General features: G+C 46.2%; 1 protein-coding gene across 3 annotated transcripts; it reads right to left on the reverse strand.

Annotated features, from left to right (window-relative positions):
• Positions 1 to 6,369: 6,369 nt before the first annotated feature.
• Positions 6,370 to 54,058, reverse strand: LOC137331194 (uncharacterized). 3 transcript variants are annotated; one of them, XM_067994806.1, is made up of 3 exons: positions 53,992 to 54,058; positions 52,159 to 52,362; positions 6,370 to 7,056 (listed from the first exon to the last, which is right to left on the reverse strand). In XM_067994806.1, the coding sequence occupies exons 2-3, from the start codon at positions 52,206 to 52,208 to the stop codon at positions 6,480 to 6,482; spliced, it is 627 nt and encodes a 208-aa protein (XP_067850907.1). In that variant the 5' UTR covers positions 52,209 to 52,362; positions 53,992 to 54,058; the 3' UTR covers positions 6,370 to 6,479. The 3 variants fall into 3 exon arrangements, 2 of the variants coding, with proteins under 2 accessions (XP_067850907.1, XP_067850906.1); XM_067994805.1 differs by having other exon boundaries at positions 53,951 to 54,052; XR_010965388.1 differs by lacking the exon at positions 6,370 to 7,056 and adding an exon at positions 48,521 to 48,752 and having other exon boundaries at positions 53,951 to 54,052.
• Between the last annotated feature and the right edge of the window lie 18,031 nt (positions 54,059 to 72,089).

Consider the following 72,089-nt stretch of genomic DNA (forward strand, 5'->3'; position numbering starts at 1 on the left):
AAGATAGCACTAAAATCGTCATTTTTTTTCTCTCTAAATTGTATTATCCAACGCAAGCTTTACTCCCCCTTCTTCATTTTAGCAGGACAGATATTTTCAGAATTAATTAACTGTTAGCTCAGAAGGTAAAATATCTATTCTTTTTTTTAAAGGAGTAGAATGACTATTACACGCTCATCATTCAGCTCTGGGCAGAATTTGAAGGTAAGGCGATTAAATGGAAGAAGCTTGCCTTTTTTCATTTTCTCCTATCTTTCTGAGAATTAATAGCCCTGCTGATAGGAACACCAGTCAGGTGAGGCTAAGTTTGTTGTCTCAGCACTTTATTAGTCTCAGGTCAGGGTAATGATTTGCTACTGCACGCCACATCAATGAATAGCCCTCTTTACTAAGGGAACAGAAGTCAGTTAAGATTGACTTGATCTGCATTACCATCACAATATTTACACTTTATTTGGTCTCCTCCTTATTGGACTAACTGCAACATTACCTGTAATTAAGATGGCAGTTGTAATATCTCGTGCAGACAGCTAAGATTTTTGGTGCTCAAATTGATCAGAAAGGATATAGATGCACTGGAGAAGGTGCAAAAAAGATTTACAAGGATGATATCAGAACTTGGAGGGAATACCGAACAGGCTGGGGTTATTTTCTCTAGAAAAGAGATGGCTGAGGGGTGACCTAATCAAGGTCTTTAAAATTATGAAGGGGTTTGATAGGGTAGACGTAGAAAAAATGTTTCCACTTGTCCAAAACTAGGAGCCATAAATATAAGACAGTCACTAATAAATCCAATGAAGAATTCAGGAGAAACTTCTTTACCCAGAGAATGGTTAGAATGTGGAACTTGCTACCATATTGAATAGTTGGGGTGAATAGCATGGATGTATTTAAGGCGAAGCTAGATAAGTACATGAGGGAGAAAGGAATAGAAGGATATGCTGATAGGGTTAGATGAAGTAGGGAGGGAGGAGGATCGTGTGGAGCATAAACACTGGCATAGACTTGTGCCAAATGGCCTGTTTCTGTGCTGTAAATTTTATTAAATCCAATCATTGCATCATGTTTGAATTTGAGATGATTCTGACTTTGTGGCTATTAGATCAAACTTTCCCTCCTGTTTTTCCCTTCCTCTCTTGGCTTGTGATCAGTACAGTTCTATGGATACGGGCTGCCCTATGGGTAATACTGTGACTTTATCACAAGTCAACACCTTCAGGAGAAAATGGGTAGAAAAGGAAAGAAGGTTGGAAGGTGCTGAGGAGGGTAGGTGAAGAAGGTACTGATTCCTTTATGACTTTAACGCAAAAGACCATTCTCTGAATAGCTGAAAGAATCTTGTTGATGGATAGTATGACCAGGCCGGCCTCCCATCTTCCACCCTCCATAAACATGAGCTCATCCAAAACTCTGCTGCTTGTATCCTAACTCGCACTAAGTCCTGTTCTCCCATCAGCCCTGTGCTCACTGACCTACATTGGCTCCTGGTCCGGGAACGCCACAAATTTAATCCTTGTGTTCAAATCTCTCCATGGCCACACCCTTCCATATTTCTGAAACCTCCTCCAGCCCTATAACCCTCCGAGAACTCTGTGTTCCTCCAATTCTGCACCTCTTCACCTTCCTCTCTTCCTTCTCCTTAAAACTCATCTCTCTGACCAAGCTTTCAGTCACCACTCCTAATATCTCCTTCTTTGGCTCAGCGTCAATTATTTTGTCTGGTTACACGTCTGTGAAGGTGCCTTGGGATGTTTTTCTAAAGTAAAGGCGCTGTAGAAATGCAAGTTGTTGTTGTGTTGATTTCATTTATTTAAAACATCAGAAGAAACTAGCAGAAGTCCATTGGTGAGCAGAGCACAGAGTACAACTGTACAGGACTTTGGTGAGACCACACCCGGACTACTGTATATAGTTTTGGTCTCCTTATCTAAGGAAGGATATACTTGCCTTAGAGGCGGTACAGTGAAGTTTCATTAGATTGATTCCTGAGATGAGAGGGTTGTCCTGTGAGGTGAGAGTGAGTAGAATGGGCCTATGCTCTCTGGGGTTTAGAAGAATGAGAGGTGATCTCATTGAAACATATAGGATTCTGAGCGGGCTTGACAGAGTAGATGCTGAGACGCTGTTTCCCCTGACTGGGGAGTCTAGAATTAGGGGGCATAGTCTCAGGATAAGGGGTCGGATATTTAGGAGGAATTTCTTCACTCAGAGAGTTGTGAATCTTTGGACTTCTCCACCCCAGAGGGCTGTGGATGCTCAGATACTGAGTATATTTAAATCTGAGATCGATAGATTTTTGGACTCTAAGGGAATGAAGGAATATGGGGATCAGGCTGAAAAGTGCAGTTGAGGTCAAAGATCAGCCATGATCTCTTTATAATTGCGGAGCAGGCCGTATGGCCTATTCCTGCTCCTATTTTTTATGTTCTTATTGTTAGCAGGAGATGTTGCCTGCAGGTGTTCTGTTGCTACTAGATACTTTGGAAGAGGAATAGTAACAACAGAAGGTCATGGCTTGGGAAGTGTAAGGGCATAAGAGCAAGTGTGGTCTTACCTTGGTTAGATCACACTTGCAGTGCTTTGCACAGTTCTGGTCTCCATATTACAAGAAGGATATAGAGGCACTGGAGAAAGTGCAAAAAATATTTACAAAAAATATATACAAAGTCTATAAAATAATGAGAGGCATAGATAAGGTAGATAGTCAAAATCTTTTCCCAAAGGTAGGGGAGTCTATAACGAGGGGGCATAGATTTAAGTTGAGAGGGGAGAGATACAAGAGGGTCCAGAGGGGCAATTTTTTCACTCAAAGGGTGGTGAGTGCCTGGAACGAGCTGCCAGAGGCAGTAGTCGAGCCGGGTACAATTTTGTCTTTTAAAAAGCATTCGGACAGTTACATGGGTAAGAAGGGTATAGAGGGATATGGGCCAAGTGCAGTCAATTGGGACTAGCTTAGTGGTATAAACTGGGCGACATGGACATGTTGGGCCGAAGGGCCTGTTTCCATGTTGTAAACTTCTATGATTCTATGATTCTATGATACCAGAACTGAGAGGATGTTAGGAAAGACTGAACAGGCTGGAGCTCTTGTCTCTAGAAAAGCGAAGACTGAAAGGTAACCCATTGGAGGTCTTTAAAATTATGAAGGGGTTTGATAGGGTAGACGTAGAGAAGGTGTTTCCACTTGTTGGGGGGGTCCAAAATTAGGGGCTATTGGACCTCTAGGTCCTCGATTAGTTCACCCCTCATGCTTTTAAATTCATGGGAATAAAAAGTTTCTGCAATAAAAAGAGAAAATGCTAAAAATACTCAGCAGGTCAGGCAGCATCTAGAGAAAGAGAGTTCAGGTTTCAGGTCGATGATCTTTTGTCACAACTGGAAGAAGTAAAAGATTTAACAGTCTATAAGCAAGTACAGAGCCAGGGATAAGGCGGGGGGGTAGAGGGGGGGCGGAGAGGAAAGAACAAAGGGAAAGGTTTGTGATAGGATGGAGGGCAAGAGTGATTAAATGATAAAAGGGATGATGGTGCAAGGCAAGGGGGGTGATAATGGGATAAGTAATTGTGAACAATTTTACAACACCAAGTTATAGTCCAGCAATTTTATTTTAAATTCACAAGCTTTCGGAGGCTACCTCCTTCGTCAGGTGAACGATGTTCACATCATTCACCTGAGGAAGGAGGTAGCCTCCGAAAGCTTGTGAATTTAAAATAAAATTGCTGGACTATAACTTGGTGTTGTAAAATTGTTTACAATTGTCAACCCCAGTCCATCACCGGCATCTCCACATCATGGGATAAGTAAAGAAACAAATGATGTGTCTAGAGGAGCTGTAAATGGCAACAGCAGAACAATTGCCAGCGCCTGCTGTCCGAAACACGTGTTGGAGATTTAACAATTTATAAGCAAATACAGAGCCGGGGAAAGAAGTTGGGGGCGGGGCGGTGGGGGGGGGGGGGAAAGAACAAAGGGGAAGTTCTGTGCTTAGGGTGGAGGGCAGGAGTGATTAAGTTGGAGATTTAACGCTTTATAAGCAAGTACCGGGCCATTAGAGATTTAACAGTTCATATTGTTTCTGTACATATGGCTCTGTTTATAATGGCTCTGTACTTGCCTATAAACTGTTAAACCTCTAACTTCTTCCCGATCTTCCCCTCTCCCCACCCCAATCTTCCCCTCTCCCCCCCCCCGATCTTCCCCTCTCCCCCCCGATCTGCCCCTCTCCCCGCCCGACCATCCCCCCCCCACCACTGGTCTTCCATTCCATGGCCAGATGACGTCTCGCTCTCTCTCTTTCTCTCCCCCCCCCCCTCATGTTGCATCTCCTGGCGCGAAACCCCGAGAGGACGTTAATCATCAGCAATCAACGTGCGATCGCGTCGGAAACGGTAAGTTTTGTTCATGCAGGTTTGCCACGTGCACCTTCACCACCCCAACCCCTCCCACTGCCAACCTGCCACCATTGCAAAATCAAGCCCATTAACCCTGATTCTTTCTCCATTCATGCTGCCTGACCTGCTGAGTATTTCCAGCATTTTCTGTTTTTATTTCAAAGTATTTTGCTTTTATTAAAAAGTTTCTGCAAGCTGTCTTCGTAACTTAACCCCTTAAGCCGTGGTATCATTCTGGTGAGTCTATGCTGTACCCCCTTCAAGGCCAATATATCCTTCCTGAGGTGCGGTGCCCAAAACTGCACTCAGTACTCCAGATGGGGGTCTGACCAAGGCTCTGTACAACTGAGGCATCACTTCCTCCCCTTTGTATTCTAACCCCTTTGAGATAAAGGCCAACATTCCATTAGCTTTTTTGATTACTTTTTGTACCTGTGCACTAGCTTTTAATGGTTTGTGTACATGGACACCTAAATCCCTTTGCTCTTCCACAGCTCCTAGTCTCTCATTATTAAGAAAATATTCCGATTTGTCTTTCTGGATGACCTCACAATTCCCCACATTGAACTCCATCTGCCGTAATTTTGCCCACTCCCTTAGTCTGTCTATGTCCCTTTGTAACTTCCTCCTCCCATTTAAACAACTTACTGTGCCTCCTAACTTAATGTCATCAGCAAATGTGAATATACAACTCCCCATTCCTTCATCCAAGTCATTGATATATATGGTGAAAAGCTGAGGCCCCAGTACAGATCCCCGGGGAGCACCACTTGTCACGTTCCGCCAATTGGAGTACATTCCCTTTATCGCTTTTCTCTGTCTCCTACCTTCCAATCAATTACTAACCCATATCACAAGGTTACCTCCAATTTCATTTTTGCTAATAATCTCTTGTGTGGAACCTTAGCGAATGCCTTTTGGAAGTCCATATAGACAACACCCATAGACACTTCTCCGCTCCACCTTGCTAGTGACCTCCTCAAAAAATTCAACTAGATTAGTCAGACATGACCTACCCTCACAAATCCATGTTGACTCTCTTTGATCACCTGATAGTTATCCAAGTGCTCAGTCACTCTGTCCCTGATGATAGATTCCAGTAACTTCTCCACAACTGACGTTAAACTCACCTGGTTTCTCCCTCCCTCCTTTATTAAATAATGGAGTGACAACTGTACAGGACAGATACAGGGAGACAGGATTTAAAAACAGAGGCAGCCCACAGGATGAATACAGAGACAGGGGATTTAAAATCAGGGACAGACATACAGGATGGATACAGGGAAAAGGGGATTTAAAATCAGGGGCAGGCATACGGGATAGATACAAGGAAAAGGGGATTTAAAATCGGGGACAGACAGGATAGATACAGAGACAAAGGATTTAAAATCAGGGTCAGTCATGCAGGATAAATACAGAGACACAGGGGATTTAAAATCAGAAACAGACATACAGGATAGATACAGGGAGAAAGGAATTTAAAATCTGGGGCAGACAAACAGGATAACTACAGGGAGAATGGGATTTAAAATCAGACATAGCCATACAGGATTGATACAGGGAGCAGTGGGAGGCGGGACTGAAGTTGAGAATCGAAAGCTGCCATTTGAATATCACTTTTGTTCTCAGGTTGTGGGCGATGCTGGAAAGGCCGCATTTATTGCCTATCTCTAGTAGCCCTGAGAAGGTGGTGGTGGGCCTTCTCGTTGAACCAGTGAAGATGCTTCCACAATGGGGTGGACAAATGTAAAGAATCTTACAACACCAGGTTATAGTCCAACAATTTTATTTGAAAATCACAAGCTTTCGGAGATTATCTCCTTCGTCAGGTGAGCGTGGGATTCCTTGAACGTTTCGCATTTATAGTCAGAGAACAATACCTAGTGATCACAGATAATCTTTCCAACTGCCCGTTGTCAAGGCAATCAAAGTGTTCAAACAGAGAGGTGTTACCTACAGGACCACCGAATATACAAACGGCCAGAACAAAACACAGAGAGAGAGAGAGGGAGAAACATCCGAAAGGAAGAGAAAGACAGAGAATGGCCCGTTGTATTAAAAACAGATAACTTTTATTCGCTGGTGGGGTTACGTGTAGCGTGACATGAACCCAAGATCCCGGTTGAGGCTGTCCTCATGGGTGCGGAACTTGGCCATCAATTTCTGCTCGACGATTTTGCGTTGTTGTGTGTCTCGAAGGCCGCCTTGGAGAACGCTTACCCGAAGAACGGTGGCTGAATGTCCTTGACTGCTGAAGTGTTCCCCGACTGGGAGGGAACCCTCCTGTCTGGCGATTGCTGCACGGTGTCTGTTCATCCGTTGTAGCAGTGTCTGCATGGTCTCGCCAATGTACCATGCTCCGGGGCATCCCCTCCTGCAACGTATGAGGTAGACAACATTGGCCGAGTCACAGGAGCATGAACCATGCACCTGGTGGGTGGTGTCCTCTCGTGCGATGGTGGTATCTGTGTCGATGATCTGGCATGTCCTGCAGAGGTTGGCGTGGCAGGGCTGTGCGGTGTCGTGGACGCTGTTCTCCTGAAAGCTGGGTAATTTGCTGCGAACGATGGTCTGTTTGAGGTTGGGTGGCTGTTTGAAGGCGAGTAGTGGAGGTGTGGGGATGGCCTTAGCGAGGTGTTCGTCGTCATCGATGACATGTTGAAGGCTGCGGAGAACATGGCGTAGTTTTTTAGGAAAGATTATCTGTAATCACCAGGTTTTGTTCTCTGACTATAAATGCGAAACGTTCAAGGAATCCCACACTCACCTGACGAAGGAGATAATCTCCGAAAGCTTGTGATTTTCAATTAAAATTGTTGGACTATAACCTGGTGTTGTAAGATTCTTTACATTTGTCAACCCCAGTCCATCACCGGCATCTCCACACAATGGGGTGAGGTAGGGAATTCCGGGATAGTGACCGAGCGACAATGATGATCAGGCGATATATGTCCCAATCACTAAGTTGTGTGATTTGGAGGGGAGCTTGAGATGATGGTATCACCACAACATTGCAGCTCTTGTCCTTTTTCTTGGCATAGACAGATGCAGAGAACACACACAAAGACCCACACAGAGAAACACACAGATAGACAAACTTAATGATATACTTAAGTCCAAAATCACCAGTGCATATTAGAAATTCTAATAGAGAGTAAGTGATGATATAACATTTACAATTTAATATTGAGGTTCATGTAATGGTTTCACTGTCTTGATATGGACAGATCAAGCAAGAGATGCTCATAGGCAGATGCAGACAGAAAAACAAAGTGAGAAAGAAAGATCACACAGACAGAGAAAGTGAGACATCGGCATAGCACTGACAAAGCAAAGAGTTACACACACACACAGCAAGAGGGAGATACACAGACACACACACACACAGAGCAAGAGAGAGATACACAGACACAAACTTACACACACACATACACACACACAGCAAGAGGGAGATACACAGACAGAGGCTTACACACACACAGAGCAAGAGAGAGATACACAGACACAGACTTACACACACACACAGAGCAAGAGAGAGATACACAGACACACACACACACACACACACACAACAAGAGGGAGATAAACAGACACAGGCTTACACACACACACACAGCGGAAGAGAGAGATACACAGAGAGAGCAAAGAGTTAGACACACAGACCAGTGCGAGAGCGGGCGGCGAGAGTAGAGGATGAAAACAGGGATAAAGAGGAGCAGCGAGAGGCGAGAAGCGAGAGTAGAGAGAGTAGAGAGGCGAGTGGCGAGAGGCGAAAGGTGAGAGGTGAGTGGAGAGAGTAGAGAGGCGAGAGGCGAGTGGCAAGAGACGAGTGTAGAGAGGCGAGTGTAGAGAGGCGAGTGACTAGAGTCGAGAGGCGAGAGTGGAGAGAGTAGAGTAGAGAGGCAAGAGTAGAGAGGCGAGAGTAGAGAGAGTAGAGAGGCGAGAGTGCAGAGAGTAGAGAGTAGAGAGGCACGAGTAGAGAGGCAAGAGTAGAGAGGCGAGAGCAGAGAGTAGAGAGGCAAGAGTAGAGAGGCGAGAGTGGAGAGAGTAGAGAGTAGAGAGGCAAGAGTAGAGAGGCGAGAGTAGAGAGTAGAGAGGCAAGACCAGAGAGGCGAGAGTAGAGAGGCAAGAGTGGAGAGGTGAGAGGCCAGAGGTGAGAGTAGAGAGGCGAGAGTAGAGAGGAGAGAGGCGAGAGTAGAGAGGCGAGAAGCGAGAGGCGAGAGTAGAGAGGAGAGAGGCGAGAGTAGAGAGGCGAGAAGCGAGAGGCGAGAGTAGAGAGGCGAGAGTAGAGAGTAGAGAGTAGAGAGGCGAGAGGCGAGAGTAGAGAGGCGAGAGTAGAGAGGCGAGAGGCGAGAGGCAAGAGTAGAGAGGAGAGAGTAGAGAGGCGAGAGGCGAGAGTTGAGAGTAGAGAGTAGAGAGTAGAGAATAGGGAGCAGAGAGGCGAGAGTAGAGAGTAGAGAGGCGAGAGTAGAGAGGCGAGAGTAGAGAGGCGAGAGGCGAGAGTAGAGAGGCGAGAGTAGAGAGTCGAGAGGCGAGAGTAGAGAGGCGAGAGTAGAGAGGCGAGAGGCGAGAGTAGAGAGGCGAGAGGCGAGAGTAGAGAGGCGAGAGTAGAGAGGCGAGAGTAGAGAGTCGAGAGGCGAGAGTAGAGAGGCGAGAGTAGAGAGTCGAGAGGCGAGAGTAGAGAGTCGACAGGCGAGAGTCGAGAGTAGAGAGTCGAGAGGCGAGAGTAGAGAGGCGAGAGGCGAGAGGCGAGAGCAGAGAGCAGAGAGGCGAGAGGCGAGAGTAGAGAGGAGAGAGGCGAGAGGCAAGAGTAGAGAGGAGAGAGTAGAGAGGCGAGAGGCGAGAGTAGAGAGTAGAGAGTAGAGAGTAGAGAATAGAGAGGCGAGAGTAGAGAGGCGAGAGTAGAGAGGCGAGAGTAGAGAGGCAAGAGTAGAGAGTAGAGAGGCGAGAGTAGAGAGTAGAGAGTAGAGAGACGAGAGGCGAGAGTAGAGAGGCGAGAGGCGAGAGTAGAGAGGCGAGAGTAGAGAGGCGAGAGTAGAGAGTAGAGAGGCGAGAGTAGAGAGGCGAGAGTAGAGAGGCGAGAGTAGAGAGGCGAGAGTAGAGAGGCGAGAGTAGAGAGGCGAGAGGCGAGAGGCGAGAGGCGAGAGCAGAGAGGCGAGAGGCGAGAGTAGAGAGTAGAGAGTCGAGAGTCGAGAGTCGAGAGTCGAGTGTCGAGAGTCGAGAGGCGAGAGTAGAGAGTAGAGAGTAGAGAGGCGAGAGTAGAGAGGCGAGAGTAGAGAGGCGAGAGTAGAGAGGCGAGAGCAGAGAGTAGAGAAGCGAGAGTAGAGAGGCGAGAGTAGAGAGTAGAGAGGCGAGAGTAGAGAGGAGAGAAGCGAGAGTAGAGAGGCGAGAGTAGAGAGGCGAGAGCAGAGAGTAGAGAGTGGAGAGTAGAGTAGAGAATAGAGAGGCGAGAGTAGAGAGTAGAGAGGCGAGAGTAGAGAGGAGAGAGGCGAGAGGCGAGAGGCGAGAGTAGAGAGGCGAGAGGCGAGAGGCGAGAGTAGAGAGGCGAGAGTAGAGAGGCGAGAGGCGAGAGTTGAGAGTAGAGAGTAGAGAGTAGAGAATAGAGAGCAGAGAGGCGAGAGTAGAGAGCAGAGAGGCGAGAGTAGAGAGGCGAGAGGCGAGAGTAGAGAGGCGAGAGTAGAGAGTAGAGAGTAGAGAGTAGAGAGGCGAGAGTAGAGAGTCGAGAGGCGAGAGTAGAGAGGCGAGAGTAGAGAGGCGAGAGTAGAGAGTCGAGAGGCGAGAGGAGAGAGGCGAGAGTAGAGAGGCGAGAGCAGAGAGCAGAGAGGCGAGAGGAGAGAGGCGAGAGTAGAGAGGCGAGAGTAGAGAGTCGAGAGGCGAGAGTAGAGAGGCGAGAGTAGAGAGGCGAGAGGCGAGAGCAGAGAGTAGAGAGGCGAGAGGCGAGAGTAGAGAGGCGAGAGGCGAGAGTAGAGAGGCGAGAGGCGAGAGTGGAGAGTGAAGAGTGGAGAGTGGAGAGGCAAGTGGCAAGAGTGGAGAGGCGAGAGTAGAGAGTAGAGAGTAGAGAGGCGAGAGTAGAGAGTCGAGAGGCGAGAGTCGAGAGGCGAGAGTAGAGAGTAGAGAGTAGAGAGTAGAGAGGCGAGAGTAGAGAGGCGAGAGTAGAGAGGCGAGAGGCGAGAGTAGAGAGGCGAGAGTGCAGAGGCGAGAGTGGAGAGTGAAGAGTGGAGAGTGGAGAGGCAAGTGGCAAGAGTGGAGAGGCGAGAGTAGAGAGTAGAGAGTAGAGAGGCGAGAGTAGAGAGGCGAGAGTAGAGAGTAGAGAGTAGAGAGGCGAGAGTAGAGAGTAGAGAGGCGAGAGTCGAGAGGCGAGAGTAGAGAGTAGAGAGTAGAGAGTAGAGAGGCGAGAGTAGAGAGTCGAGAGGCGAGAGGCGAGAGTAGAGAGGCGAGAGAGAGTCGAGAGGCGAGAGTAGAGAGTCGAGAGGCGAGAGTAGAGAGGCGAGAGTAGAGAGTAGAGAGTCGAGAGGCGAGAGGCGAGAGGCGAGAGCAGAGAGTAGAGAGTAGTGAGGCGAGAGGCGAGAATAGAGAGGCGAGAGTAGAGAGGCGAGAGTAGAGAGGCGAGAGGCGAGAGGCGAGAGTAGAGAGTAGAGAGTAGAGAGTAGAGAGTAGAGAGGCGAAAGTAGAGAGTCGAGAGGCGAGAGTAGAGAGTAGAGAGGCGAGAGTAGAGAGGCGAGAGTAGAGAGGCGAGAGGTGAGAGTAGAGAGTAGAGAGGCGAGAGTAGAGAGGCGAGAGTAGAGAGGCGAGAGTAGAGAGGCGAGAGGCGAGAGTAGAGAGGCGAGAGTGGAGAGGCGCCAGTGGAGAGTGGAGAGTGGAGAGGCGAGAGGAAAGTGGCGAGAGTGGAGAAGCGAGAGTAGAGAGTAGAGAGTAGAGAGTAGAGAGTCGAGAGGCGAGAGTAGAGAGGCGAGAGTAGAGAGGCGAGAGTAGAGAGGCGAGAGGCGAGAGTAGAGAGGCGAGAGTAGAGAGGCGAGAGTAGAGAGGCGTGAGGCGAGAGTAGAGAGGCGAGAGGCGAGAGTGGAGAGGCGAGAGTGGAGAGGCGAGAGTAGAGAGGCGAGAGTAGAGAGGCGAGAGGTGAGAGTAGAGAGGCGAGAGGCGAGAGTAGAGAGGCGAGAGTAGAGAGGCGAGAGTAGAGAGGCGTGAGGCGAGAGTAGAGAGGCGAGAGGCGAGAGTGGAGAGGCGAGAGTGGAGAGGCGAGAGTAGAGAGTAGAGAGTAGTGAGGCGAGAGGCGAGCGTAGAGAGGCGAGAGTAGAGAGTAGAGAGGCGAGAGTAGAGAGGCGAGAGTAGAGAGTAGAGAGGCGAGAGTCGAGAGTAGAGAGTGGAGAGGCGAGAGTAGAGAGGCGAGAGTAGAGAGGCAAGAGTAGAAAGTAGAGAGTAGTGAGGCGAGAGGCGAGCGTAGAGAGGCGAGAGTAGAGAGTAGAGAGGCGAGAGTAGAGAGGCGAGAGTAGAGAGTAGAGAGGCGAGAGTCGAGAGTAGAGAGTAGAGAGGCGAGAGTAGAGAGTCGAGAGGCGAGAGTAGAGAGTAGAGAGGCGAGAGTAGAGAGGCGAGAGTAGAGAGGCGAGAGTAGAGAGGCGAGAGGCGAGAGTAGAGAGTGGAGAGGCGAGTGGCGAGAGTAGAGAGTAGAGAGTAGAGAGGCGAGAGTAGTGAGGCGAGAGTAGAGAGGCGAGAGTACAGAGACGAGAGTAGAGAGTAGAGAGTAGTGAGGCGAGAGGCGAGAGTAGAGAGGCGAGAGTAGAGAGTAGTGAGGCGAGAGTAGAGAGGCGAGAGGCGAGAGTAGAGGGTAGAGAGGCGAGAGTAGAGAGGCGAGAGTAGAGAGGCGAGAGGTGAGAGTAGAGAGGCGAGAGTAGAGAGGCGAAAGTAGAGAGGCGAGAGTAGAGAGTCGAGAGGCGAGAGTAGAGAGGCGAGAGGTGAGAGTAGAGAGTCGAGAGGCGAGAGTAGAGAGGCAAGAGTAGAGAGGCGAGAGGCGAGAGTAGAGAGGCGAGAGGCGAGAGTAGAGAGGCGAGAGTGGAGAGGCGAGAGTAGAGAGTAGAGAGTAGAGAGGCGAGAGGCGAGAGTAGAGAGTAGAGAGGCGAGAGGCGAGAGTAGAGAGTAGAGAGGCGAGAGGCGAGAGTAGAGAGTCGAGAGGCGAGAGTAGAGAGGCGAGAGTAGAGAGGCGAGAGTAGAGAGGCGAGAGTAGAGAGGCGAGAGTACAGAGTAGAGAGGCGAGAGGCGAGAGTAGAGAGGCGAGAGTGGAGAGGCGAGAGTAGAGAGTAGAGAGTAGAGAGGCGAGAGTAGTGAGGCGAGAGTAGAGAGGCGAGAGTAGAGAGTAGAGAGTAGAGAGTAGAGAGTAGAGAGGCGAGAGTATAGAGGCGAGAGTAGAGAGTAGAGAGTAGAGAGTAGAGAGTAGAGAGGCAAGAGTAGAGAGGCGAGAGTAGAGAGTAGAGAGTAGAGAGTAGAGAGTAGTGAGGCGAGAGTAGAGAGGCGAGAGTAGAGAGTAGAGAGTAGAGAGTAGAGAGTAGAGAGGCGAGAGTATAGAGGCGAGAGTAGAGAGTAGAGAGTAGAGAGTAGAGAGGCGAGAGGCGAAAGTAGAGAGGCGAGAGGCGAGAGTAGAGAGGCGAGAGTAGAGAGTAGAGAGTAGAGAGGCGAGAGTAGAGAGGCGAGAGTAGAGAGTAGAGAGTAGTGAGGCGAGAGGCGAGAGTAGAGAGACGAGAGTAGAGAGTAGTGAGGCGAGAGGCGAGAATAGAGAGGAGAGAGTAGAGAGTAGAGAGGCGAGAGTAGAGAGTAGAGAGTAGAGAGGCGAGAGTAGAGTGGCGAGAGTGGAGAGGCGAGAGTAGAGAGTGGAGAGGCGAGTGGCGAGAGTAGAGAGGCGAGAGTAGAGAGTAGAGAGTATAGAGGCGAGAGTAGAGAGGCGAGAGTAGAGAGCAGAGAGTAGAGAGGCGAGAGTAGTGAGGCGAGAGTAGAGAGGCGAGAGTAGAGAGTAGAGAGTAGAGAGGCGAGAGTAGAGAGTAGAGAGGCGAGAGTAGAGAGGCGAGAGTAGAGAGTAGAGAGGCGAGAGTAGAGAGGCGAGAGTAGAGAGGCGAGAGTAGAGAGTAGAGAGTAGAGAGTAGAGAGTAGAGAGGCGAGAGTAGAGAGGCGAGAGTAGAGAGTAGAGAGGCGAGTGTAGTGAGGCGAGAGTAGAGAGGCGAGAGTAGAGAGTAGAGAGGCGAGAGTATAGAGGCGAGAGTAGAGAGGCGAGAGGCGAGAGTAGAGAGTAGAGAGGCGAGAGTAGAGAGGCGAGAGTAGAGAGGCGAGAGGCGAGAGTAGAGAGGCGAGAGGCGAGAGTAGAGAGGCGAGAGTAGAGAGGCGAGAGTAGAGAGTAGAGAGTAGAGAGGCGAGAGGCGAGAGTAGAGAGGCGAGAGGCGAGAGTAGAGAGGCGAGAGTAGAGAGGCGAGAGTAGAGAGTAGAGAGGCGAGAGTAGAGAGGCGAGAGTTGAGAGTAGAGTGTAGAGAGGCGAGAGTAGAGAGTAGAGAGTAGAGAGGCGAGAGTAGAGAGGCGAGAGTGGAGAGGCGAGAGTGGAGAGTGGAGAGTGGAGAGGCGAGAGGCAAGTGGCGAGAGTGGAGAGGCGAGAGTAGAGAGTGGAGAGGCGAGAGTAGAGAGTAGAGAGGCGAGTGGCGAGAGTAGAGAGGCGAGAGTAGAGAGTAGAGAGTATAGAGGCGAGAGTAGAGAGGCGAGAGTAGAGAGTAGAGAGGCGAGAGTAGAGAGTAGAGAGGCGAGAGTAGAGAGTAGAGAGTATAGAGGCGAGAGTAGAGAGGCGAGAGTAGAGAGTAGAGAGGCGAGTGGCGAGAGTAGAGAGGCGAGAGTAGAGAGTAGAGAGTATAGAGGCGAGAGTAGAGAGGCGAGAGTAGAGAGTAGAGAGGCGAGAGTAGAGAGTAGAGAGGCGAGAGTAGAGTGGCGAGAGTGGAGAGGCGAGAGTGGAGAGTGGAGAGTGGAGAGTAGAGAGTGGAGAGGCGAGAGTAGAGAGGCGAGAGGCGAGAGTAGAGAGTGGAGAGTGGAGAGGCGAGAGGCAAGTGGCGAGAGTGGAGAGGCGAGAGTAGAGAGTGGAGAGGCGAGAGTAGAGAGTGGAGAGGCGAGAGTAGAGAGTAGAGAGTATAGAGGCGAGAGTAGAGAGGCGAGAGTAGAGAGCAGAGAGTAGAGAGGCGAGAGTAGTGAGGCGAGAGTAGAGAGGCGAGAGTAGAGAGTAGAGAGTAGAGAGGCGAGAGTATAGAGGCGAGAGTAGAGAGTAGAGAGGCGAGAGTAGAGAGGCGAGAGTAGAGAGGCGAGAGTAGAGAGTAGAGAGTAGAGAGTAGAGAGTAGAGAGGCGAGAGTAGAGAGGCGAGAGTAGAGAGTAGAGAGGCGAGTGTAGTGAGGCGAGAGTAGAGAGGCGAGAGTAGAGAGTAGAGAGGCGAGAGTATAGAGGCGAGAGTAGAGAGGCGAGAGGCGAGAGTAGAGAGTAGAGAGGCGAGAGTAGAGAGGCGAGAGTAGAGAGGAGAGAGGCGAGAGGCGAGAGGCGAGAGTAGAGAGGCGAGAGGCGAGAGTAGAGAGTAGAGAGTAGAGAGGCGAGAGTAGAGAGGCGAGAGTAGAGAGTAGAGAGGCGAGAGGCGAGAGGCGAGAGTAGAGAGGCGAGAGGCGAGAGTAGAGAGGCGAGAGGCGAGAGTAGAGAGGCGAGAGTAGAGAGGCGAGAGTAGAGAGTAGAGAGTAGAGAGGCGAGAGGCGAGAGTAGAGAGGCGAGAGGCGAGAGTAGAGAGGCGAGAGTAGAGAGGCGAGAGTAGAGAGTAGAGAGGCGAGAGTAGAGAGGCGAGAGTTGAGAGTAGAGTGTAGAGAGGCGAGAGTAGAGAGGCGAGAGTAGAGAGGCGAGAGTAGAGAGTAGAGAGTAGAGAGGCGAGAGTAGAGAGGCGAGAGTGGAGAGGCGAGAGTGGAGAGTGGAGAGTGGAGAGGCGAGAGGCAAGTGGCGAGAGTGGAGAGGCGAGAGTAGAGAGTGGAGAGGCGAGAGTAGAGAGTAGAGAGGCAAGAGTAGAGAGTGGAGAGGCGAGTGGCGAGAGTAGAGAGGCGAGAGTAGAGAGTAGAGAGTATAGAGGCGAGAGTAGAGAGGCGAGAGTAGAGAGTAGAGAGTAGAGAGGCGAGAGTAGTGAGGCGAGAGTAGAGAGGCGAGAGTAGAGAGTAGAGAGTAGAGAGTAGAGAGTAGAGAGTAGAGAGTAGAGAGTAGAGAGGCGAGAATATAGAGGCGAGAGTAGTGAGTAGAGAGTAGAGAGTAGAGAGTAGAGAGTAGAGAGTAGAGAGTAGAGAGGCGAGAGTAGAGAGTAGAGAGGCGAGTGTAGTGAGGCGAGAGTAGAGAGGCGAGAGTAGAGAGTAGAGAGGCGAGAGTATAGAGGCGAGAGTAGAGAGGCGAGAGGCGAGAGTAGAGAGGCGAGAGGCGAGAGTAGAGAGGCGAGAGGCGAGAGTAGAGAGTAGAGAGTAGAGAGGCGAGAGTAGAGAGGCGAGAGTAGAGAGTAGAGAGTAGAGAGGCGAGAGGCGAGAGTAGAGAGGCGAGAGTAGAGATGCGAGACTAGAGAGTAGAGAGTAGAGAGTAGAGAGGCGAGAGTAGAGAGGCGAGAGGCGAGAGTAGAGAGGCGAGAGGCGAGAGTAGAGAGTAGAGAGTAGAGAGTAGAGAGGCGAGAGTAGAGAGGTGAGAGTAGAGAGGCGAGAGTAGAGAGTAGAGAGTAGAGAGGCGAGAGTAGAGAGGCGAGAGTAGAGAGTAGAGAGTAGAGAGGCGAGAGGCGAGAGTAGAGAGGCGAGAGTGGAGAGGCGAGAGTAGAGAGGCGAGAGTGGAGAGTGGAGAGTGGAGAGTGGAGAGGCGAGAGTAGAGAGTGGAGAGGCAAGAGTAGAGAGTAGAGAGGCAAGAGTAGAGAGTGGAGAGGCGAGTGGCGAGAGTAGAGAGGCGAGAGTAGAGAGTAGAGAGTAGAGAGGCGAGAGTAGAGAGTAGATAGTAGAGAGGCGAGAGTAGTGAGGCGAGAGTAGAGAGGCGAGAGTAGAGAGTAGAGTGTAGAGAGTAGAGAGGCGAGAGTATAGAGGCGAGAGTAGAGAGGCGAGAGTAGAGAGTAGAGAGGCGAGAGGCGAAAGTAGAGAGGCGAGAGTAGAGAGGCGAGAGTAGAGAGTAGAGTGTAGAGAGTAGAGAGGCGAGAGTATAGAGGCGAGAGTAGAGAGGCGAGAGTAGAGAGTAGAGAGGCGAGAGGCGAAAGTAGAGAGGCGAGAGGCGAGAGTAGAGAGGCGAGAGTAGAGAGTAGAGAGTAGAGAGGCGAGAGTAGAGAGTAGAGAGTGGAGAGGCGAGAGTAGAGAGGCGATAGTAGAGAGGCGAGAGTAGAGAGTAGAGAGTAGAGAGTAGAGAGTAGAGAGGCGAGAGTAGAGAGGCGAGAGGCGAGAGTAGAGAGGCGAGAGGCGAGAGTAGAGAGTAGAGAGTAGAGAGTAGAGAGTAGAGAGGCGAGAGTAGAGAGGCGAGAGTAGAGAGGCGAGAGTAGAGAGTAGAGAGTAGAGAGGCGAGAGTAGAGAGGTGAGAGTAGAGAGGCGAGAGTGGAGAGGCGAGAGTAGAGAGGCGAGAGTGGAGAGTAGAGAGTAGAGAGGCGAGAGTAGAGAGTAGATAGTAGAGAGGCGAGAGTAGTGAGGCGAGAGTAGAGAGGCGAGAGTAGAGAGTAGAGTGTAGAGAGTAGAGAGGCGAGAGTATAGAGGCGAGAGTAGAGAGGCGAGAGTAGAGAGTAGAGAGGCGAGAGTAGAGAGTAGAGAGTAGTGAGGCGAGAGGCGAGAGTAGAGAGGCGAGAGTAGAGAGTAGAGAGTAGAGAGGCGAGAGTAGAGAGTAGAGAGTGGAGAGGCGAGAGTAGAGAGGCGATAGTAGAGAGGCGAGAGTAGAGAGTAGAGAGTAGAGAGTAGAGAGTAGAGAGGCGAGAGTAGAGAGGCGAGAGGCGAGAGTCGAGAGGCGAGAGGCGAGAGTAGAGAGTAGAGAGTAGAGAGTAGAGAGGCGAGAGTAGAGAGGTGAGAGTAGAGAGGCGAGAGTAGAGAGGCGAGAGTAGAGAGTAGAGAGTAGAGAGGCGAGAGTAGAGAGGTGAGAGTAGAGAGGCGAGAGTGGAGAGTGGAGAGTGGAGAGTGGAGAGGCGAGAGGCAAGTGGCGAGAGTGGAGAGTGGAGAGTGGAGAGTGGAGAGGCGAGAGTAGAGAGGCGAGAGTGGAGAGTGGAGAGTGGAGAGGCGAGAGGCAAGTGGCGAGAGTGGAGAGGCGAGAGTAGAGAGTGGAGAGGCGAGAGTAGAGAGTAGAGAGTAGAGAGGCAAGAGTAGAGAGTGGAGAGGCGAGTGGCAAGAGTAGAGAGGCGAGAGTAGAGAGTAGAGAGTATAGAGGCGAGAGTAGAGAGGCGAGAGTAGAGAGGCGAGAGTAGAGAGGCGAGAGTAGTGAGGCGAGAGTAGAGAGGCGAGAGTAGAGAGTAGAGAGGCGAGAGGCGAAAGTAGAGAGGCGAGAGGCGAGAGTAGAGAGGCGAGAGTAGAGAGTAGAGAGTAGTGAGGCGAGAGGCGAGAGTAGAGAGGCGAGAGTAGAGAGTAGAGAGTAGAGAGGCGAGAGTAGAGAGTAGAGAGTGGAGAGGCGAGAGTAGAGAGGCGATAGTAGAGAGGCGAGAGTAGAGAGTAGAGAGTAGAGAGTAGAGAGTAGAGAGGCGAGAGTAGAGAGGCGAGAGGCGAGAGTAGAGAGGCGAGAGGCGAGAGTAGAGAGTAGAGAGTAGAGAGTAGAGAGTAGAGAGGCGAGAGTAGAGAGGCGAGAGTAGAGAGGCGAGAGTAGAGAGTAGAGAGTAGAGAGGCGAGAGTAGAGAGGTGAGAGTAGAGAGGCGAGAGTAGAGAGGCGAGAGTGGAGAGGCGAGAGTAGAGAGGCGAGAGTGGAGAGTAGAGAGTAGAGAGGCGAGAGTAGAGAGTAGATAGTAGAGAGGCGAGAGTAGAGAGTAGAGAGTGGAGAGGCGAGAGTAGAGAGGCGATAGTAGAGAGTAGAGTGTAGAGAGTAGAGAGGCGAGAGTATAGAGGCGAGAGTAGAGAGGCGAGAGTAGAGAGTAGAGAGGCGAGAGTAGAGAGTAGAGAGTAGTGAGGCGAGAGTAGAGAGGCGAGAGTAGAGAGTAGAGTGTAGAGAGTAGAGAGGCGAGAGTAGAGAGTAGATAGTAGAGAGGCGAGAGTAGAGAGTAGAGAGTGGAGAGGCGAGAGTAGAGAGGCGATAGTAGAGAGTAGAGTGTAGAGAGTAGAGAGGCGAGAGTATAGAGGCGAGAGTAGAGAGGCGAGAGTAGAGAGTAGAGAGGCGAGAGTAGAGAGTAGAGAGTAGTGAGGCGAGAGTAGAGAGGCGAGAGTAGAGAGTAGAGTGTAGAGAGTAGAGAGGCGAGAGTATAGAGGCGAGAGTAGAGAGGCGAGAGTAGAGAGTAGAGAGGCGAGAGTAGAGAGTAGAGAGTAGTGAGGCGAGAGGCGAGAGTAGAGAGGCGAGAGTAGAGAGTAGAGAGTAGAGAGGCGAGAGTAGAGAGTAGAGAGTGGAGAGGCGAGAGTAGAGAGGCGATAGTAGAGAGGCGAGAGTAGAGAGTAGAGAGTAGAGAGTAGAGAGTAGAGAGGCGAGAGTAGAGAGGCGAGAGGCGAGAGTCGAGAGGCGAGAGGCGAGAGTAGAGAGTAGAGAGTAGAGAGTAGAGAGTAGAGAGGCGAGAGTAGAGAGGTGAGAGTAGAGAGGCGAGAGTAGAGAGGCGAGAGTAGAGAGTAGAGAGTAGAGAGGCGAGAGTAGAGAGGTGAGAGTAGAGAGGCGAGAGTGGAGAGTGGAGAGTGGAGAGTGGAGAGGCGAGAGGCAAGTGGCGAGAGTGGAGAGTGGAGAGTGGAGAGTGGAGAGGCGAGAGTAGAGAGGCGAGAGTGGAGAGTGGAGAGTGGAGAGGCGAGAGGCAAGTGGCGAGAGTGGAGAGGCGAGAGTAGAGAGTGGAGAGGCGAGAGTAGAGAGTAGAGAGTAGAGAGGCAAGAGTAGAGAGTGGAGAGGCGAGTGGCAAGAGTAGAGAGGCGAGAGTAGAGAGTAGAGAGTATAGAGGCGAGAGTAGAGAGGCGAGAGTAGAGAGGCGAGAGTAGAGAGGCGAGAGTAGTGAGGCGAGAGTAGAGAGGCGAGAGTAGAGAGTAGAGAGTAGAGAGTAGTGAGGCGAGAGGCGAGAGTAGAGAGGCGAGAGTAGAGAGGCGAGAGTAGAGAGTAGAGAGTAGAGAGGCGAGAGTAGAGAGTAGAGAGTAGAGAGGCGAGAGTAGAGAGGTGAGAGTAGAGAGGCGAGAGTAGAGAGTAGAGAGGCGAGAGTGGAGAGGCGAGAGTATAGAGGCGAGAGTAGAGAGTAGAGAGTAGAGAGGCGAGAGTAGAGAGGCGAGAGTAGAGAGGCGAGAGTAGAGAGTAGAGAGTAGAGAGGCGAGAGTAGAGAGTAGAGAGTAGAGAGGCGAGAGTAGAGAGGTGAGAGTAGAGAGGCGAGAGTAGAGAGTAGAGAGGCGAGAGTGGAGAGGCGAGAGTAGAGAGTGGAGAGGCGAGAGTGGAGAGGCGAGAGTGGAGAGTAGAGAGTAGAGAGTAGAGAGGCGAGAGTAGAGAGTGGAGAGGCGAGAGTGGAGAGTAGAGAGTAGAGAGTAGAGAGGCGAGAGTAGAGAGTGGAGAGGCGAGAGTCGAGAGTAGAGAGTGGAGAGGCGAGAGTAGAGAGTAGAGAGGCGAGAGTAGAGAGTAGAGAGTGGAGAGGCGAGAGTAGAGAGTAGAGAGGCGAGAGTAGAGAGGCGAGAGTGGAGAGTAGAGAGGCGAGAGTGGAGAGTAGAGAGTAGAGAGGCGAGAGGCGAGAGTAGAGAGTCGAGAGGCGAGAGTAGAGAGGCGAGAGTGGAGAGTAGAGAGTAGAGAGGCGAGAGGCGAGAGTAGAGAGTAGAGAGGCGAGAGTAGAGAGGCGAGAGTCGAGAGTAGAGAGTAGAGAGGCGAGAGTAGAGAGGCGAGAGTAGAGAGTCGAGAGGCGAGAGTAGAGAGGCGAGAGTGGAGAGTAGAGAGGCGAGAGGCGAGAGTAGAGAGTAGAGAGGCGAGAGTAGAGAGGCGAGAGTGGAGAGTAGAGAGGCGAGAGGCAAGAGTAGAGAGTAGAGAGTCGAGAGTAGAGAGTCGAGAGGCTTGCGAGTGTTGTGGGGGAGGGTTTAAACTAACTTGGCAGGAAATGGGAACCTGAACGTAGATGCAGAAGGGAGAGAAACAGAACTGGAAATGGAAGGCAGAAAATTAGTAAGTGAGATGGGAAGGCAGAAGAAACAAAGGTTACAAAATAGACAACTAAGAAGTTTGCCAGTGCTTAATGGTATGTACTTCAATGCAAGGAGTCTCGTGAATAAGGCAGATGAGCTGAGGGCACAGATAGACACGTGGAAGCTTGATATCTTAGCTATTACTGAAACATGGCTTAAAGAGGGGCAGGAATGGCAGCTCAATGTTCCTGATTGCAGGGTTTTCAGACGAGATAGAGAGGGGGATAAAAAAGGAGGGGGTGGCAACATTGGTTAAAGAAACAATTACAGCTGTGAGGAGGGATGATATGTGAGAAGGATCATCAATATGAGGCCATATGGGTTGAGCTAAAGAACAAAAACGGGGCAATCACACTGCTTAGATCCTCTCTAAGGCCTTCACATCCTTCCTAAAGTAAGGTGCCAGAACTGGACACAATACTCCAGTTGTGGCCGAACCCGTGTCTTATAAAGGTTCATCACAACCTCCTTGCTATGTGCCTCTATTTATAAAGCCCAGGATTCCGTATGATTTCTTAACCGCTTTCTCAACCTGCCCTGCCCCCTTCAATGATTTGTGCAAATATACCCCCAGATCTCTCTGTGCCTGCACCACTTTTAGATTTGTACCCTTTCGTTTATATTGCCTCTCCTCATTCTTCCTACAGAAATGTATCACTTCATACTTTTCTGCGTTCAGGAAAGATAGGGAAGGAAAGAAAGGGGGGCGGTGGCAGTATTGACTAAGGAGAATTTTTTTTATTTGTTCATGGGATGTGGGCGTCGCTGGCGATGCCGGCATTTATTGCCCATCCCTAATTGCCCTTGAGAAGGTGGTGGTGAGCCGCCTTCTTGAACCGCTGCAGTCCATGTGGTGAAGGTTCTCCCACAGTGCTGTTAGGAAGGGAGTTCCAGGATTTTGACCCAGCAACGATGAAGGAACGGCGATATATTTCCAAGTCGGGATGGTGTGTGACTTGGAGGGAAACGTGCAGGTGGTGTTGTTCCCATGTACCTGCTGCTCTTGTCCTTCTAGGTGGTAGAGGTTACGGGTTTGGGAGGTGCTGTCGAAGAAGCCTTGGCGAGTTGCTGCAGTGCATCCTGTGGATGGTACACACTGCAGCCACTGTGCGCCGGTGGTGAAGGGAGTGAATGTTTAGGGTGGTGGATGGGGTGCCAAACAAGCTGGTTGTTTTGTCCTGGATGGTGTTGAGCTTCTTGAGTGTTGTTGGAGCTGCACTCATCCAGGCAAGTGGAGAGTATTCCATCACACTCCTGACTTGTGCCTTGTAGATGGTGGAAAGGCTTTGGGTCGTCAGGAGGTGAATCACTCGCCGCAGAATACCCAGCATCTGATCTGCTCTTGTAGCCACAGTATTTATATGGCTGGTCCAGTTAAGTTTCTGGTCAATGGTGACCCCCAGGATGTTGATTGTGGGGGATTCGGTGATGGTAATACCGCTGAATGTCAAGGGGAGGTGGTTAGACTCTCTCTTGTTGGAGATGGTCATTGCCTGGCACTTGTCTGGAGCAAATGTTACTTGCCACTTATGAGCCCAAGCCTGGATGTTGTCCAGGTCTTACTGCATGCGGCCTCGGTCTGCTTCATTATTTGAGGGGTTGTGAATGGAACTGAACACTGTGCAATTATCAGCGAACATCCCCATTTCTGACCTTATGATGGAGGGAAGGTCATTGATGAAGCAGCTGAAGATGGTTGGGCCTAGGCCATTGCCCTGAGGAACTCCTGCAACAATGTCCTGGGGCTGAGATGATTGGCCTCCAACAACCACTACCATCTTCCTTTGTGCCAGGTATGACTCCAGCCACTGGAGAGTTTTCCCCCTGATTCCCATTGACTTCAATTTTACTAAGGCTCCTTGGTGCCACACTCGGTCAAATGCTGCAGTGCTGGAGAGAGAGGATGTCCCGGTGGGGTCAAGGACAGAATTTATTTGGTTAGAGTTAAGAAATAAAAGAGGTGCCATTACACTACTGGTTGTATTCTATAGGCCACCAACCAGTGGGAAGGATATAGAGGAGCAAATTTGCAGGGAAATTAGAGAGAGGTGCAAAAGCTACAGAGTAGTGATAACTGGGGACTTCAACTATCCGAATATAGACTGGGATAGTAATAATATAAGGGGCAAAGAGGGGGAGGAATTTTTGAAATGTGTTCAGGAGAACTTTCTCAAACAGTATGTTTCTGGCCCAATGAGGAAGGAGGCATTGCTGGACTTGGTTCTCGGGAATGAGACGGGCCAAGTGGAGCAAGTGTCAGTGGAGGAACATTTAGGGAACAGCGATCATAGCAATGGAAAAGGACTCTGTCCACTCTAAAGTAAAAATATTCAATTGGAGGAGGGTCAATTTCAGTGGGCTGAGAACAGATCTGGCCCGGGTAAATTAGAATCAAAGATTGGCAGGCAAAACAATAATTGAACAGTGAGCAGCCTTTAAAGAGGAGATGATTAGCGTACAGACAAGATACATTCCAACGAGGGAGAAAGGTAGGACAATTAAAGCCAGAGCTCCCTGGATGACAAAGGAGATAGAGAATAAGATGAATTTGAGAAAAGCAACATATGACAGATGTCAGGTTGTTAACAGAAGTGAGAACCAGGCAGAATATGGAAAGTTCAGGGGGGAAGTGAAAAAGGAAATAAGAGGGGCAAAGAGAGTATGAGAATAGACTAACAGACAACATAAAAGGGAATTCAAAAGTCTTCTATAGACACATTAACGGTAAACGGGTAGTTAGAGGAGGGGTGGGGCCCATTAGGGACCATAAAGGAGATCTACTCTCGGAGGCAGTGCGCATGGCCAAGGTACTAAATGAATACTTTGCATCTGTCCTTACCAAGGAAGAAGATGCTGCCAGAGTCACGGTAAAGGAAGATATAGTTGAGATACTGGATGGACTAAAAAATGAGAAAGAAGAGGTACTAGAAAGGCTAGCTGTACTTAAAATAAATAAATCCCCTGGTCCAGATGGGATGTACCCTAGGTTGCTGAGGGAAGTAAAGGGGGAAATTGCGGAGGTACTGGCCACAATCTTCCAAACATTCTTAGATACAGGAGTGGTGCCAGAGGACTGGAGAATTGCAAATGTTACACTCTTGTTCAAAAAAGGGTGTAAGGATAAACCCAGCAACTACAGGCCAGTCAGTTTAACCTCGGTGGTGGGGAAACTTTTGGAAACGATAATCCGGGACAGAATTAACAGTCAGTTGGACGAGTGTGGATTGATTAAGGAAAGCCAGCATGGATTTGTTAAAGGCAAAACTTGATGGAGTTTTTTGATGCGGTAACGGAGAGGGTGGATGAGGTGCAATGCATTTGATGCGGTGTATGTGGATTTACAAAAAGGGTTTGATAAAGTGCCACATGGTAGGCTTGCTACTAAGATTGCGGCCCATGGAATAAAGGGGACAATAGCAACATGGATACAGAATTGGCTAAATGACAGGAAACAGAGAGTAGTAGTGAACGGTTGTTTTTCGGACTGGAGGGAGGTGTACAGTGGTGTTCCCCAGGGGTCGGTGCTGGGACCACTGCTTTTCTTGATATATATTAATGACTTGGAATTGGGTGTACAGGGCACATTTCAAAATTTGCAGATGACACAAAGCTTGGAAGGGTAGTGAACAGTGAGGAGGATAGTGATAGACTTCAAGAGGACATAGACAGGCTGGTGGCATGGGGACATGGCAGATGCAGTTTAACGTGGAAAAGTGTGAGGTGATGCATTTTGGTTGGAAAAATTAGGAGAGGCAAATAAACTAGAGGACACAACTCTAAAAGGGATCGAGGAAGAGAGGGATCTGGGATGTATGTGCACAAATCGTTGAAGGTGGCAGGGCAGGTTGAGAAAACCGTTAAAAAAGCATACAGGGTCCTGGGCTGTATAAATAGAGGATAGAGTACTAAAGTAAGGACGTCATGATGAACTTTTATAAAGCACTGGTTCGGCCACAGCTGGAGTATTGTGTCCAGTTCTGGGCACTGCACTTTAGGAAAGATGTGAAGGCCTTTGAGAGGGTGCAGAGGAGATTTACCAGAATGATTCCAGGGGTGAGGGACTTAAATTACGTGGATAGACGGAGAAGCTTGGGTTGTTCTCCTTGAAACAGAGATGGTTGTGAGGAGATTTGACAGAGGTATTCAAAATCATGAAGGGTCTAGACAGAGTAGATAGAGAGAAACTGTTCCCATTGATGGAAGGGTCAAGAACCAGAGGGCATAGATTTAAGGTGATTGGCATAAGAACCAAAGGTGATAGGAGGAAAAATTTTTTTACACAGCGAGTGTTTAGAATCTGGAATGCACTGCCCGAGGGGGTGGTGGAGGCAGATTCAGTCATGGCCTTCAAAAGGGAACTGGAGAAGTACTTGAAACGAAAAAATGTGCAGGGCCTCGGGGATAGGGTGGGGCAATGGGACTAGCTGGATTGCTCATGCATAGAGCTGGCCCGGACTAGATGGGCCAAATGGCCTCCTTCTGTGCTGTAACATTCTATAATTCTATGATTATATGCCACGTGTTCGCCCATTCCACCAGCCTGTCTATGCCCTCTTGAAGTCTATCACTATTCTCCTCACTGTTCACTACACTTCCAAGTGTTGTGTCACCTGCAAATTTTGAAATTGTGCCTTGTACACCCAAGTCCAAGTCATTAATATATATCAAAGAAAGCAGTGGTCCCAGCACCGACCCCTGGGGAACACCACTGTATACTTCCCTCCAGTCCGAAAAACAAGTGTTTACGACTACACTCTATTTCCTATTACTTAGCCAATTTTGTACCCATGCTGCCACTGCCCCTTTTATTCCATGAGATTCAACTTTGATGACAAGCCTATTATGCGACACTTTATCGAACGCCTTTTGGAAGTCCATATACACCACATCAACCTTATTGCCCTCATCAACCCTCTTTGTTACCTCATCAAAAAACTCAATCAAGTTGGTTAAACACGATTTTCCTTTCACAAATCCGAAGAAAGCAACAAAAGTAGATAAAAGCAGACTTGGGATGCATTTATAAGGCTTTAGGGGTGTCAGAAGTCATAATGTCACTTGAACTCCACAATTAGATTCCAAACTCAATATCACTCCTCATTATCTCTTAGAAGTTCGAACGTGCAATGGTCAACTTTGACACAAGTGTATTGTTAAATTTGCAATTCTTTGCAGACTGTGTTTTTGGGTCATTGTGATTTCATTCGGTAATGTGCGGCATAAAATCACAGGGCCTGTGCCGAAAACTGTTTGCTGATTTACTTACAGGTTTATCAAGGACTAATTTGCAGTTGATTTAAGGGAAGCACTGCTTCCAATATCTACCATACAATAACTCTGTATGACCTTAGTACCTACCACAACTCTGTGTGTTTTTATTCAAGGAAATATAGTAAATTGCGCTCCCCGTGAAATAATTAAGATCCCTGCCTACTTTACTTTTTATAAGTGAATGCATTATTGTAGAAAAATTACAAAAAAATGATGGAAGAAAAAAGCCAGGCAAGCTTTAAATGTGTTTAACCTTGGTTCCACAGATGAATCGTAATTACACATAGAGGCCTCTCAGTCTGTTTTTAAATGGCATTAATTAAAGAGCGTTGGAGACTTTTATCTCAGGGCCAAAGTTCTACTTAGTAGCACAAGAGGGTGTTAAAAATTCATTGACCTTTCAGAGCAAGTACAATGCTCCTCGGGAGAGGTACTGAACAAATGTTTAGATTAGAAAGAACAATAGTTTTTTTTGGAGAAAAGAACAAAATGAAAAATGTTGACCTCTAAAAGTAATTTGCTCTCCGCTTAACCTGTTCCTTTTTTATTCATTATATTGTGCTTTCTTTTAAAACCCAGGGAAGTCATTGTAAGAAATATTCATTTTCTTCTCCGGTTTACATTTACTAAAAGAATTCCTTCCAATTTTCTATCAGGCAATGAATTATTTGCAAGAATTGCCATTTTGCAAAAGTGTTAAGGATGAGACTTAATAGAAAATTTTGAATATTTACCATACAGTTTATTAAACTAGTATAATGATATTTTAGCACAATTAAAAGTTATTTATGAATAGGATGCCATCCTTCAATATGACCTTGTGTTTTACTTTGAACTTTCCATGACAAATGTGTAGTTTTTATTTCAATACTTTAAAGAAATATTCATTCTCTGGATGTGGGCGTTGCTGGCAAGGCCGGCATTTATTTCTCATCCCTGGTTCCCCTTGAGAAGGTGGTGGTGGGCCTTCTTCATTAACCACTGCAGTCCACGTGGTGAAGGTGCTCCCACAGTGCTGTCAGGTAGGGAGTTCCAGGATTTTGACCCAGCGACAATGAAGGAACGGCGATTTATGTCCAAGACAGGATGGTGTGTGACTTGGAGGGGAACTTGGGGGTGATGGTGTTCCCATGCAGCTGCTGCCCTTGTCCTTCTAGGTGGTGAAGGTCGCAGGTTTGGGAGGTGCTGCTGAAGAAGCCTTGGTGATTTGCTGCAGAGCATCCTGTGGATAGTACACACTGCAGCCACTGTGCACTGGTGGTGGAAGGGATGGAGCTTTAGGCTAGTGAATGAAGTGTTGTTGGTGTCGAGTTCTTTGTCTATTGCTCCCCAATCCCTTTTCATTAATTGCACCAAATACCGAGATCCCTTTGAGGCCCCATTCAAAGTGGGATTGCAAGCCTCTTGGGAGTGATAGAATGACACCTCCCAAAGACACTCCCCACCGTATCATTTAGACGCACAGAAAAGAACATCCCGATCAATTCCTGCAGTTGGCCGATTTCAGCCGGGACAGTTGTCAGACTTTGTAATTAGCCTCGGCTATGGAGAGGAACATCTGGCTGGTTCCTTGTACTCAATTCCGTTGCCCGGTGATCCGATTTCCTGTTTGTCAGACTGTCACACTTCAACATCTGTTACACATCAGACTTACAGCTTATTGGTTCAAATTTTAAACTGATGAAACATTAACAGATCGTAATTCAAGAGCTTTGCAATTTATTGATCAAAATCTGAATTAAAATAGCCAGTTAGGAACTGATAAACATTTTACAGAAGAGCAAATCAACTATCACCAGCCTACAAAGTCAACCAATGAAAGCCAGCAAATCAAATTGCTCAAAATGCATTTCCAAAATCTTTTAGTCACTCAGTAGCGTCAAGTCTTGGATGAGCTGCTAAAAGTAGTGGCCCAGGTTAATAAGGCCATAAAAGAAGCAAACCAAGCACTGGGATTCACTTCTAGAGGCATGGAATTCAAAAGCAGTGAAGTTATGTTGAATTTGTATCGAACCTTGGTCGGACCACAGTTGGAGCACTGTGCACAGTTCTGGCCTCCATATTATAATAGGGGTATGGAGGCACTGGAGAAGGTGGAAAAAAGATACACAAGGATGATATCAGGACTGAGGGGTTATACCTATCAGGAAAGACTGAACAGTCTGGGATTCTTTTCTCTAGAAAAGAGAAGGCCCATGGGGTGACCTGATAGAGGCCTTGAAGATTAAGGAAGGGGTTTGATAGGGTCGATGTGGAGGAAATGTTTCCATTTGTGGGGGAGTCTAAAACTAGGGGCCATAAATACAAGCTAGTCGCTAATAAATCCAGTAGGGAATTCAGGAGAAACTTCTTTACTCGGAGAGTAGTTAGTATGTGAAACTTGCTACCACATGGAGTGGTTGAGGTGAATAGAATAAATGCGTTTAAGGGGCAGCTAGATAAACATGAGGGAGAAAGGAATAGAAGGATATGCTGATCGGGTTAGATAAAGAGAGATTGGAGGAGGCTTGTGTGGAGCATAAACACCGGACTGGACCAGTTGGGGTGAATGGCCTGTTTCAGTGCTGTATATTCTGCGTAATTCTATTTAATTCCTCCAGCTCAACATCAGCAAAACCGAAGCAAGTGGCGACCGCAAGCTCCCCTCCCCCGGCACCGAGTCCATCTTGGTCTCTGGCCACTCTCCGAGGCCGAACTGGACTCTTCATAATCTGCCTGCCTTGTTTGAGCCTGAGCTGACCTTTAAGCCCCATATCCTATCCATTACCAAGACCGCTTATTTCCACTGTCGGCCTCCTCCGCCCTTACCTCAGCCCCTCCACTGCTAATACACTTGAAGAGTGTGATTCAAATTCACGTTGTTGAACTAGCTTAATTTAATATTTTTGTGTGATTTTTAAGTAGCCATTTGAGACTGGCAAATTATCAGAACAATGTAATGGGACAGTATTTCTTCTCGAATTTATCTGGGTTTCCAACAGCTAGTGCACCCCTTCCTCTCGACACGCACACGCACGCACACGCACACACACGCACACATGCACACGCGCACACACACGCACACACACACGCGCACACACGCGCACACACGCGCACACACACGCACACACACACGCGCACACACGCGCACACACGCGCACACATGCACAAACACACAAGCACACACGCGCACACACGCGCACACACGCGCACACACACACAAACACAAACACGCACACACACAAACACAAACACACACACGCGCACACACAGATACTCACGCACACAAACACACACAAACACACATGCACACACACAAACACACACGCACACACACAAACAAGCATACACAAACACACATGCATACACAAATACACACGCGCACACATAAACACACGTGCACACACACAAATGCACACGCATACGCAAACACACACACACAAACACACACGCATACGCAAACACACACACACAAACACACACGCATACGCAAACACATGCACACACACAAACACACGTGCTCACACAAACACATGCGCCACATACACAAACACACACGTGCCACACACACATACACAAACACACATGCGCACACACAAACACATATGCATACACAAACACACATATACACAAACACATACGTATACACATACACGTGCGAACACACAGACGCACACACGCATAGACAAACACATGCGCATGCACAAACACACAAGCAAACACACACGCACACACACAAACACAAACAAACACAAACATGCACGCACACACAAACACACATGCCACACACACATGCACACACAAACAACCCACATTCAAACACACGCACACACAAACACATACACAAACACACACACACACGCACACACAAACACACAGCCACACATAGAGGTAGGTTGAAAAGTACAAGAATGAGCTCATAAATTGAGAATCATGGCCACCAGTGGGCGAAATGTAACTTTTCTGCACCTCCGACTCGACAAAAACAAACGTCACTGCGCATATTCATTTTAATTTGAACATAAACAGCCCAGTGCTCCTCTGAACTTCCCTCTCTTGTCCCAACCAGCATGGCCCTCTCTGCTTCATTACCGTGTAGAAATCAAGACATGCTGCATTCTCCTTGCTGCTCTCTCCGCGTCCCTCAAAGCAGACGAACTCCTCACCTCCTCCACTGTTCTCTTCCTCCTACAATCTTTAAAAAAACAGGCATGGTTTCACCTAATCACTATGTCTTGATGTATTTTGCCTTCTTTTCTACTCTGTTGAATGTTGACTGATGCTCTGCACTGTAAGCCTTGGCCCTTTTGGTTGCCTTTCTCAATTGAAAAAACTTTCCTGATCTTTTTGCTTTGTCGAAAGAAACAATCAGACACGCCCCAAGTGTCTATTCCTTGGCCTTCTTTTGTCATGGTTCCCATTTCAATTTCTGGTTAACGTTATCCAATCCATGCAGTGAATTGATATTTAGAAGCAAGGCCATGATAGATGATTTCTCAACAAAAAAAAACTTTCCAAAGAAAAGCTCATCGGAATGAAATAAGTGTTCAGTCCTTCAGTCCACAACTCAATCGAGAATTATAAGGCCCAGTGTGGAACTGAGTCAAACAGACTGTGAAAGTACCATGTTGGATCCCTGGTCTATGCTGTGTTAGGTGGCAGCAGAGGTGCTATAACTGTCTCAACATCCTAAGACGCTAGAAGCGGGCGAGATGTAAAACGGACTGCCGACTCACTATCACCCAAAGTCAAAGTCTTCCCCTCTGAATCCAGCTCATTTATGTAAATTAGAAACAGTTGTGACCCCAGCACTGAACCTTGAACTTCCTTCCACGCTGACATAACTCCGGTAATGAGAACTCATTGGCCTAGAAATTCGATCGTGCCCAATCGGGAGATGTAAAATGAGCTGCCAACTCACAATCTCCCATTTACACGAGCGCACGATCTCAAGAACTACCCCTTTATGTGGTACTTTGGGCAAAGGCAGGATTTTTTTTTGACTGTGACTCCTCCCCTCCGCCTCGTCAACAAGGTCAAGGCTCACACATGAAGATTGCCCTCTTGGATCAGGTACCAGAGGCTGGCCAATGCCTCTTGGAACCACATACCCCAGCATGCGCCTTCAGGAGGAATTCTCTCTAAAGAGGGATTATCACTATGTGAACCATCCATTTTATTGCTAACAATGTTGGAAGTGACCACCAGAATGTCAAATATTGCAAAAAAAATGACAGATTACATCTTCTAAGCCCTCATGCTGTGGGTTTCAATCAGTCTCATTATTGTTAACACACATACTGAACACTAGAAAACATGATCTGCCTGGAGCAACCAAGCTCAGGTATGTCGAGATGGTTTGATAAGGACTTGAAACAATGCATGGCTTCTCAATGAATCAGGTGCTGGTACACTCAACATGATGGGTCATCAAACGTTAAACACTGAATGTGACTATCAGGCTATTTAATCAGTATCCTGACCCACTGGAGTAGCAGAGATGCACAAATGATGGATTTAGGTCCAAATGCATCAGCAGAGTTCAGTGCAATCTCAGTTCAGCTCGTTCGCCCTTCAAGTGGCATATAGTGTTTATATTACAGAGTGGCACACCCATTATCTGCCTTGTTATCTTAGATTGGCAGTGACTGTAAGCGCATGTATTCTTGTGATGGCCAAAGCTTGCCCAACACGCCCAACGGTCGGCAAGGTCAAATGTGAAGCGCAATCTTGCACAAGTGCAGTAGCTCCAGGTGCATTTAGACTGCAGTGATCAGCCTGATCCTGGTCGTTGCATTGCCGGTTCCAGCCAGGCAGAACCCTCTCTACATTGTTAGGTTCCTGCCTGGTTAGAACTTAAACTGTGCTGTTTAGGAGAGAGATTTCTGCAAATACATAGATACATGCAAGGGCAGAACTCGCTTCCGATGGTTAGAAATGTAAAAGTTTGGGGGGGAGGGGGTGGTGGGTGGAGAATCGCTGCTCTCCAAACTCTCAAATCAAGGTCTGGCATGTTTACGAAGTGACCAGGAGATACAATGGATGTCCTAAGCACCTCGCAAACCAGGCTTGACATCGCATTAGGTGTATGCTCCTTGTGGTGTTAAACTGAAGTGCCTCCAGGACTTTCACTTCACTTCGTCAGGTTAGGCCCACACTCCAGATGTGTATGGCCATTTTAGCATTAGTGCGAAAGTGAAATGGTTTTGTGCTGATGTTAATCTTTAGTGTCAAGGCTCCCTTAGACTTCTTCTCTGTGTAATGAGAAACTTAATGAACTGCCTTCCATTGAACACAATGAAAGCAAAATATTTGCTGATGGGTTGGTGACAAAACATTAACCTCAGGAACTTTATACAGTTTGTTCCCTCAGACATGGGCTGAAGGCAAAATCTTACCACTAGTTATATAAGTGTCCTCAACTGTAAATAGAACAGAAAAGCCTATAAAGGCTGATATCAGCTAATAGAGAAGGGTATAACCTATATCCCGTTACCTTGCCCCAGTTTCTGGGATGTCAATACACTGGATGGAAACGACTTGTTTATTGGACAGATCAAATGAATTTTGTCTGCATTAGTACTCTAGTGTTCTTCTCACTGGACAAGAGAAGCATGACCTCTTCTGTTTCCTCATTGGAATAAAACATCCCTGAGAGGTGATCTCAGTCAGAAAGTTGTGGATTCAAGTCCCACACCAGATACTTGAGCACAAAATCCAGGCTGACACTTCAGTGTAGTACTGAGGGAGTTCTGCACTGTCGGAGGTGCCGTCTTTCGGATGAGACGTTAAACCGAGGCCCTGTCTGCTCTCTCAGGTGGACATGAAAGATCCCATGGCACTATTCGAAGAAGAGCAGAAGAGTTCTCTCTAGTATCCTGGTCAATATTTATCCCTCAACCAACATTACTAAAACAGATTATCTGGTCATTATCACTTTGCTGTTTGTGGGAGCTTGCTATGTGCAAATTGGCTGCCATGTTTCCTACTTTATGACAGTGACTAGACTTCAAAAGTACTTCATTGGCTGTAAAGTGCTTTGGTACATCCTGAGGTTGTGAAAGGCGCTATATAAATGCAAAAAAAATCAAACAAAACAAAAAGCAAACAAAAGGTATATAAGATAGTTAACAATATGGAAAAGCTGGATCCAGAAAATTACTTCAAACTAAACTGTGAGAGTAGGACAAGGGGACAGAGATCGAAAGTAGTAAAAGGCAAATCTGGGACTGATATCAGGAAGTTTTTCTTCACAAAGAGCGAGATCAACACTTGGAATGAACTCCAGGATAGAATGGTAGAGGTGAAAAGCCTGGAATCCCATAAGAACCTATGGGATCCACAATAGGACAACTGTAGGTTCGTTCTGGATGGACAGACTAAGATGGGCTGATACTTTGGAGGAGTAACAGAAAGAGTAGACAAGTAGTAGATGTGATATACATGGACATTCAAAAGGCCTTCGATAAAGTACCGTTTAGTACACTCATGACTAAAGTCAGAATATGTGGAGACAGGGGACAAGTAGCGGAATAGATAGCAAACTGGCTACAAAACAGAAAACAGAGAGTAGGAGTTAAAGGCAGTTACTCAGACTGGCGGAAGATAGGAAGTGGTATTCAACAGGGATGAGTGTTAGGGCCACTATTGTTCACTATTTACATAAATGATTTACAGAGTATTTACAGCACAGAAACAGGCCATTCGGCCCAACTGGTCTGTGCCAGTGTTTATGCTCCACATGAGCAAAGATTTGGACATGGGAATCAGAAATACAAAATCAAAATTTGTGGATGACATCAAATTGGGAGGTATAGTTAATACTGAGGAGGACTGCAACAAGATGCAAGAAGATGTTAAACTTGCAGAATGGGTGTGTAATTGGCAAATTAATTTCAATATAGATAAGTGTGAGGTGGTACATTTAGGTAGGATGAATAAGGAGGCCACATACTCCTTGGAAAATAACAGTCTAAATGGGGTAGAGGTGCAGAGAGATCTGGGGGTCACTAAAAGTAGCATAAGACCATAAAAAAAGTAAACAAAACACTTGAGTTCATTTCTAGAGGGATAAGAATTGAAAAGCAGAGAATTTATGTTAAACTTGTATAGAACCTTGGTTAGACCACACTTGGAGTATTGTGCACAGTTCTGGTCTCCATATTATAAAAAGGATATAGAGGCACTGGAAAAGGTGGAATGATGCCAGAACTGTGAGGTTATACATATCAGGAAAGATTTGCCTTTTACACACTGGACTCTTTTCTCTAGAAAAGGTAAGGCTGAGGGGAGACTTGATAGAGGTCTTTACGATTATGAAAGGGTTTGATAGAGTAGACATAGGGAAGATGTTTCCACTTGCAGGGAAGACCGGAACTAGGGGCCATAAATATAAGATAGTCACTAATACTGAGGAGGACTGCAGCAAGATGCAAGAAGACGTTAACAAACTTACAGAATGGGTGTGTAAAAGGCAAATGAATTTCAATATAGATAAGTGTGAGGTGGTGCATTTGGTAGGAGGAATAAGGAGGCCACATACTGCTTGGAAAATAAGCATCTAAATGGGGTAGAGGAGCAGAGGGATCTAGGGGTACAGATACATAAAGCATTAAAAGTAGCAATGTAGGTTAACAAAGCACTGGGGTTCATTTCTAGAGGGATAGAATTGAAAAGCAGAGAAGTTATGTTAAACTTATATCGAACCTTGGTTAGATCACACTTGGAGTACTGTGTACAGTTCTGGTCTCCATATTCCAAAAGGATATAGAAGTATTGGAGAAAATGCAAAAAAGATTTACAAGGATGATACCAGAACTGAAAAGGTACAACTATCAGGAAAGACTGAACAGGCTGGGGTTCTTTTCTCCAGAAAAAAGAAGACTGAGAGGTGACCTGGTAGAGGTCTTTAAAATTATGAAGGGGTTCGATAGGGTACACGTAGAGAAGATGTTTCCACTTGTGGGGGAGTTCAAAACTAGGGGCTATAAATATAAAATAGTCACTATTAAATCCAATAAGGAATTCAGGAGAAACTTCTTTACTCAGAGAGTGGTGATAATGTGGAACTCGCTACTACAAGGAATAGTTGAGGTGAATAGCATAGATGCATTTAACAAGAAGCTAGATAAACACATGAGGGAGAAAGGAATAGAAGGATATTCTGATAGGGTGAGATGAAGTAAATAGAGTTGGAGGAGAATCATCTGGAGCATAAATGCTGATTGGGTCAAATGGCCTGTTTCTATTGTGTAAACTCTTTGTAATTCTATGAATTGGCCTTCTTCATCTGCATTGTGACCTTTTCAAATGGACTCAGGAGGTTGAGAAAGGGAATGGGTTTGGACTTTCAACCTATGAGTTTCACTAGGGAGTGAGCCTACGGTGGTCTTTCAGTTCAGTCTCCATGATATGTAGGTGGCCCAAGATGAAGGGGGGTCACAAAGAACCATCCCCAATTGCTGTCATTACCAATGGATCTACATCGCGGCATCCCAGCTTCACAAGGCAAAGGAAGAGGATGAAATTAAACAGGCACAATCCCAATAGATTTTTTTTTAAACTAAGGTTGTCGTCCATTTTCATTTTTTTTAAAAACAGTTAATAAGGAGACATATAGCAATCAATTTTTTAATACATATCCAACAAAAAGTGCAGTTTTCACATAAAGAAAAGGGAAGAATTTCCAGGAGCAAACTCTGTCTCAACCAACACATATTGGTAAATTATGGGTATAACACAACTGCACACAGGGAAACATCATGGGCCACGGAAAACCACACACACCAGAAGAAACAAAGAAGAAGTCTAAGTGCGCTGGTCGGACGCCCATTCCGACGGCGAAGAGCCCCTCCCCCCCACCTTGATTTTGAGGCCCCAGCCTTTGTTACATTCGCCTGGTGAGGTTCAGGGCATCAAACAGCCGTCTCGATACAGCTCGCCAGATTCGGCAAAGGATAACAGGCCAAAGCTGCTGCCAGGAGGGCACGTTGCTGTGGGTGGGGGAGGTGAGGGTCACAATCAGAGAGGGTGGGGATTCCCGGCCCCTGTAGCGGCCCAGATTATTTTTGTGAGCTCCGGAGATGCGCTCCTGCTCCTCTGGGGCCCACAAAAATAATTCAAGACTTAGCCGTTGGGTGGGCTTCTTCTCCAGTACCTGTGGAACTGGTCGGAGTGGGGAGTGTGCACAGCGCAGGCTCCAAACAGTTCCTACGTAAAATGGCCAACAGGATCCTATTTACAATATAGGACCCCGATTTCCATATTAAAAGGGGCCCATCGCCTGAAAGAGCCTTGCACCTTGGACACCTGGTGGTAGACTCCTTTGAAAATGGAGCCGGCCGCATCGCCGTTGTTAACCGGGGCCGGTAAAGCTACAGACCCCATTTTGAGGCCGTTACCACCCGGTTAACGCCAGAGGAAGGCGGTTAAAATCGACCCTTTTTTGTGAAGTACTTTCTGATAAACACTTTCCTTTATCCAGTTTGAATCTGTGTCTCTTTGTCCCAATATCCCAGATTTACTTTTACGATTCAATGAACTAGGTCAGGTGTTAAGACCTGCTACTAGAATGCCAGGAGACAGTACTACCTGTGACTGGTCAATGCCGAGTGTCGGGCGGTGGATAAGGAACCCTGGAGGAGGGTGAGTGGGACCCTGGATGGAGGAAAGGCCAGCAAAAGGTGGATGAGCTATTCTTTGAATTAGCCAACGTTGTCAACAACCTACAAGGGGTGACGCAACTGCCATACACAAGTCAATGAAGGGGGTTCTGGTCCAACCTTAATTAGGTGTGGAGGACGGTCACAGGAGCTCCAACCACAGTCAACCAACGTGATGATAAAATCGCCTCTCAGATTCTCCGTTTCTACGCTGTAAAGACTATGGCCTAGAAATTGATCCACGCAGTGCCTGTTTCTCAGGTGCAATTCAGACTACTAAGGCTCCACTATGGCGGGAAGGAGCCATGCGGCCATTTCCGGCTGAATGTGCGCCCCACGCCATATTGGGTAAGGACTCTCCCTTCGTCGGCTCCATTTAAATGAGGCCCGAGGCCCAATACCGGGGGAGCCTTGGGCCTCACCGGTCTGGCGCAGGGTGAATGTCCTACCCACCCACCTGCCCCGCATGCCCAAAAACTGGGCGCGCCAGTATTACTGGGCTTATGTTTCTCCATAACTCAGACCTGTAACTTTGGATCAGCCTCCTGGCTTTTCCCTGCACTGCCTCCTCTTGTAAGACTCTGTTGTTTCTTGGTTAATGTAAGGAATCTTACAACACCAGGTTATAGTCCAACGGTTTTATTTGAAAATCACAAGCTTTCGGAGGCTTTCTCCTTAGTCAGGTGAAGACGAGGCTTTCTCCTTCACCTGACGAAGGAGAAAGCCTCCGAAAGCTTGTGATTTTCAAATAAAACCGTTGGACTATAACCTGGTGTTGTAAGATTCCTTACATTTGTCAACCCCAGTCCATCACCGGCATCTCCACATCATTGTTTCTTGGTGACCAGGGCTGGACACAGTACTCAAGTTTCGGTCTGACCAGGGCATTGCACAGTTTGAGCATGACTTCGTCTGACTTGTATTCTACTGTTTTGGCCATGTAGTTTAACATGGTATTTGTTTGTCCGCTTTGCTCGGGCTTGCTTCATATCAAGTCGGGTAGATCTCGTTCAGCTTCTTCCTTGGCTATTACAACACCATTCACAGATTGTGTGTGTGTCACCCGTTTCTCCTTCCTAGGCCTAGGCTTGCTGATCTGTTGTAATTTGGAAAGCTGTATTAGAGCTTTGACGCTCCCCAGTTTTGCAAATCTCATAACCCTTTGGCCATTGGTTGGGGGGGGGGGGACAAGGAATTGCCCAAGGGGAATCCCGCTTTAATTGGAGGATGAAGAGGAAGAGGACGAGTGTATGGAAGCCAGGGTAGCCAGATTGTACTATTGGAGGAGGACTCGAACACTCCATTATCCTGCCAGCTGCATCTATTGGCCACAGCAGAATTACCTGAACTCATCTGAGGAATCAGCATGTGAAGGCTAGATTTGACCAAACGGGTGGTGATTGACTTGTGCCACGTGTTTCAAGAAGACTTCCAGCCAAAAGTCCAGGCTGAAGGTCACTTCAGCCCTGAGCGTTTTCATCTCTTGGCCCTTTCCAGGCAGGCAATGGGGGCATCACCAACATCAGCACATAAACATACCATTCTGAAACAGCTAACACACCGTAACGCACACCCTACTTTGTTGCTCAGAGTTTTTTAAATGGATAAAATTATGTAAAGAAAGAGCTTGCATTTGTATAGCGCCTTTCACAACCTCAGGATGTCCCAAAGCACGTTACAGCCAATGAAGTACAATGAGCAATGAAGCCATTGTTGCAATGTAGGAAATGTGGCAGCCAATTTGCACACAGCAAGCTCTCCGAAACAGCAATGTGAAAATGACCAGATAATCTGTTTTAGTGGTGTTGGTTGAGGGATAAATATTGGCCAGAACACTGGGGAGAATTCCCCTGCTCTTCTTCAAATAGTGCCATGCAATCTTTTACGTCCGCCAAACAGGGCAGATGGGGCCTTGGTTTAACATCGCATCCAAAGGATGGCATCTCTGACAGTGTAGTACTCACTCAGTACTGTACTGGAGTGTCAGACTGCATTATGTGTGCAAATCTCTGGAGTGGGACTCTGAACCCCTAAAACTCTGGAGTGAGAGGCATGAATGCTACCAGCTGAGCCAAGGCTGACACAAGTTTCCAGTTTGATGAGTCCCTTCCTCACTAATCATTGATAATTCCTGGGGAGAAACACCGTGAAATCCGCAACTTATTTCAGTTTATTTGCATTTGTTGCTATTCCTTAATGACAAATCAGGGATTCCATTTTGAGGGTGCTTACATGATAGGGGCCTTGAATTTCCTGCGTGTTTGTACATAGATACAGGCACAATCGGAGTGCAAATCAATTTTGCAGCCTGAAAGATCGCAGAATTTTGGGTGTATGAGTTACGCATGCAAGTACAATACGCCCACGTCTCCTCGATCTTTTACAATCTTCTATCGATCCCTCCGCCCGAACGTATCTCCACTCAAAATATTGGACCTGCCCCCTGTGTTACAGAGCCTCATGTACGAGTTATCTGCGAGAGTCTGGCTTCAAATTACGACCAGGTTTTCAGGCGTAGCAGGATTTTTCTGGTGTTTTATTGCAATTTTTTGAGCATTTTTTAAGAAACATTAATCCTCACTGAGACCCGCTCTGTATTTTCCGTTTCCTTGAATGCATTTTTATGGCCTAATTCCCAATTCAAATTGAAACGCTTCCCCGATTGCAGGTTCCTAAACTGGCTGTGCCTGATGTGCATGAACGATGGTTTAATGAGTTGAAATGTTAATTTTCATACTTAAAGCCGAGAAATATATGGTGTGAGTTCGGCACCAATCATTGTTTATGCAGATTTACGCCCACTTTACGTTCAGCCGTATTCTAATAAGATTTGCGGGAAATTTAAGCGTAACTTGACATGGGCAGAATGGACGCGGGAATGGGCGCATTTTGGGATCTAACTTCCATGTTGCGCCCATGGAGGAAATTGCCCAGGGTTTGAATCGTCTATAATCCATGTGTGACAGAAAATTAATTGTCATCCCTTTCTTTCTGTTTCCCTTTTGCATCCCTTCTTTCGGCACTTTTCTATTATTTCTGGAAATTTGCAATAAACTCAGCCTTTGATTTCATATTAATTCTGCACAAATCTTTGAAGGTGGCAGGACAAGTTGATAAGGCTGTTAAAAAAAGCATACGGGATCCTGGACTTTATAAATCCAGGCATAGAGTACAAGAGCAAGGAAGTTATGCTAAGCCTTTATAAAACACAGGTTAGGCCTCATCTGGAGTATTGTGTCCAATTCTGGGCATCACACTTTAAGAAGGATGTCAAGGCCTTGGAGAGGGTGCAGAGGAGATTTACCAGAATGGTACCAGGGATGAGGGACTTCAGTTATGTGGAGTGACTAGAGAAGCTGGAATTGTTCTCTTTAGAGCAGACATAGTTAAGGGGAGATTTAATAGAGGTGTTCAAAATTACGAAGGGATTTGATAGAGTAGATAGGGCAAAACTGTTTCCACTGGCAGGAGGGTAGATAACATGAGGACCCAGATTTAACATAATTGGCAAAAGAATCGGGGTGGGGGGTGATGAGGAGAACTATTTTTACACGGGGAATTATGATCTGGAATGCGCTGCCTGAAAGAATGGTGGAAGCAGATTCAATAGTAACTTTCAAAAGGAAATTGGATAAATACTTGAAAAGGAACTACTTGTAGAGCTATGGGGAAAAAGCAGGGAAGTGGGACTAATTGGATAGCTCTTAAAAAGAGCCAGCACTGCCACGATGGGCTGAATGGCCTCCTTCTGCGCTGTACGATTCTATAATTCCATGATTGTCTCCAGAGCCCCATTGGGCCTGAAAGTCTGATTCCAGAAACTGTAGTGACTAAAAAGATGTTTTTCAATTAAAAATCTGCCAACTGGGCAGTAACAATCTGTTCTAAATCTCAACAATTTCAACCTGGGCTGGGGGGAGGGTTGCAGTTATGGCCCTTGAACCAACCTAGGGGTGAGCACGGCACATCAAGGTGATGGGGGCAGCATTTGGAAGTCTATTTTTATAAATATATATATGTATATAAACAAAGATATGTAATGTTGAATTTTAGAACACGTTATTACTGCCCGGTTGATAGATTTTTAATCAAAAATTAATAGGTAGGTACGTTGTAATAAACGTCAGGCTCAGCATGGTCTCCAGGAGTAGTTTTGATCTCCTACAGGCATCGGAGAGGAATTTTCCAGATTTTTCCCCCCTAATTGACCTGAGTTTTTCCCTGGTTTTTCGCCTCTCCTATGTGATCACATGTCTCCGGGCGGGTGGGGAGTGTCTGTATTTGATGCACAGGGAATCATAACTGTGTGGGGCATGCTGGATGGACCAGTCGGTCTTTTCCTGACTGTCATTTTCGTATGTTTGATATATATGTGTGTGTACATATATATATATATATAATGTATGTGTATATTTCTGTGTATGTATATATATGTATGCATATATGTATATTTATATATGTATGCACGTGTATATGTTTATATGTATATGATATATATACACGTGTGTATATACATGTATATGCATGTGTATATATATATATATATATATGTGTATACTCTGTTTGAATGTACATTATAGCAGCTATCACAAATTGAAGAGAAATACCAGCATTCTTTAAGCATGTAGTGAGCGAGCTCTCAGAGACACTGTCCTCTGCACTGGATCCTGCGGTTGAATAACACAGCTAGAAACTCTATTTGAAGCCTTTTATTCGCAAAGAATAGTTTCCAGCTCTTTTGTGTTCATATGCACAGCTGGGTTAGAGTTCATGGTGCAGCTGAATGGGTTGGGAATGACGCCAGTTAACAGCAGTGCTGGGTACCTGTGACACTAGCAATAACACAGCAACCTCCGACCGAGCTCGGGGAGAACGTGGTTCGAAGCGAGCAGCCACAATGTCACCGGCTGGAGGGATCGCTCTCTGTCCGCACGGCAGTGCTGTTACACTGGGAGCAAGGTGAATCTGTTGCTTGGGTTCTCCACCCCTCCTCACCCCCCTGCCCCCCCCCCACCCAGTCAGAGCAGCAGAGTTCTCTCACTTTGTAGCTTAGATTCTGAAAAGGCATCAGCTCAAAGTTCAGCAAGATTCACCCCCCCCCACCGGCCTTCAAATAGAAACTTGGAGAAGTCATTGTGCACAGAAAGAAGGATTGCATTTATATAGCGCCTTTCACAACCTCAGGATGTCCCAAAGCCTTTACCACCAATGAAGCACTTTTGAAGTGGCCTCACTGTTGCAATGCAGGAAACGCAGCAGCCAATTGCTCACAGCCACAAACTACAATATGATGATGATCAGATAATCTGTTTTAGGTGTTGCTTGAGTGATAAATATTGGCCAAGGCACCGGGGAGCACTCCTCGATGAGGACAGTGTCAATGCAGGCGAATGAATGGCATTTCACTCTTAGTAAAGGAAAGTGTTTTATAAAAAAAGGGCTTGATGAAGGGTATCCTGATGCCACATGGTGGAGATAGGCTGGGCACAATAGGATAGATTGTGGCAAGATACGTGCCCTGTCCCAGGCAAGGTTTTGGATTAGCTGCCCTAATGTTCTCGATTGTTCTGTCACTTCCAGGGTCAGTGATTGAAGCAAAAACTATATCAACATTTAAGATTAGATTGGATAGGTGGATGAGGGAAAGGGATTGAAGGGATATAGGAACAGGGCCAGTAAACATGATTAGGACTTTTTGCTTGAGTGGAGGATGAACGCTGATGCGGACCAGTTGGGCCGAATGGCCTGTCTCCGCGTTGTAACTTCTATGCCCTTCGACCCCCCCCCCCCGTAACCACGCACTACATCGGTAGGAGAGTTGAGATGACCCTTGACATAGAATTCCCAGCCCCGGGGAGGGAAGGACAAGCTCACCAGGTTGGGTTTGGAATGGGAGTCCGTCAAACCAACACAACCTACCTGCAAACCCCTGAGGAGTTAAATTGGACCAAGCAGTGCCCGTTTTTTTGGTGCTACGCAAACTCCTAAGGCTCCAAAATGGCGGGCAGGAAGCATGCGCACACTTCCAACCGGAAATGCGCCGCCCGCTATATTGGGAAAGGACAAACAAGCAGCGTCCTGTACCCACGCCTGAGACAGGCATTAGCTCATTTGCATATGCAAATAAGAGGCCAAATACCTGCTTCAGGTCCCTGCTGCAATGCTTGCATTTATAGAGCATCTTGTATGTCCTCAGGAGGTCCCAAAGCACTTTATGGCCAAATGAAGTACTTTGGTAACTTAGTCACTGTCGTAATGTCGGAAAAGCACAGTAAGCTCCCACAAACAGCAATGTGCTAATGACCAGATCAGCTGTTTTATTGTAGTGATGATGGTTTGAGGGATAAATATTGGCCAGGACACCAGGGAGAACTCTCCTGCTCTTCTTCCATTGTAAACAATTTTACAACACCAAGTTATAGTCCAGCAATTTTATTTTAAATTCACAAGCTTTCGGAGGCTTCCTCCTTCCTCAGGTAAATGTTCTTCTTCTTCCAAACAGAGGCGGTGGGATCTTTTACGTCCACCTGGGAGGGCAGACGGAGTCTCGGTTTAATGTCTCCTCCTCGGAGAGACACAATTTCAGATGCGGGGTGAAGGGAGGATCAGGCTCAGTTCCGCCTGCCCTCCGCCGTAGAATGGGAAGCCGACACTCAGCACCAAGGCTCCCACCCATGCGGCTGAGTGTTTTCGGAGGGGGGAGCTGGCCCCTGGGGAAGGCACAGGGCAGGGGAAAGGATAAGGGGAGAAGATTGGAGAGGGAGGACTGCATGATAAATCTGCAAGAGATTGTGGAGCAGTAAAGGTTTCACCATTTGCAATATAAATCACCCTCTGACATTTGTGTTTTATACCCAGAAACCCATGTCCACTGACAGATAGATTCAATCGGGTGTTCATCTCCGCGAGCCTCGTAATATCTGTCTCAGCAAACAATTGCATGTAGCACATCCGACTGCATTTGTCTGCTACTATCCATAGATAAGAATCCTATCTATCACCCAGAGAACATTTTTATGTATGAAATACAGCTCCTACAAGCAGATGCATGCATAGCGTTTGTTCAAACACATGATTTCTATCTGGAATCCTATTAACTCGGTAAATACTGAATTATTCTCGAGAACGCAGGCTGACAATTCATTAGTACCTCACCACACGGGCGGGTAATGTTAAACGAATGACCTGCTTGACGTAACGTTGCACATACTGATTGTGGATATTCAATTAATAGCGATCCGTGCCGCAATATCAACGGGCGGACTCTGTCAGAGGATTCATGCGATGCTTTGCGTTGGGATGACGGGGCTGTAATGGTCAGATGCTATCGAGTATTTTCTTCTTTTATTTCAATTCTTTTTGTGAATTTTGTGCACATCGAAACGAGGGATGTCAGTGCTTTTCCCATATCAGGCATTGAGTGTCAGCATCAAGTACTCCGAGGTCAGGTACAGCACAGTTAGATGCAAAGCTTCCTCTACTTTGCTCCTACAATGTGCCTTAATGTATTGCACCAGTGTGAAATTAACCATCTATAAACATAAAGAAAGTCAAACCGCCATGTAATCTTCTAAAACTCATCCCTCTGTTACCCTAACTCTTCCATTGAAGCCCAGCCCTCTGTTATCCTAACTTTCTTACGAAAACCCAGCCCTCCAGTACCCTAACTCTCCCATCAAAGCCCATCCCTCCAGTACCCTAACTCTCCCATCAAAGCCCATCCCTCCAATACCCGAACTCTCCCATCAAAGTCCATCCCTCCAGTACCCTAACTCTCCCATCAAAGTCCATCCCTCCAGTACCCTAACTCTCCCATCAAAGCCCATCCCTCTAATACTCTAACTCTCCCATCAAAGTCCATCCCTCCAATACCCGAACTCTACCATCAAAGCCCATCCCTCCAATACCCTAACTCTCCCATCAAAGTCCATCCCTCCAATACCCGAACTCTCCCATCAAAGCCCATCCCTCCAATACCCGAATTCTCCCATCAAAGCCCATCCCTCCAATACCCTAACTCTCCCATCAAAGCCCATCCCTCCAATACCCTAACTCTCCCATCAAAGTCCATCCCTCCAGTACCCTAACTCTCCCATCAAAGCCCATCCCTCCAGTACCCTAACTCTCCCATCAAAGTCCATCCCTCCAATACCCGAACTCTCCCATCAAAGCCCATCCCTCCAGTACCCTAACTCTCCCATCAAAGCCCATCCCTCCAGTACCCTAACTCTCCCATCAAAGTCCATCCCTCCAATACCCGAACTCTCCCATCAAAGTCCATCCCTCCAATACCCGAACTCTCCCATCAAAGCCCATCCCTCCAGTACCCTAACTCTACCATCAAAGTCCATCCCTCCAATACCCGAACTCTCCCATCAAAGCCCATCCCTCCAGTGCCCTAACTCTCCCATCAAAGCCCATCCCTGTTGTACCCTAACCCTTCACTTGCATCATCTTGCATATTTTTAACTATGCGAGGGTTTCTGCCTGGGATATTATTCCAAACATCCTGAGAGGATATACTTATCAGGAAAGACTAAAGAGGCTAGAAAAGAGAAGGCTGAGGGATGACCTGATAGAGGTCTTTAAGATAATGAAAGGGTTTGATAGGGTAGATGTGGAGAAAATGTTTCTACTTGTGGGGGAGACCAAAACTAGAGGTCATCAATATAAGATAGTCACTAATAAATCCATTAGGGAATTCAGGAGAAACTTCTTCACCCAAAGAGTGGTAAGAATGTGATTGCACTCGAGAGCGTACAAAGGAGATTTACAAGGATGTTGCCAGGGCTGGAGAATTTTAGCTCTGAGGAAAGATTGGATAGGCTGGGGTTGTTTTCTTTGGAAAAAAGGAGGCTGAGGGGAGATTTAATTAAGGTGTATAAAATTATGACGGGCTTAGATAGAGTGGATAGGGAGGAACTATTTCCCTTAGCAGAGGGGTCAGCATCCAGGGGACATAGGTAAAAGGATTAGAGGGGAGCTGAGGAGAAATTTTTTCACCCAGAGGTGGTGGGGGTCTGGAACTCACTGCCTGAGAGGGTGGTAGAGGCAGAAACCCTCAACTCATTTAAAAAGTACTTGGATGTGCACTTGAAGTGCAGTAACCTACAGGGCTATGGACCAAGTGCTGGAAAGTGGGATTAAGCTGGATAGCTCTTTTTCGGCCGGCACGGACAGGATGGGCTGAATAGCATCCTTCTGTACCATAACTTTCTATGATTCTTATGTCGAATGCACTACCACAAGGAGTAGTTGAGGCAAATAGCATAGATGTATTTAACGGGAAGCTAGATTAGCACATGAAGGAGAAAGGAATAGAAGGATATCCTGATAGGGATAGATGAAGTAAGGAGGGAGGAGATTCATGTGGTGCATGACGCGAGCATAAACCAGTTAGGCCGAGTGGCCTGTTACTGTGCTGTAGACTCAATGTAACTCTTTGAACAAAGAAGTTCTTCTTAATATCTGTTTTAAATTTACATTACACTTATTTCAATTTATCTTCTCTGACCTACAGTCTTGGCTTATATTTTGGATGTACATTAGCCCTTCCATTTTAGATTTTATATACCTCGATCAGGTCCCTCGTAACCCCCTTCTTTCTGGACTGTAGAGATTGAGCCTTTTCAGTCTTTCCTCAGAGCTCACCCCCTTGTTGCTCCACTGCTCACTCTCCAATGCATGTGTATGATTTTGTTCTACCATCCTGTAGCCTCTCTGAGTGAGATTGGCAATTTAATGTCAAATTAGGGACAGTTTTGTGCTGTGGGCCTGTGCAAGCTCCTTCCACTCAGGGCCTTTACAACCACCAAACAAGACTTTCATCCCATCAGATTGGGCTGAATTTGAACCCAGGTCCCAGAGGTGAAAGACACTGTCTAAGACACTGTACCACCTATTCACCTACTTTGTTAATGGAGAATTGAACAAAGCAAATACACTTTATGCCAGTTTTGTAGGGCTGTGATGCCTAATATGATTGTGTGATTGAAGACAATGATAAAGGGTACGGTAGCATAGTGGTTATGTTACTGGGACTAGTAATCCAGAGACTTGGACTAATAATCTAGAGTCATGAGCTTAAATCCCACCAAGGCAGCTGGGGAATTTAAATTCAATTAATTAAATAAAATCTGGAATAAAAAAAACTAGTATCAGTAATGGTGGCCATGAAACTACCAGATTGTCGTAAAAACCTACCTGGTTCACTAATGTCCTTACCCGGTCTGGCCTATATGTGACTCCAGACCCACAGCAATGTGGTTGATTCTTAATTGCCCTCTGAAATGGCCTAGCAAGCCATTCAAGAAGGCGGCTCACCACCACCTTCTCAAGGGCAATTAGGGATGGGTAATAAATGCTGGCCTCGCCAGCGATGCCCACATCCTATGAATGAATAAAAAAAGAAATAAAAGTGTGAATTAAACCGTTCTGTGGGGGCTCAGTGGTAAAGGAGCAGCCAGTGCAACACTTGAGTCAGGTGACCAGAAGCTCCCAGATTCAATTCCCAATCCATGTTGGAGTAGCTGAGCTGAGCAGTGCCACATTTGGCCCCATTGCCCCCTTGGACCCGAGGTGCAACAATCAGCTTGATCGCAATCCATTGACTCCCTGCTGGAAAATCACTGGTGAGAAGGGGATGGGGATCAGCTGTGAGACCCTTCCTCTACTGTCTAGGCTCACACATGAAGACTAGCCATTTGGCCAAGGTATTGGTGGGCTGCCGATACCCGAGGAACTATAGTTCGGGGAGAGTCAGGATGGGGGTGGGAGACAAAAAAGTCTTAGAACATTACTTTTAGCAGATTGTCCCGGTGACAAAGCTTCAGGACCTGTGATTGGTATTTCTTTGCGGCCTGACATGGGTGTTCAGCTCCATGCAGTATTCAAGGGACTGGCACTGATATTTTGTGTGTACATTTTTACTTTCACAATACAAATAGCAGCAGAGAGTGAGTGGCAAACCTTAGATATAACGGAGAATAATGTATTGGCCATGTAAGGTTAATAAAAGGACCTCAAATACCAATAATGTAGAGAATGAATGTGATTTAACATGACCGCTTTCAAGGATAATGGCCTTGAAATTGGGTATGGTTTCACCTGTTTCTTGGGTTGAATATTCTCTTGGACACTGCTGCGAGAAACCCAGGGGAAAAGTCATGGGGACATTAAAAAATTGTGTGTGTTTTTTCACTTTCTTTGAACACTTCTGTTTATTTGTTGTAAAAATATTGGAAGTGGGGAAAAAGTGATGAAACCTCCAGGAATACGTCCAACCAGAGTTGCCAAACCTAGCCTCGGACGATATGCAGGCTTCTCAGACGGCCACCTTGAACAGGTGTTAGGCTCCTTGCATATGCTAATGAGAGGCCTAGCCCCTGTTTAAGGACCCCTCTGTAACATTGACCAGTGTTGCGGGGAGCATGCACCTGGCAAGCTGCACTCAGGTTTTCCAGCGATTGCTGTGGTCTAACGAGGGGCCACAAACACAAAGGGAAGTTTTTATTTTTATTTTACCTTCACGTGGAGTCAGGCAGAGCAAGTGTCACTATCCTGATCACTCTCCAGACACTAGCTTATCTGGACCTCCCAGAGGTGTAAGGGTTAATCGCTGACCATAGTGCCCTCTGTTTCAATCTAGAGCTACAACACTCGTTCAGTGATCAGTTGCCAAAGTGATTGCCTATTTTTTGAAGCCTCATGTGTCCGTGAGGCTATCAACCAATGTCCAAATTGATGGGGCTTACGACAATGTTTGATAATAAAACGATATTCAACTTGGATTTTTAAAAACATGTCAAACTAATTTGGTCAAATTCTAATTTGGGAGAGCTTTGGGAGAACACTGTGCAAATGTGTTTTTTTATTATTACTGTCAGACATCGCTCTCCCCCCTGCCCCCTCCCCCCCACCCCTGCTCCATCTCAAACCCAGGCCCACAAAATCAGTTCCCAACATACTGTGCTTTCAATTCATTGATGAACATTTGCAGCTCCTAGTTGTCTTTCTTTGTAAAGGCACCAAGGGGTCTCAGTCTCAATCCCCGGTCCAAGCTCAGTTAGCCAATCTCAGCCGAGGCAGCTGTTGGGGTCCGCAGTCCCTCTTGGCGAAGAAGAGGAAGGGGTTCCCAATCTTGATTGCTTTCCAGTAGCCCCTATTGGAATGTCCACATGTGAAGGTGTCAGGTGAGAAGAGGATCAGGATGGGCTGCGATGCCCCACATGGTTAAACAGCTCACCAAAACTTACTGCATGGGCTGACACGAGGGCTGCTGGGTGCTTGTGGAACTGTACAAAGCCTGGGTCAGTGCAACTCCTGGTGTCATTACTTGTACTTCAGTGTTTGGATAAGTCCCTAACAGACTGACTTATCAAGAGGCACAGCCGACCTCTGACCTTACGCAGGTGTGTGACAACAGAAGTGCAGACCAGGCAGTGTCTGCTGTCTTGCATGCCTTGTTCTCGTCCCACATTCCATTATTTTCTTTCAGGAGAGAGGGGATAAAGAACAAAAGGCAATAAACAGAGGGGGAATTGACACTGGCCTTGGCAAGAGACCAATTCCCAGACAACTCATGTACAACATTGCAGGTTTTATTCAAACAGTAAGGAGGAGATGCAGTTTAACAGCGTCAGATTAATTCCGCTTTTTGAAACAAAAGAAAATAAAGGAGACAGGAACATATTAAGAGATGGTGGGATTTTAGAGCCCTACACCATCCTGGCCTACACACCACCAATTTACTCGTCATTCTTGTTCTAGTCTTTTTTTTAAACAGAATTTTCTTTCTCCTTCTGTTTTTCCCCTCGTCTTCTGAAGGAGCTAGCTCGTGCTGGGCTACAGTTTCGTAGGTACTGGCAGCCTCCAGTACTCCACCCTAGTGTCCGTTCCTCAAGTGCAAGCCTAGACGGTGAGTGTCGGGAGGCTATTCTGTCACAGAGGGCCTCACAGTAGAGTCCGGCACTGCCCTCAGCCCTGTGTCAGGGTGGTAATGCTAGCTGATTTTTTTGTCCCTCTGCTCTGTAACCCAGGGGGAGCCCTGAGATCATTAGGAATGTCCGGACTGAGAACAGCTAACTCCACACAGGCTACAAGTTGAAACTGACTCCTCCCTAGTCAATGTAAATAAAGGCACAGCTCGACACTATCCAGGACAAAGCAGTCCGGTTGATCGACACCCTGTCTACCACCTTAAACATTCACTCCCTCCACCACCGGCACACCGTGGCTGCAGTGTGTACTTTCCACAGGATGCACTGCAGCAACTCGTCAAGGCTTCTTCGACAGTGCCTCCCAAACCCACGACCTCTACCACCTAGAAGGACAAGAGCAGCAGGCACATGGGAACAACACCACCTGCACGTTCCCCTCCAAGTCACACACCATCCCGACTTGGAAATATATCGGCTGTTCCTTTATTGTCGCAGGGTCAAAATCCTGGAACTCCCTACCTAACGGCACTGTGGGAGCACCTTCACCACGTGGACTGCAGTGGTTAATGAAGAAGGCCCAGCACCAAGGGGAAACTAGGGATGGGCAATAAATGCTGGCCTTGCCATCAACACCCACATCCTGAGAATGAATATATAAAAGAAAAGAAACAATAGTAGCGCCTTTCACGTGGAAGCGTCTCAAAGCACAATTCATTACTGTTTGAAGTGCAGCTTCTGGAATTACATGTGAGCCAGCGCCATACCACCTGGCCATCGGGGGAGCTACTCATTACATTTACAAACCCAAATCAAAATGGGCACCTTTTGTCTTCAGTGGACATCTCCATGTATCCTGCCAGCTGTTGTACCCCAGTACAATCACAAAGATACCTGGCTAAAAGGGTTCAATTATGAGGACAGGTTGCATAGACCAGGCTTGTATTTCCCTGAATATTGAAAATTAAGGGGTGATACAATCAAGTTGTTAAAGATGATTAAAGGAGTTGATAGGATAGATAGAGAGAAACTATTTCCCTTGGTTGGGGGAGTCCAGAACAAGGGGGAACAACCTTAAAATTAGAGCCAGGCCATTCAGGGGTGATGTCAGGAAGCACTTCTTCACAGAAAGGGTAGTGGAAATCTGGAACCCCCCCAAAAAGCTGCTGAGGCTGGAGGGTCAATTGAAAATTTCAAAACTGAGATTAATGGATCTTTGTTAGGCAAGGGTATTAAGGGATATGGGATCAAGGCGGGTAGATGGAGTTGAGCTACAGATCAGCCATGATCTAATTGAATGGCGGAACAGACAGGAGGGGCTGAATGGCCTACTCCTGTCCCTATGTTCCAATGTTCCTATGGCTCTCTCCTGTGAAGCGCCTTGGGATGCTTTACTTTGTTAAAGGTGCTATATAAATGCAAGTTGTTGTTGTTACTGTTGGTTCATCAGTTTTCCCGTGTGAAATTGCACTGTCCCACCTTCTCCCCTCAGGGTTATGTTTTCACACATGTATGGACCCTGCAGCTCATTTCTGGCACTTTTCTTGCATTCACTCACTGGCAAGCAGGAGAAAGCTTGAGAACATGATGGAGGCCAAGCTATCCCAGCATTCACAGCGGCAGTGAATACCCTCTATCTAAAACACAGGCCCTGGTTTAATTGGTAGAGTTTCACAACTGTGATGAATGGCAACTGAGCCCCAGCAACATAGCTACAAAATACGCACAAAATACGCGCTCGGCCGGGCTGTGAAGTGAAAAGCAGAAATACAAAAAAAGGGCAAAGAGAATAATAAAGGAGGGAAAGAGTAGATGGACACAGCTTGTTACTTTTATGCACATTCTGATACCCCAGTGCAGTACCGAGGGAGTGCTACACTGTCGGAGGTGCCGTCTTTCAGATGAGATGTTAAACTGAGACCCCTTCTGCCCTCTCAGGTGGACGTAAAAGATCCCACGGCACTGTTCGAAGAAGAGCGGGGGAGTTCTTCCTGTGTCCTGGCCAATATTTATCCCTCAACCAACATCACTAAAAACAGATTATCTCGTCATTTATCACAATCTGTTTGTGGGACCTTGCTGTGTGCAAGTTACATACAATTACATAAGTTGGCTGCTGCGTTTCCTACATTAGTGTAGTTTCCTACAACAGTGACTACACTTCAAAAGTACTTCATTGGCTGTAAAGCGCTTTGGGACATCCTAAGGTCGTGAAAGGGGATATATAAATGCAAATCTTTTTTGTCTTGTTTTTGTGAGAAGGTAACACATCAGTTTGGGACTGAGAATCTCACACACAGAATGTGTTAAGCGTTATAAGCTTGTGCCTGTTCTGTTGGACTGTGTGAGGCCGGGTCAGATTTAAACACAAATAAAATAGAACAGCATTCAAATCTGATTATTTTTTATATTTTTTCCCCTCTCTAATTGAAGCCCAGTTCAAGGTCCTTAAGTTCCCGTAGCACAAAGTCAAGCAAATTCCTCTTTTCACTTTTTTTTTCTCTCTCTCTCTCCCTTGAAAGCCTGAATCACAGAATCTATTATTAACCAAGAGCAAAAGTGTCATCCCTTGAAAGTGCAAGCATGGAATATTTTTATGTGAGGGGAGATAGAGAAAATACCTTGAATTACCTGCACCGTCTGTCTGGAGGCGCTGAGCAATGATACTCCATTCCATCCATTCAACAGCCCATTATCACTTGCCTCCTTCCCCATTATTCTCCTTCAACCTTATCAACAGTTACCATCGCCACAGATGCTTGAATGGAGGCCTTGTAATTGTTCTGGATACCACTCCGCAGCACCTCGAAGCGTCAGAGCAATCTCGAGAAAGGTCTGGGAAGAAGAGAGATTCGCCTGTGGCTATAGGTGCTTAATAGGAAATCTTTTCACAGCTAAATGGAAAGTTTCTTTATTTATCGCCTGCTGTTTAGCTCCCTATTAACTGCAATCACGCCATTTATTTGGACGCTGAATCTCCATATGATTCGCAGGCAGCCGTCAAAGTGACCTAGATAGGGGGTGGTGGGGGGGTTGCTGCTGATGGATGTGCAATAAGTATCTGAGGGAGCTGGGAGGAAGGAATTTATCCCCCACCACGGTTGCTTTAATTGTAATCTTAAGGACACTCAGCAATGTGAAATATTTCAAACTTGCTTAAGTCGATCTTATCAGTTTCGAAAAACAAACATTTCACCTAAACTAAGATCTTCCCTTCCTCTCCTGAAGGTGCCCACTCGTGTTGGGATACTGTCCCACAGAGAGTGGTAACCCCTCCCCCCTCCTTCACCCAGTACATCACCCAAGTGGGCATTCTTCATCTGAGACGCTCATCCTCATGTTTAAACCCATGACTTTGCCCCTCGCTTTCTCTGCAACTCTCTCCAACCCTACAAACCCCCACCCCCCCATCCCACCCTGAACATACCGTCCCTCTGACTGCGACCTCTAATGCCCCCCCAGTTCCCTTCACCTCAACATTGAAAGGCTGTGCCTTCAGCTGTTTAGGCCCCACGGTCTGGAATTCACTCCTTAAATCATTCCACCTCCCTCTCCTCCTTTAGGACCTTCCTTAAAAGCCACCTCTTTGACCAAACTCTCGGCCACCCCTCCTGATATTCTATGAAGTGCTTTTGCAGCGTTTCCCTACATTAAAGCCGCTATGTAAATGCACTTGTTGTTATTGTAAGCCGAGTCAATGAGTTCTGACAGACTATTCGACCGCAGAATAGGGGCGAGAACAGGGGGCGAGAGGGAGGAGGCATCACAACTGAGAAATAAGAACTGAAAGCTGCAAATGCAAAATAAACAGCAAGTGCTGAACATACACAACTGCTCGTTACATACCAAAGGCAGGTCATCGACATTTCGGGGTCCTGATGAAGGGTACACACTCGAAATGTCATAAAGACTTGCATTTATACAGCACCTTTCATGGCCTCAACAACGACAACAACAACTTGCATTTATATAGCATCTTTAACATAGTAAAAATGTCCCAAGGCGCTTCACAGGAGCGATTATCAGACAAAATTTGACACCAAACCACATAAGGAGATATTAGGACAGGTGATCAAAAGCTTGGTCAAAGAGGTAGGTTTTAAGGAGCGATTTGAAAGAGGAGTTTCAGTAGCAGATGAGCTGAGGCAGAGACAAGCTCCTCCTGGTTCCAAAAAGGAAAGTTTCACACTCACCTTGGAGGGCCTCTTGTGTCTGCAGACCTGTTCCAGCCGTGGTGTTTTCCGCCCTCAGGACCCGGTTAAAATGCCACCGGGGTCCTGTTGAGGTCATAGGGCCCTCATTAGCAGATATGCATGAGGGCCCCGCCTAAGTGGGTGCCTCATTAGCTGTCAAAAGCAACGGCATGAAAATAGGAGATCAACTCGTCCTGCTCCATTCCCGAGCGGGAAGGGTTAACATTTACCTCAGTAAACTTGTCCGTTTTGTTGACAGATGCTGACTGACCTTCTGTGTGCTTCCAGCTAGTTTGCCCCTCTCTTGCTCGGGGATTCAAGCACAATTTGCTTTTTTTTTCAACTAGAAAGAGTGAGCTTTAAGGTGAACTGTTTGCTTCCTGTTTCCTCCAGAGATAAACATGGAATGAAAGATAATGGGGCCAGAGCATGTTCCTGCAATCCTGAACTTTCTTTGCATAACTCGAGCGAAGCTGGTGATAAAATATTCAGCTGTTTCCTGCTCCCTCCATTCACACACTATTGATATGCAACTCAAAGCAGATATTATGATCTGGAATGCAATACCTGAAAAGGGTGGTGGAAACAGATTCAATAGTAACTTTCAAAAGGGAATTGGATAAATATTTGAAGGGAAAAGTTTTACAGGGCTATGGGGAAAGAGCAGGGGAGTGGGACTAATTGGACAGCTCTTTCAAAGAGCCGGCACAGGCACGATGGGCTGAATGGCCTCCTTCTGTGCTGTACCATACTATGATACTATGATGTCCCAATTTGGAAAACAAATCTACTTCTAGGACCTTCGTGCGCATGTGCGTGTGTGTTTGTGCCAGTGTTTCCCTGTGTGTTTGTGTGTATATTTGTGTGTGTGTGTGCGCACGCATGTGTGTGCGTTAGTCTGTGTATGTGCTTGTGCGCACTTTTCTCTGTGTGTATGTAGGAGTGACCACCCCACTGTCCTCGTGGAGATGAAGTCCCGTCTTCGCACTGAGGACACCATCCAACGTGTTGTGTAGCACTATCACCGTCCTCAATGGGATAGATTTAGAACAGATCTAGTAGCTCAAAACTGGGCATCCATGAGGCGCTGTGGGCCATCAATAGCAGCAGAATTGTATTCGAGTACAAACCGTAACCTCATGGCCTGGCATATTCTTCACTCTACAATTATCAACAAGCCAGGGGATCAACCCTGGTTCAATGAGGAGTGTAGAAGAGCATGCCAGGAGCAGCACCAGGTGTACCTAAAAATGAGGTGCCAACCTAGTGAAGCTACAACTTAGGACTACATGCATGCTGAACAGTGGAAGCAACACGCTATAGACAGAGCTAAGCGATTCCACAACCAACGGATCAGATCAAAGCTCTGCAGTCCTGCCATATCCAGTCATGAATGGTGGCGGACAATTAAACAACTAACGGGAGGAGGAGGCTCTGTAAACATCCCCATCCTCAATGATGGCGGAGTCCAGCACGTGAGTGCAAAAGACAAGGCTGAAGCGTTTGCAACCATCTTCAGCCAGAAGTGCCGAGTGGCTGATCCATCTCGGCCTCCTCCCGATATCCCCACCATCACAGAAGCCAGTCTTCAGCCAATTCGATTCACTCCACGTGACATCAAGAAATGGCTGAGTGCACTGGATACAGCAAAGGCGATGGGCCCCGACAACATCCCAGCTGTAGTGCTGAAGACTTGTGCTCCAGAACTAACCGCGCCTCTAGCCAAGCTGTTCCAGTACAGCTACAACACTGGCGTCGACCCGACAATGTGGAAAATTGCCCAGGTGTGTCCTGTCCACAAAACCCAGGACAAATCCAATCCGGCCAATTACCGCCCCATCAGTCTACTCTCAATCATCAGCAAAGTGATGGAAGGTGTCGTCGACAGTGCTATCAAGCGGCACTTACTCACCAATAACCTGCTCACCGATGCTCAGTTTGGGTTCCGCCAGGACCACTCGGCCCCAGACCTCATTACAGCCTTAGTCCAAACATGGACAAAAGAGCTGAATTCCAGAGGTGAGGTGAGAGTGACTGCCCTTGACATCAAGGCAGCATTTGACCGAGTGTGGCACCAAGGAGCCCTAGTAAAATTGAAGTCAATGCGAATCAGGGAGAAAAATCTCCAGTGGCTGGAGTCATACCGGGCACAAAGGAAGATTGTAAACAATTTTACAACACCAAGTTATAGTCCAGCAATTTTATTTTAAATTCACAAGCTTTCGGAGGCTACCTCCTTCGTCAGGTGAACGATGTGAAAAAAAAGCTTTTAAAATAAGAATTTAAAATAAAATTGCTGGACTATAACTTGGTGTTGTAAAATTGTTTACAATTGTCAACCCCAGTCCATCACCGGCATCTCCACATCATGAAAAAGGAAGATGGTAGTAGTTGTTGGAGGCCAATCATCTCAGCCCCAGGACATTGTTGCAGGAGTTCCGCAGGGCAGGGCCCTAGGCCCAATCATCTTCAGCTGCTTCATCAATAAAATTGCTGGACTATAACTTGGTGTTGTAAAATTGTTTACAATTGTCAACCCCAGTCCATCACCGGCATCTCCACATCATGACAAAGGAAGATGGTAGTGGTTGTTGGAGGCCAATCATCTCAGCCCCAGGACATTGTTGCAGGAGTTCCGCAGGGCAGGGCCCTAGGCCCAATCATCTTCAGCTGCTTCATCAATGACCTTCCCTCCATCATAAGGTCAGAAATGGGGATGTTCGCTGATGATTGCACAGTGTTCAGTTCCATTTGCGACCCCTCAGATAATGAAGCAGTCCGTGCCCACATGCAGCAAGACCTGGACAACATCCAGGCCTGGGCTCATAAGTGGCCATTAACATTTGCGCCAGACAAGTGCCAGGCAATGACCATCTCCAACAAGAGAGAGTCTAACCACCTCCTCTTGACATTCAACGGCATTACCATCGCCGAATCCCCAACCATCAACATCCTGGGGGTCACCATTGACCAGAAACTTAACTGGACCAGCCATATAAATACTGTGGCTACAAGAGCAGGTCAGAAGCTGGGTATTCTGTGGCGAGTGACTCACCTCCTGACTCCCAAAGCCTTTCCACCATCTACAAGGCACAAATCAGGAATGTGATGGAATACTCCCCACTTGCCTGGATGAGTGCAGCTCCAACAACACTCAAGAAGCTCGACACCATCCATGACAAAGCAGCCCGCTTGATTGGCACCCCATCCACCACCCTAAACATTCACTCCCTTCACCACCAGTGCACAGTGGCTGCAGTGTGCACCATCCACAGGATGCACTGCAACAACTCGCCAAGGCTTCTTCGACAGCACCTCCCAAACCCGCGACCTCTACCACCTAGAAGGACAAGGGCAGCAGGCACATGGGAACCACACCACCTGCACGTTCCCCTCCAAGTCACACACCATCCCGACTTGGAAATATATCCCCGTTCCTTCATCGTCGCTGGATCAAAATCCTGGAACTCCCTTCCTAACAGCACTGTGGGAGAACCGTCACCACACGGACTGCAGCGGTTCAAGAAGGTGGCTCACCACCACCTTCTCAAGAGCAATTCGGGATGGGCAATAAATACTGGCCTCGCCAGCGACGCCCACATCCCATGAATGAATTAAAAAAATGTGTGTTTGTGTGTTGTTCGCATTAGTGTGTGTATGCATTTGTGTGTGTATGTGCGAATGTGTGTGTGTTTCTGTGCATGTTTCTGTGATTATTACAGGGACACTGATTTTCACCTACTGAGTATATTTTATGGGATTCTGACATTTTTAACACTGCTTTGGGCAACGAATACATCAATTCTAACCAACTTTCTGTGAAAACTGTAAATCAGTGACTCTAATTATTAATAATTGGGTGTTCGGCTAACGGATATTTGATAATGTGTGTGCATTCACGCGTTGTACACATTGATTCTTCCACCATATTTGTGCCGCTAAATCGGCATAACTGGGGTTGGGAAGGAAATAGTATGGGGAACTGTTTGTGCTTCTGTGAGATTTTGTTGGCCGCAGCAAGCTCCTGTCCACTGGCCAGTGTTGAAATATAAATTGAGGCCTTAAATGATGTTGCGACATCCTGTGTCACATTTTTAATTTTTATGCCTTCATTGGGTGGGGGTGGGAGTGGTTACTGGACGACTGTATAAAACTACGGCACAGCAGTCAAGGCAGAATTGCCTTCAATTGATGATTCCCATGAGCATTAGATTTTCGAGAATAGATATTACATAAACAATGATAGGTATCAGATACCTGCACCAGAAATAGATATGTAATAATAGACAATTGGTATTCGTTAGCAGAAAATAGATTTTTAATGTTAGATCATATATATTTGATAATACATGTTATATAATTGAGAACAGATTATGTAGTAATCAGGGAAAAGGGAATAGATATTAAATAATAGATATTTTGATAATAGGTAATAGATAGAAAATATTAGAGATTAGATAATGGATAATTGACAGAGTTCTAGACACAGTGCTAGATACTCTGATACTAAATATAGTACTAGATATTCGATACTAGATGCAGTATTAGATACTCGATACTAGATACAGTACTAGATTCTGTGATACTAGATACAGTACTAGATAGTCGATACTATATACATACTCAATACTAGATACTTAATACTAGATACTGTATAGATACTCGATACTATATACAGTACTAGATACTTGATACTAGACACTCAATACTAGATACTGTACTGGATACTCGATACCATATATAGTACTAGATACTCTGATACTAGATACAGTACTAGATACTCGATACTAGACATAGTACTAGATGTTCTAGTACCAAAAACAGCGATAGATGCACTGATACAAGATACAGTACTAGATACTCAAAACTAGATGCAGTACTAGATACTCTGATATTAGATACACTTGTACTAGATTCAGTAGTAGATACTCGATACCGTATACACAATTAGATACTCAATACTAGATACAATGTTACATACTCTGGAACTAGATGCAGTATTAGATGTTGTGATACTAGATACAATACTAGATACTCTGATACTAGATACAGTTCAAGATACTTGATACTAGATACAGTACCAGATACTCAATACTAAATACAGTACTAGATACTCTGATAAAGATACAGTTCTAGATACTCAATACTAGATACAGTACTATGTATTCTGATATTAGATACAATACTAGATACTCTGATACTACATACAGTACTGGATACATGAGACTAGATACAGTACTAGATACTCGATACTAGATACAGTACTAGATACACTAGTACTAGATACAGTGCTAGATACTCTGATACTAGATACAGAACTAGATACTCTAAACAAGATGCGGCACTAGATACTCTGATACTAGATTCAGTACTAGATACTCTGATACTAGATACAGTACTAGGTGCTCTGATACTAGATACAATACCAGGAGTCTTACAACACCAGGTTATAGTCCAACAGCTTTATTTGGAATCACAAGCTTTCGGAGCTTTCCTCCTTCGTCAGGTGAGTGTAGGATTCCGTAAATGAACAGCATATATAGTCAGAGAACAATGCCTGGTGATTACAGATAATCCTTCCAACTGCCCGCTATCACACCTCGGCATAAATATAATCAAAGCAATCAAAGGAATGGATAGTGTTCAGACAGAGAAACATTACATCCCAGACTACTGAATACACAAGCGGTCATAACACAAAGACAGAGAGAGAGAGAGAGAGAAACACCCGAAAGGCAGAGAAAGAGAGAGAATGACCAGTTGTATTAGAAACAGATAACTTTTTTTTGCTGGTGGGGTTACATGTAGCGTGACATGAACCCAAGATCCCGGCTGAGGCCGTCCTCATGGGTGCGGATCCAAATACACCACAACCACTGGTTCTCCCTTTTCTATCCTACCAGTTACATCCTCAACAAACTCCAGTAGGTTTGTCAAACACGATTTCCCTTTCATAAATACATGTTGACTTTGTCTAATCCTGTTGATATTTTCTAAATGTCCTTTTATCCTTTATAATAGACTCTAGCATTTTCCCTACTACTGATGTTAGGCTAACCGGTCTGTAGTTCCCTGTTTTCTCTCTCCCTCCTTTTTTAAATAGTGGGGTTACATTTGCCACCCTCCAATTTGCAGGAACTGTTCCATAATCTATAGAATTTTGGAAGATGACGACCAATGCATCCACTATTTCCATGGCTACCTCTTTTAGTACTCTGGGATGCAGATGATCAGGCCCTGGTTATTTATCGGCTTTCAGTCCCATTAATTTCTCCAGCACTATTTTTTTACTAATACTAATTTCCTTTAATTCCTCTTTCTCACTAGACCCTTGGTTCCCTAGCATTTCTGGGAAGTTATTTGTGTCCTCTTCCGTGAAGACAGAACCAAAGTATTTGTTTAATTGCTCTGCCATTTCCTTGTTCCCCATTATAAATTCTCCTGCTTCTGACTGTAAGGGACCTACATTTGTCTTCACTAATCTTTTTCTTTTTACATACTTGTAGAAGCTTTTACAGTCTGCTTTTATGTTCCTTGCAAGTTTACTCTCATACTTTATTTTTCCCCTCTTAATCAATCTCTTGGTCCTTTTTTGCTGAATTCTAAACTGCTCCCAATCCTCAGGCTTGCTACTTTTTCTGGCAACTTTATATGACTCCTCTTTGGATCTAATACTATCCTTAATTTCTTTTGTTAGCCATGGTTGGGCTGCTTTTCCTTTTGTGTTTTTGCGCCAGAAAGGAATGTATAACTTAAATGTTAGCCATTGCCTATCCACCATCATGCCTTTTAATGAAGCTTCCCAATCTATCATAGCCAACTCACTCTTCATACCTTCGTAGTTTCCTTTGTTTAGATTTAGGACCCTAGTTTCGGATTGGACTACTTCACTTTCCATCTTAATGAAGAATTCTATCATGTTATGGTCATTCTTCCCCAAAGGACCCCACACAACAAGATTATTAATTAACCCCTTCTCGCTGCACAATACTCAATCTAGAGCATGTTCCCTAGTTAGCTCCTCAACGTACTGGTCTAAAAAACCATCACATACACACTCCAGGAATTCATCCTCCACCGTATTATTGCCAATTTGGTTTGACTAGTCTACATGTAGATTAAAGTCACCCATGATTACTGTAGTACCCTTGTTACATGCATCTCTAATTTCCTGTTCGATGCCATCCCTTACATTACCACTACTGTTTGGAGGCCTATAGACAACTCCCACCAGTGTTTTCTGCCCCTTGGTGCTTCTTAACTCCACCCAGACTGATTCTACATCTTGATTTTCTGAGCCAATATCCTTTCTCACTATTGCTCTGATTTCATCCTTTACTAACAAAACCACCCCACCTCCTTTTCCTTTTTGTCTGTCCTTCCTAAATATCGAATACCCTTGGATATTCAGCTCCCAGCCTTGGTCACCCTGCAGCCATGACTCCGTAATTGCTATTATATCGTATCCATTTCCATCTATTTGCGCTGTTAATTCGTCTACCTTATTACGAATGCTTTGTACAGTCAGATACAATGCCTTTAGATTTGTCTTTTTAACATTTTTAGACATCTTAACATTTTTTTGTACTATGGCCCTATTTGGCTTATTACCATTTTTTCTTACCCGGACCCTATTTGTTAGTGCACTCTTTTGTTTGTGCGCTCTGTCCCTTCCTGACACGATCTGGTTATCCTTACCCCAATCACTTTCCGGCACTGCTTCCTTGTCTTTTCTCATTAGCATTCTAGATTTCTCTCCACCGGGACCCTCCTCCCCCCTTATTTAGTTTAAAGCCCTATCTACCTCTCTAGTTATTCGATTCACTAGAATTCTGGTCCCAGCATGGTTCAGGTGTAGTCCGTCCTAACGGAACAGCTCTCTCTTTCCCCAGTACTGTGCCAGTGCCCCACGAATCAAAACCCACTTCTCCCACACCAATCTTTGAGCCACGCATTCATCTCTCTGACCCTATTGACCCTATGCCAATTTGCTTGTGGCTCAAGTAATAATCCAAACATTATTACCTTTGTGGTTCTGCTTTTTAATTTAGTCCCTAGCTGCTCAAACTCTTTCAGCAGAACCTTTTTCTTAGTCCTATCTATGTCATTGGTACCTACGTGGACCACGACAACTGGATCCTCCCCCTCCCACTCCAAGTTCTTTTCCGGCCCGGAGGAGATGTCCTTAACCCTGGTACCGGGTAGGCAACACAGCCTTCGAGACTCATGCCCCTGGCTGCAGAGAACAGCGTCTATCCCCCTAACTATACTGTCGCCTACTACAGCCACCTTCCTTTTTACTCCGCCCACTTGAACGGCTTCCTGCACCACGGTGCCGTGGTCAGTTTGCTCGTCCTCCTCGCAGTCCCCGCAAATGCCCACAAGGGTTGCAAGAACCTCAAATCTATTGGACAAATGCAGGGGCTGAGGCTTCTGCAATACTCCCTCCTGGATCCCTGTACCTGCCTCACTCACAGTCACACCCTTCTGTCCCTGACCATGTATCAATTCTAAAGTATTTAATCTAAGGGGTGTGGCTACTTCCTGGACCAAAAGGTCCAGGTAGCTTTCTCCCTCCCTGATGTCTCGCAATGTCCGCAGCTCGGACTAGGGACTCTGATACTAGATAGAGTACCAGATGCTCTGATACTAGATACAATACCAGAGATTCTGATACTAGATACAGTTCTAAATACTCGATACTAGATACAGTACTAGATACTCGATACTAGATACAGTACTAGATACTCGATACTAGATACAGTACTAGATACTCGATACTAGATACAGTACTAGATACTCGATACTAGATACAGTACTAGATACTCGATACTAGATACAGTACTAGATACTCGATACTAGATACAGTACTAGATACTCGATACTAGATACAGTACTAGATACTCGATACTAGATACAGTACTAGATACTCGATACTAGATGCAATAGTAGATGCTCTAATGCTAGATACAATACTCGATACTCTGATACTAGATACAATTCTAGATACTCAAAACTAGATACAGTACTAGATACTCGATACTAGATACAGTGCTAGATACAGGATAGTAGATACAGTAATATATACTCGACAATAGATAAAGTACCAGATACAGAATGCTAGATAGAATACTAGATGATCTGGTACGAGATACAATACGAGATACTCAATACTAGATACAATACAAGATACTCAATACTAGATAGAGTACTAGATACTGTACCCGCTTGATTGGCACCCCATCCACCACCCTAAACATTCACTCCCTTCACCACCGGTGCACCGTGGCTGCAGTGTGTGCCATCCACAGGATGCACTGCAGCAACTCGCCAAGGCTTCTTCGACAAGGGCAGCAGGCACATGGGAACAACACCACCTGCACGTTCCCCTCCAAGTCACACACCATCCCGACTTGGAAATATATCGCCGTTCCTTCATCGTCGCTGGGTCAAAATCCTAGAACTCCCTACCTAACAGCACTGAGGGAGAACCTTCACCACACGGACTGCAGCGGTTCAAGAAGGCGGCTCACCACCACCTTCTCAAGGGAAATTAGGGATGGGCAATAAATGCTGGCCTCGTCAGCGACGCCCACATCCCATGAATGAATAAAAAAAAGCTCGATACTAGAAACAGTACGAGATACTTGATTATAGATACAGCACTCAATGCTCTGATACGAGATAAAATACTAGGTACTTCTTTTTTATTCGTTCATGGGATGTGGACATCGCTGGTGAGGCCAGCATTTATTGCCCATTCCTAATTGTCCTTGAGAAGGTTGTGGTGAGCCACCTTCTTGAACCGCTGCAGTCCGTATAGTGAAGGTTCTCCCACAGTGCTATTAGGTAGGGAGTTCCAGGATTTTGACCCATCAACGATGAAGGAATGATGATATATTTCCAAATCGGGATGGTGTGTGACTTGGAGGGGAACGTGCAGATGGTGTTGTTCCCATGTACCTGCTGCTCTTGTCCTTCTAGGTGGTACAGGTCACGGGTTTGGGAGGTGCTGTCGAAGAAGCCTAGGCGAGTTGCTACAGTGCATCCTGTGGATGGTACACACTGCAGCCACAGTGCGCCAGTGGTGAAGGGAGTGAATGTTTAGGGTGGTGGATAGGGTGCCAATCAAGCGGGCTGCTTTGTCCTGGATGGTGTCGAGCTTCTTGAGTGTTGTTGGAGCTGCAGTCATCCAGGCAAGCTGCTCCTGGCATGCTCTTCTACACTCCTCTTTGAACCAGGGTTGATCCCTTGGCTTGTTGGTAATGGTAGAGTGAGGAATATACCGGGCCATGAGGTTACAGATTGTGCTGGAATACAATTCTGCTGCTGCTGATGGCTCACAGCGCCTCCTGGATGCCCAGTTTTGAGCTGCTAGATCTGTTCTGAATCTATCCCATTTAGCATGTTAGATGGCATCCTCAGTGCGAATATGGGACTTCATCTCCGGGAGGACTGTGCGGTGGTCACTCCTACCAATACTGTCATGGACAGATGCATCTGCGACAGATAGATTGGTGAGGATGAGGTCAAGTAGGTTTTTCCCTCGTGTTGGTTCGCTCACCACCTGTCGCAGGCCCAGTCAGACAGCTATGTCCTTCAGGACTCAGCCAGCTCGGTCAGTAATGGTGCTACCGAGCCACTCCTGGTGATGGACATTGAAGTCCCCCACCCAGAGTACATTCTGTGCCCTTGCTACCCTCAGTGCTTCCTCCAAGTGGTGCTCAACATGGAGGAGGACTGATTCATCAGCTGAGGGAGGGTGGTAGGTGGTAATCAGCAGGAGGTTTCCTTGCCCATGTTTGACCTGATGCCATGAGATTTCATGGGGTCCAGAGTCAATGTTTAGGACTCCCAGGGCCACTCCCTCCTGACTGTATATCACTGTACCGACACCTCTGGTCAGTCTGTCCTGCCGGACATACCCAGGGACGGTAATGGAATACTCTGATACTATATACATTTCCAGATACTCGATACTAGGTACAGTGCTAGATACATGATATTAGGTACAGTACTATATACATTTCTAGATACTCTAGTACTAGGTACAGTGCTAGCTACTCTGATACTAGATACAGTACTAGATACTCAATACTAGATACAGTCATAGATACTCTGATACTAGATACAGTACTAGATACTCATTACCAGATACAGTACTATATACTCTGATACTAGATACAGTTCCAGATACACAATACTAGATACAGTACCAGATACTCAATAGTAGATACAGTACTAGATGCTCTGATACTGGATACAGTACTAGTTACTTGATGCTAGATACAGTAACAGATACTCGATACTAGATACAGTACTAGATGCTCTGACACTAGATACAATACCAGATACCGGATACTAGATACAGTACCAGATACTCAATACTAGATGCAGTATTGGATGCTCTGATACTGGATACAGTATTAGATACTCGATACTAGAAACAGTTCCAGATACTTGATACTAGATACAGTACTAGATGCTCTGATACAAGATACAATACTAGATACTCTGACACTAGATACAGCACTAGATGCTTTGATATTAGATACAATACCAGATACTCTGATAATAGATACAGTAATAGATACTCAATACTAGATGCAGTTCGACACAGTTGATACTAGATGCAATACTAGATGCTCAAATACTAGATACAGTTCTACATACTCAATACTAGATGCAGTACTAGATACTTGACACTAGATACAGTTCTAGTTCCTCAATACTAGATGCAGTACCAAATACTCAATACTAGATGCAGTACCAAATACTCAATACTAGATACAGTACCAGATGATCTGATACTAGATTCAATATTAGATACTCTGATACTAGATACAGTTCTAGATACACAATACTAGATACAGTACTAGATACCCGATACTAGATACAGTACTAGATGCTCTGATACTAGGTACAGTACTGGATACTCAATACTAAATATGCTACTAGCTACGCTGATACTCGATACTAGATATAGTACTAGATGCTCTAATACTAAATGCAGTACTTGATACTCAATACAAGATACAGAATGAGAAACTGATACTAGGTACGGTACAAGTTTTTGTTTTTAGATACAGTACTAGGTGCTCTGATATGAGATACGGTACTAGATGCTCGATACTAGATACAGTAGTACATAATCAATACTAGATACAATACTAAATGCTATGATACTAGATACAATACTAGTTGCTCTGATACTAGATATATTACTTGATACTCAATAGTAGATACAGTACTAGGTACCCTGATACTAGATGAGTTCTAGACACTCAATACCAGATGCAGTACTGGATACACTGACACTTGATACAGTACTAGATACCCAATACTAGATACAGTACTAGATGCTCTGATACTAGATACAGTACTAGATACTCAATACTAGATACAATATTGATGCTCTGATACTAGATACAGTACTAGATGCTCAATACTAGATGCTGTACTAGGTACTCGATACTAGGTACAGTACTAGATACTTGATTGCAAGATACAGTGCTCGATGCTCTGATACGAGATACAATACTAGATGCTCGATACTAGATACAGCACTAGATAATTGATACTAGATAAAATACTAGTTGCTTTGTTACTAGATATAGTAATTGATAATCAATAGTAGATACAGTACTAGGTATTCTGTTACTAGATGCAGTACTAGACACTTGACACTAGATAGAGTACTAGATACCCAATACTAGATACAGTAATCGATGCTCTGATACTAGATACAGTACTAGATACTCTGTTACTAGATACTCTGATACTAGATACAGTACTAGATGCTCAGATACAAGATACAGTACTAGATACTCGATACCAGATCCAGTTTTAAATGCTTTGATACCAGATACAGTTCTAGATGCTCAATACTAGATACAGTACTAGATACTCGATACTAGGCACAGTACTAGACATGTGATACAAGATACAGTACTAGATGCTTTGATATGCGATAGGGTACTAGATGCTCGATACTAGATACAGTACTAGATAATAGATACTCGATATAATACTAGATGCTGTGATACTAGATACAATACTATGATACTAGATGTACTACTTGATACTCAATAGTAGATACAGTACTAGGAACTCTGATACTAGGTACAATACTAGACACTAGATACTAGATGCAGTATTGGATATTCTGACACTTGATACAATACTAAATACTCAATACTAGATAGAGTACTAGATACTGTGATACTAGATACTCTGATACTAGATACAGTACTAGATACTCAATACTAGATGCAGTACTAGATACTTGATACTAGATACAGTACTAGATGCTCTGTTACTAGATACAGTACTAGATACTTGATACTAGATACAGTACTAGATACTCAATACTAGATATGGTACTAGTTACGCTGATACTAGATACAGTACTAGTTACGCTGATACTAGATACTCGAGACTAGATACAGTACTAGATGCTCTGATACTAGATACAGTACTAGATACTCGATACTAGTCACACTCCAGAGACTTGATCTAGGCTGTCACTCCAGTGCAGTACTGAGGGTTTGCAGCACTGTCAGAGATGCCATCTTTCAGATGAAATGTGAAACCAAGTCTCCGTCTGCCCTCTCAGGTGAACATAAAAGATACCATGGAGTCCTCCCTGGTGACCTGGCCAATATTTAACCCTCAATGAACATCACTAAAAAGACAGATTATCTGGTCATTATCACACTGCTGTTTGTGCACAAATTGGCTGCTGCATTTCCTACATTACAACAGTGACTACACTTCAAAAGTACTTCATTGGCTGTAAAGAGCTTTGGGATGTCCTGAGGTCATGAAAAGCGCTGTATAAATGCAAGTCTTTCTTTTTAGATAATAGCTATTAGATAACGTACATTGGATACTAGATAACAGATACTGAATATCGCATAATAGATGGTAAATAATGGATATTTGGTGAACAGAAACTAAGTCTGAGTAAAGTGAGCAGAATATGAACGCAGGCCAGGAAGTGAGTCACTCTACCTGTGATTCTCTGTGTATCTGAGTCTCAGCTATTTATATTGAAATTTCTGTTCAGCCATGTATTGAGAGGCTGAAGGTTGAGAATTCTTTTAATATGTGAGATGACAGAAACATTGCAAACAAAATGATTCAATTACAGGTTTTAGTGTCTCCGTCATGAGTCATTAGATTGGAGCAGGTGAGTAACAAGTCACATTTCAACACACAGTTAACTGAAGGGGGCATCGCTGGACATCTCACTTCACTCTCCTGCTGCACTGCTGAATTCCCCTTGCAGTTTTCCTAACATAAATTCCTTATTCATTGTATGAAAATTACAGGAATTATATTTGTCTTAAAAATGGTCATTATTAACTTTCTGTCTGCAGTTAATGCAGTCGATTCGTCATTTCTGTTAAATAGTCTTTAATGTTCATTATTATGCTTGCAACATTATAGAAACTTTCCTGTCATCTCCCTCTAGAATTAGATACACTTTAAGTTATGGAGGTTTTCTTAAATTATTCAATCTGGGGGTGTAGGCGTCGCTGATAAGGCTGGCATTTATTGCCCATCCCTCGTTGCCCAATGTTTGATACAACTGAGTGGATTGCTAGACCACTTCAGAGGGCAGTTAAGAGTCAACCAGGTTAACGTGGAACGGGAGTCACATATAGTCCAGACCGGATAAGGACGGCAGGTTTCCTTCCCTAAAGGACAGTAGTGAACCAGTTGGGTTTCTACACCATCCCAACAGCTCCATGGTCAATTTTACCAGATTTTTTAAAAACTGAATTTGAATTCTCAGACTGTCATGGTGGGATTTGAACTCAAATTCTCTGGATTATTAATCCAGGCCTCTGGATCACTAGTCCAGCAGCATAGCTACTGCACTATTGATTTTTGTCAGTTGTTGGTATCCTGAGTTAGCAAAACAAGTATGACTGTCTATCTGACTGATCAGTTATCAGTCTGGTTGTCTATTGAGAGTCTGCGAGACACTCTGCCATCTCTCTATTTATCTTTTGGTTTCTATCTATAACTAGCTGTTAATCTGTCTGTCTCCATCTACCTATCTAGCTAACCGTCTGTCTGTCTCTCCATCGGGTGCTTTATGTGTTATCTCTTGGCCTTTCAGTCTCCGTCTGGAGGTATATATTTGTCTAACTCTCCACCTGACTGTCCTTCTGTTCCATGAATCTGTCTGTTGATAAGTTTGTTTTTCTCTACCGCTGTCTGTCTGGCTTCCTGCTGGACTCGCAATGTGTCTCTCTACACCTTAGTCTGTCTTTGAGTCAACAATAATATGTATTTGTATGACACCTTTAAAGAAAAAAAAGAACTTGCATTCTATAGCACCTTTCACGACATCAGGATGACCTAAAGTGTTTTACAGCCAATGAAGTACTTTTGAAGTGCAGTCACTGTTGTAATGTAGGGAAACGCGGCAGCCAATTTGCACACAGCAAGATCCCACAAACAGCAATGTGATAATGACCAGATAATCTGTTTTAGTGATGTTGGTTGAGAGATAAATATTGGCCAGGACACGGAAGAATTCCCCCGCTCTTCTTCAAAATAGGGCCATGGGATCTTTTACTCCCATCTGAGAGGGCAGATGGCACCTCAGTTTAACACCTCATCTGAAAGGTGACACCTCTGACAGTGCAGCACTCCTTCAGTATTGCACTGGGAGTGTCAGCCTGGATTGTGTGCTCAGGTGATGGAGTGGGGCTTAAACCCACAACTTTCTGGCTCAGAGGTGAAAGTGTTACCACTGAGCCAAGGCGGACAACACTTTAATGTAGTAAAACGTCTCAGGGCATCTGTCGCTAACTCTTTGTGAGTCATTTTCACCTTCACCACTTAGACAGTAATCTGATGGAGAGGATTGCCCGTGAGATTTAGAACCCGTAATAGTTTACCCCATAGATCACCCCATAGTTCACCCCATAGTTCACCCCACAGATCACCCCATAGATCACCTCATAGATCACCCCATAGTTCACCCCATAGTTCACCCCATAGATCACCCCATAGATCACCGCACAGATCACCCCATAGATCACCCCATAGATCACCTCATAGATCACCCCATAGTTCACCCCTTTGTTCACCCCGTAGATCACCCCATTGTTCACCCCATAGATCACCCCATAGTTCACCCCATAGATCACCCCATAGATCACCCCATAGTTCACCCCATAGATCATCCCATAGTTCACACCATAGATCACCCCATAGTTCACCCCATAGTTCACCCCATAGATCACCCCACAGATCACCCCACAGTTCACCCCACAGATCACCCCATAGATCACCCCACAGATCACCCCACAGTTCACCCCACAGATCACCCCATAGATCACACCATAGATCACCCCATAGATCATCCCATAGTTCACACCATAGATCATCCCATAGATCACCCCATAGTTCACACCATAGATCACCCCACAGATCACCACATAGTTCACACCATAGATCATCCCATATTTCACCCCATAGATCACCCCTTTGTTCACCCCATAGATCACCCCATAGTTCACCCCATAGATCATCCCATAGTTCACACCATAGATCACCCCACAGATCACCCCATAGATCACCCCACAGATCACCCCACAGTTCACCCCACAGATCACCCCATAGATCACCCAATAGCTCACCCAATAGCTCACCCCATAGATCACCCCATAGTTCACCCATAGATCACCCCATAGATCATCCCATAGATCAACCCACAGATCACCGCATAGATCACCCCATAGATCACACCATAGATCACCCCATAGATGACCCCACAGATCAACCCACAGATCACCCCACAGATCACCTCACAGATCAACCCACAGATCACCCCACAGTTCACCCCACATATCACCCCATAGATCACCCCATGGTTCACCCCATAGTTCACCACACAGATCACCCCACAGATCACCCCTTAGTTCACCCCACAGATCACCCCACAGATCACCCCACAGATCACCCCATTGTTCACCCCATAGATCACCCCATAGTTCACCCCATAGATCACCCCATAGATCACCCCATAGTTCACCCCATTGTTCACCCCATAGATCACCCCATAGTTCACCCCATAGATCACCCCATAGATCACCGCACAGTTCACCCCATAGATCACCCCATTGATCACCGCATAGATCACCCCATAGATCACCCCACAGTTCACCCCATTGATCACCGCATAGATCACCCCATAGATCACCCCATAGTTCACCCCATAGATCACCCCTTAGATCACCCCATAGATCACCCCATAGTTCACCCCATAGATCACCCCTTAGATCACCCCACAGATCACCCCACAGTTCACCCCACGGATCACCCCACAGATCACCCCACAGATCAACCCACAGATCACCCCACAGATCACCCCACAGATCACCCCACAGATCACCCCACAGTTCACCCCACGGATCACCCCACAGATCACCCCACAGATCACCCCACAGATCACCCCACAGTTCACCCCATAGATCACCCCATAGATCACCCCATAGTTCACCCCATAGTTCACCTCATAGATCACCCCATAGATCACCCCATAGTTCACTCCACAGATCACCCCATAGTTCACCGCATAGATCACCCCATAGATCAACCCATAGATCACCCCATAGATCACCCCACAGATCACCCCACAGATCAACCCACAGATCACCCCTTAGTTCACCTCACAGATCACCCCACAGATCACCCCACAGATCACCCCACAGATCACCCCACAGATCACCCCATAGATCACCCCACAGATCACCCCATAGTTCACCGCATAGATCACCCCATAGATCACCCCACAGATCACCCCATAGTTCACCCCATAGATCACCCCATAGATCACCCCATAGTTCACCGCATAGATCACCCCATAGTTCACCGCATAGATCACCCCATAGATCACCCCATAGTTCCCCCTCTAGATCACCCCACAGTTCACCCCATAGTTCACCCCATAGATCACCCCATAGATCACCCCACAGATCACCCCAGGCGATGAAGGTAAAAATGACCTCCTATGTCTGTCTATTGCTTGGCTTACATTTTCTTTTGCTCAAAGTCGTAAACCAAGTTTCATTTATTGCTCCTGATTCTCATTTTTCAAACCTGCACACCTGAAAGCAGTGATTCATGCTGAGGTACAGGTCCATGGGTAGCCGTGTGCCTCTGGAACTTTGACAACTGGCCGTTCTCCATCTGCACATCTGGACAGTGAATATCGATAAGCTGTTGAGCTGTAGGGGGCATCACAATATAGCGTGATCCATCCTTATTGGCCTCCTACATATGTGCACCTTTCAGCAGCTGTCACAGGATAGCAATCAGGAGCGGGAGCAGTCGTCAGGTTTCTCT

Source organism: Heptranchias perlo, chromosome 13 (genome assembly GCF_035084215.1).
Source record: "Heptranchias perlo isolate sHepPer1 chromosome 13, sHepPer1.hap1, whole genome shotgun sequence".
Lineage (NCBI taxonomy): Eukaryota > Metazoa > Chordata > Chondrichthyes > Hexanchiformes > Hexanchidae > Heptranchias > Heptranchias perlo.

What these genes read in the sequence shown, in the direction of transcription:
- LOC137331194 (XM_067994806.1), bottom strand. Translation starts at nt 52,208, where the DNA reads ATGGATGGAATGGAGTATCATTGCTCAGCGCCTCCAGACAGACGGTGC. An exon ending in CCTCCAGACAGACGGTGCAG is followed by an intron (nt 7,057 to 52,158) that starts GTAATTCAAGGT and finishes TGTTCTCCGCAG; the next exon opens with CCTTCAACATGTCATCGATG.